The sequence below is a fragment of the Talpa europaea genome (assembly GCF_964194135.1).
Source record: "Talpa europaea genome assembly, chromosome: 14".
NCBI lineage: Eukaryota > Metazoa > Chordata > Mammalia > Eulipotyphla > Talpidae > Talpa > Talpa europaea.
The window spans coordinates 28,154,721-28,209,470 of record NC_140082.1 but is presented as its reverse complement, the minus strand read 5'-3'; the positions used below and the strand labels follow the sequence as shown (position 1 = coordinate 28,209,470).

At 38.1% G+C, this 54,750-nt stretch overlaps 2 protein-coding genes across 3 annotated transcripts in view; one reads left to right on the top strand and one right to left on the bottom strand.

Annotated features, from left to right (window-relative positions):
- SUV39H2 (SUV39H2 histone lysine methyltransferase) overlaps window positions 1–17,209 on the top strand; it is a gene marked incomplete at both ends in the record, with an annotated part of 25,764 nt that extends 8,555 nt beyond the window's left edge. The window contains 4 exons of one of the 2 annotated variants that reach the window (XM_084253933.1): window positions 12,463–12,594; window positions 15,145–15,291; window positions 16,751–16,880; window positions 17,103–17,209. In XM_084253933.1, the coding sequence (XP_084110059.1) occupies window positions 12,463–12,594; window positions 15,145–15,291; window positions 16,751–16,880; window positions 17,103–17,209 (516 nt within the window). Of the gene's footprint in view, window positions 1–12,462; window positions 13,135–15,144; window positions 15,292–16,750; window positions 16,881–17,102 lie in introns of both variants that reach the window. The other variant, XM_084253932.1, reaches the window with a different exon arrangement.
- Window positions 17,210–29,346: 12,137 nt separating this feature from the next.
- DCLRE1C (DNA cross-link repair 1C) lies at window positions 29,347–54,236 on the bottom strand (the record flags this gene model as incomplete). Its single annotated transcript, XM_084253027.1, has 13 exons — window positions 29,347–29,533; window positions 30,502–30,590; window positions 36,617–36,671; window positions 37,543–37,679; window positions 39,954–40,055; window positions 42,118–42,258; window positions 42,422–42,494; window positions 42,853–42,954; window positions 43,750–43,805; window positions 45,112–45,171; window positions 47,195–47,279; window positions 50,262–50,313; window positions 54,128–54,236. 13 exons carry the CDS (start codon window positions 54,234–54,236, stop codon window positions 29,395–29,397), a joined length of 1,200 nt encoding a protein of 399 aa, XP_084109153.1. The 3' UTR covers window positions 29,347–29,394.
- Between the last annotated feature and the right edge of the window lie 514 nt (window positions 54,237–54,750).

The following is a 54,750-nucleotide window of genomic DNA, read 5'->3' as shown; positions in this document are numbered from 1 at the left end:
TTATTTTTTTGAGTTTGAAGTCTGTTTTATCTGATATAAGTATAGCTGTTCCTGCTTTCTTTTTTGGTCCATTTGCTTGTAGGATTGTTTTCCATCCTTTAACTTTGAGCCTATTTTTATCTTTTGTAGCTAAATGTGTTTCCTGGAGACAGCAAAAGGTTGGGTTTTGTTTCTTAATCCAGGCTACAACTCTGTGTCTTTTTATTGAAGAGTTTAGTCCATTTACATTTAGAGTTAATATTGATATGTTAGCATCTGTATTTGCCATTGTGTTTGTCTTTCCTTTGATTTTATTTATTTATTCTTTTAATAACTTTTTTTTTTTTTTTTTTTTTTTTTTTTGGTCTTCTTTCGTTGTTATTCATCCCTCTGAGGTTCTGGCTTTAGGATTCCTTGTAGTATTTTTTGGAGTGGGGGTTTAGTCGTAATGAAATTCCGGAGTTTCTCTTTGTCTGGGAAGGTCCATATTCTTTCTTCAAAGAGGAAGGAGAGCTTTGCGGGATAGAGTATTCTTGGTTGGCATCTGTTTTCTTGGAGTCTGTTGACTATGTCCCTCCACTCTCTCCTTGCCCGTAGTGTTTCTTCAGAGAAGTCTGATGTCAGCCTGATTGGTTTTCCTTTGAATGTTATCTGTTTCTTCCCTCTTGTCAGCTTCATTATTTTTTCCTTGTCCTGGATTCTTGGGAGCTTTACTATTATGTGTCTTGCTGTGTTTTTCCTTTCGTCGTGGAAGTTTGGTGTTCTTCTTGCTTCTTGTATATCAATTTTCAGCTCCTTCTTCGCATTTGGGAAGTTCTCTTCAGTTATCTCCTGGAATATTTTTTCTGTTCCTACATCTCTCTCCTCTCCTCTGGAATTCCTATAACTCTTATATTTCCTTTCCTCATGGAGTCAGATAGTTCCCGAAGTCTTTCTTCGTTCTTTTTCCTTCGTACTTCTCTTTCCTTTTCTGTTTTGGTTCTTTTTATTTCTGTGTCTTCAAGAGTACTTATTCGTTCTTCCATTTCATCTATTCTGCGCTCATTGCTTTTCCCAGAGTTCTTTAGTTCCTCCATTAATTCTTTGATCTCTTGCATTTCTTTTACTTCCCTCTTTAGGGACTCAATTTCATTCTTCTGACCATTGTTTTCCCTCTTTAGGGACTCAATTTCATTCTTCTGACCATTGTTTTCCCTCTTTAGGGACTCAATTTCCTTCTTATGATCATTGTTTTCCTTTATGACTTCTGTCACTTTTTTAATCAGGGCAATTTTAAATTCTCTTTCTGAAGGCTCAGAAGTTCTTCCAAGTTACTGTCGTTGCAATCTGGAGGGTGGTTTTCTTTTTGTGGTGTGCTTCTTTCCTGAGGCGTTGCTAGGTTGCGTGTGGTTTTTCTACTCCCTACTGTCTGTTTTCTAATTTGTCATATGCATTGGGACACTGTGTTGCTCGGACTGGCCGTCATCTTGGGTGAGCTTCTCCGCTCCCCTCTGGCTCCTCCAGGAACCATCTCTGGCTTCTGGGGGAGCTTTCTGTTGGTTTTAGGCAGTCTTTACTGAAGAAATGTCCCTGTTCTAAACTGGCGAAGCGGGACGCAGTCCCTGCGCATCCGGTCTCAGGCACTCTCTTCTGCGTGCCCGGTCTGCCCCGGACGTAGGTGCCTGCTCCCTCTTTGGGCTCAGACTGCTGGTTGGAAGGGGCCTGGCGTGGGCTAACTTCCCAGCTGGCCACTGGGTCCTCCAGAAGCCTTCTGCCCTTTTCAGGAAGTCTTAAGAAATTTCCCTGTTCTATGGGGTGTTAGTGACTTTTTTTCTGGTCGCTAGGTGGCGCCAGAGATCTCTCCTATTGTCCTTGGGGGGCTATTTTTCAACCCCCCCCACCCCCGTGGGACAGGGAACAGAGAGCGAGAATGGTAGGGTAAACCTCAACGGCTTTGGGGTGCTGTGTCTGCCTTGTACCCCACCGTCGTGGAGAACCCACGCCCAGAATTTCGTGCCCCGGGTCTCAGTTCAAAGCCCTCAGGTCCAGGACTCGGGCTGTAGCCCAGTTCAGTGGCGCGGGAAGGGCGCCTTTTGCACCCCGCTCCCGTGCCTGGGCGCCTGGTTCGTGCTTACTCAGGGAGGGACCTTCACCTCAGTGAGGACCTCCACGCGTCTCCCCGCAAGCCTAGGTCGCAGGCGCGGGGACCTGGGCAGCGCAATCCTGGTCCGCGTTTGCTTTTCAAGGGCGCCAAGCGCGCCGCTTTTCTGCGCTTTTCCGCGCAAGCTTACCGGCAGCCCGGGCTGTGTGCGCGTCTCCCGGGGTCTTTGTTCTTCTCTAATGGTGCCCGGAGCCGTTCGCTCACCGCCGCGGCGAATCCTGCAGGGTTCGCCTCAGCTCCCGTTCACGGGGTGTGGTGGCTGCAATAGTTCCTTTCCACTCACAGTCCCGCTTGCTGCGTCGTTTGTTCTTGTTGGTCGTTTTAGTGTGTTGTTTTCCTCCTCTCTGCCGGTGGGAGAGTGCCGACTCTGTGGGCGGGGGAGGGGAGCAGGGTTCTGCGCTTTCTTTCCTTCTAGTCCTCTTTTATGGCCACTTTCTTCTTCGGGCAGTTTGCTGGCGTCACCCGTTTATCTTCCGTGTCCCAGTTCTCACTGGGACCTGCCGCTTTTCCTCCCTATTAACTTTTTTTTAATGGGAGATCTTACTTGCAGCATCTCCTCGCAGCCATGTTGCTCCGCCCCTCTACATTGTGGTTTTGATTTGCATTTCTCTAATGGCTAATTATGCTGAGCATCTTATTATGTGCTTATTGGCCTTTTGTGTATCTTCTTTGGAGAGCTGTCCAGATTCTTTGCCCATTTTTTAAAATTGGGTGTGTATTATTGAGTCACAATGTTTCTTTAAATGTTACAAAATGTTACACAATTTGCAAAAATTTCTTCCTGTGGTTTGTCTTATCAGTAACTTCTCATAACTTTTTAACTCACTTTTTATTTCTACTCCATCATGGCCTTCTAATTATTGGATTTGAAGAGTTCATATCTTACTCCACTTTTTTACTGTATCTATCATTGTTGGCTACCATGTCTTCATTGAAACAAATCTATATAGAGTCCTGCCTTGGTTCAAAGTCTGGCTCTACCTTAGTCATGTTACCCTCAAAAAGTTACTTAGCCTCTTTGTCCTTCAGTTTCTTCATCTATGAAATGAGGCTAGGTAAAGTACCTAACTCAAGGGTTATTATTAACATTAAATGAATTGATAGAGATGAAATGCCTACAACAGAGACTGAGCTGTAACGATAATGCTATATGAGTTTACCCTCTGTATTGTTTCCTCTGTTTCCACTTTCATCCACCAGTTTTTCTTACTGTTTTGTTTTTCCTGAATTTCCTTTATTCTCTTATCTGTCTTTCCTCAAAAATGTAGATAAATTCCAAGGTCTGTCTTTGATCCTCTAATATCTCAACTTGGAGTTGCTGTACGTAGTACTGCTTTCCCAATGATTTCTACTTTAATCTCTTTGGTTCCTAACACCCAGATCTTTGTAAGGTATTGTCCTCTTTCTGGGCTTCACTTTTAACTGAATACTGTACAGGTATTCAACATATTCAAAATTGTACCCATTTTCCTCCCTCTAATCTGCATCCTGCTGTAGTGATCCCTGTCTAGGTTAACAGAATCATAATACTTCTAATTACCTGACTTTATCGTTTCATAAATCTTTAATTCTTCCTTTCTGCCTTCTGAATCTAATAAGTCATTAGAATCTTAGCTCTCCTTTTCTATGTGTTCTCTTCTTCATTCCTATTATACTTACACAGAATTACCTACCTAGGTTCTGTACTACAACAAAGGAGCTACCAAGATTCTTTCTCCTAGAGAATTTCAGTGTTATATTTTGGTTTGGATAATTTTGCTGTGTTATTCTCTTTATTCTTTTTCATTGTTCCATTTGGTTCCTTGCTTTGGAATAAGTTAACTTACTTTACACTCATTGGTCTACTTCATATTTCCCATTTCTTCCCCGCCTAATACAAAGCCAGTATTAATTCAACATACCACCACTTTTTTTTCCTTTTTCTCAAACTCAGGGCAGGTGAAATATCTTGTGACCCTGTATTTAACTTGTGTGTTCCCTTCCATCTTAGTAAAAAAAAAAAGGCAATACCATATTCTACAAAGCCATTAAAATTGTTTCTAAAACAACTCTCATTGTACCCTTTGATTAGAACCTTGCTTTTAATGGTTCCTTTTAATGGTTCCCCGTTGCCTACCAATCTAAGCTGGACACTCTGGATTAAGGGCACTAGTAACCTCTCCAACTTCATCTCTTGCCACAAATCCTATTCACATTTTCTATCCATATTGAAATACTTGTCAATTCTTTGATTTAGATATGAGTTACTAAGTACCTGTCATCAGCCAGGCATTCTTCAAAGCGCTGGAAACATAGCTTAAAAACAGATATAGTTTCTATTTTAATTCCTTGAATGCATGTGCTCCCTGTCCCCCCTTTTGCTTTACTCATCCAGTTCTCTCTCTGGAATACAGCCATGTCCCTTCTCTCCTTGGAAAAAAATGTTTCTTGGCTTTCAACATTTATCTGAAAGGTTACCCACCTATTGTAAAGCCTTTTTCCCTTACCCACTTCCAGCAAAATTGTTTGTTTTATGTTGGAGACTTTAAAAAGCACTTTTTTTTAATCAATGTAGAATTTGTCACATTTTATAATTTTGTGTCCTCCATATCCTGCTAATTTGTCAATTATTTGATGGCTGGGACTATCTTTCTGTGTCCATAGTACATAACAAGTATTTAGTTAGTGGTTAGTGAATTGAATTTTTTACTTCAGTGATTCTTTTAATACAATCACTTTTAGGCTAGACCTTCATAGCTTCATACGTACATTAAAGCAGCACTATATTTACTTATTTACTAATAAATAAATTAGTATTTACAAATAAGTAAATTATTATTTACTAATACTTATTAGTAAATAAGTAAATATCCTGTTTCTTCTTTCTGTATCATCATTTAGTAAACATTTGAGTTTCTTCTTTGTGTCGGGTATTATGTTAGGTACTTGGAAAGTAAAGGTTAATAAGAACTGTGTCTCGTTTTAAGGAATTCACAGGCTAGTAAGAAAGATTGGCAAGTGAATCATCCAATGCAGTATAGTGCTCTGGCTGATATCATTACAAGATGTGTGGGAGGCATATCTAATCCAGACCACAGAGAGCTTCCCAGAAGAGGAAAAGACAAATATTGTGATTGACCATGGCTTTAGTATAGAGAACAGAAAGAATGGTAGGATCTGGGGGGTGGGAAAGAGTGAAATGATCGAAGGATCTTTTAGCCATTCTATTTTATGACAGAAGTCATTTTAAAGATTATGAAAGAATGATACAATCAAATTTGTAAATGATAACTTTCTCTCTAGGCTAAGGAAAGTGGATTGACAGGAAGGGAAATTACACGTGCCGACTATACATTCTGAAGAAAAGGCTGTTATAATAATCTAGATGTGTTAACTAAAGCCGTAACTATGATAATAAAGTTGGAAAATTGACAAACCTAGTTTAATTGTCATGGAGTTGGGTGGAGGAATGGCAGTGTGGAAGCCACATCACAGAAAACAAGGGTTTCTGACTTGCAATGGTGTGGATAATACTGCTCTCCAAGACACAGAAATATAGGAGGAGGAGCTAATTTGGGTTTGAAGAAAAAAGTCAAGAACATTTTAAGTATGAGAAAAACAGAATATAGTGGGGGATATTGCTCTCAATCAGGAGAACTGGAAACAGAAGGTCTAGCAAGAAGATAGCAAGTAAAGCCTTGGAAATGGATACAGTTACTCATTCATTATCTCAGCAGCTGTTTATTGGCTATCTACATGACATATGATATTGCTCTCAATCAGGAGAACTGGAAACAGAAGGTCTAGCAAGAAGATAGCAAGTAAAGCCTTGGAAATGGATACAGTTACTCATTCATTATCTCAGCAGCTGTTTATTGGCTATCTACATGACATATGATATTGCTCTCAATCAGGAGAACTGGAAACAGAAGGTCTAGCAAGAAGATAGCAAGTAAAGCCTTGGAAATGGATACAGTTACTCATTCATTAACTCAGCAGCTGTTCATTGGCTTTAATCATGTCATATGATTAAAAACTAGGGTCTCAGTAATGAATGATTTGGAGTATTGTCCCTGATACCATGGATCTTAGGATAGAAATAAATGTAATTCTATAAAGTACATAATTATTGTTGAGATAAATGCTAAGTAACAGAAGGATGTCACTTAAAAAGAAGTGTAGGCAGATACTGTGAGGAAATACTTAAATTTATTAATGGAGAATGAAAGATACATGGGGAATGGTCTTGAGACCATTGACAGCCTAATTTCTTCAAGGAATAGAAACTGAGGGTGGAACATAAGTAGCAAGAGAGATTGACATGAGGTGGAAAGGGTGGGCTTTTCTGGGTAGGACCCAGAAAGTGCAACTCCTAATAGGCTAAGAAAAGAATTTTGAACTTTATTTTAATGACAACAGTATTTTTGAGCCAGGGAGTAAAATCACGAGATGAAAATGTTAAAAATCTTACTCTGGCTACTTAGCCATGAGTGGATTGAAAATGCTAAGAGGCTATTGCAGAAATCCAGACAGACAAAGAAAATGTGAGAAGAGTAAATCAAGGTCTGAGAAACAGTAAGATGGACCCATAGGACGAACTGTCAGGGAGACTTAAGATTGACAAGAAAGGTAGGAATGAGTTCCTAATAGTCAGTCATGGAAACCTGAGGGAGATATAATATCAGCAATGTAAGGTATAAGGGTGTCTATAATTCTAAAAAAAAAAAAAAATTTAACCCAATTAGGCGTATATGTCTGTGATTTTTTAAATCCAATTAGGTGTGTATATCTGTGTGATTTTTTTAAAGTAGGTATTTAAAAGGCCTTATATATAAAAAATGCTATCTTCCACACCTATGATATTTTATTCTCTGGTTTCTCTACTTCAGTAATTTATCATAGCTTTTAGAGATTCCTTACATAGTCACGCTTTTATATCTCTAAAGAGGTTTAGTTTAATTTTACTTTTAAAAAATGAAGGTGGCTTAAATACTAGTGAGAATCAGAAGAGGGAGAAATGGAAAAGACAGGAGGAGTGATAATTGATGGAGGAAGTACATCTTTTTTATTGTGTCTGCATCCACTTTCTCTAGTTACATGACCATGGAAGGCTAGAAAGGAACTTATGTCTGGCAGTTTCTGTTTACTCTTTGGGAACAATGGCGTGTGCTACTGAAAAGAATGGGGGAGAAAAGGGATAGGGAATGAAGCTAAGTGAGGGAAGTCTGAAATAGTCAACTTGGGAAAGGGAAAGACTTTTTTTTTTTTTTAAAGATTTATTTATGCACACAAGAGCTGGGGTACAGGCCAGAGGCGCAGAGGGGTGAGAGGACTCACCAGAGTCAGAGTGGGTTACAGAACAGGCAGATTGACCAAAGTACACTGCTGAGGGGAGCAGCGGGCGAGTCAGGAGAAGTCTACTGTGCCATGTGGGTTGCTCCCTGGCTGGCGGGGAATTGAACTCATGCTGTAGTGGCTGCGGACAGCTTCATAGGTTGTGTCTTAACCCTTGCACCACCAGGGAGGCCCCCTGGAAAGATTTTTTACTAGGAGAACACCGGGGTTGTTATAAGTTAATGTGGAGATTTAGTTGAACTCAACATGAATTGTAGTAGTACCTGTGGTTTTCCTGTGCAACGTACATGCCATGTCATTCATATGGAAAATTTTCTGACAAAACTATGGGTACTCTTCGTTAACCTATTGAGCTTAGTGAAGAACATGAACCCCATTGTTTATTGGTAGGACTTCTTCTCTCAGTAAAAATAAGGTAAAAAAGAAATATTACCCAAAGCTTTGACTTCTTAAAATATCCAGGTAATGCTAGAATCACCACTATATTGCATGAGATGTACAGAATATTCCACATCTAACGCTAGATTAATATTCTTTTTTTTTTTAAAGATTATTTATTTATACAAGCACTGGGTACAGTCAGAAGCGCGGGAGGGTGAGAGAATTCACCAGAGCCAGAGTGGGGAGCAGAGAAGGCAGAAGGACCGAAGTACACTGCTGAGGGGAGCAGCGGGCGGCAAGAGAGGTCCGCGCGCCATGCGGGACCCTCCTCCGGTGGCCAGGGAACAGCCGGGGATCGAACCGGCGCTGCAGAGGCTGCGGGCAGCTTCACAACGCAGCGCTCAACCGCTGCGCCACCGGGGAGGCCCCTAGATTAATATACTTAAGACTGACTACACTTCAAGTGGTTTGTGAGGAACTCTAATAGTATAGAAATCATTAGACTAAAATCTGAATTTTAGAGATCAGAAAAATGGAGCTCTGAGAAAGGACTTCTTCAAGGTCATGTGGCTTATTTGTGTCAGTGCTGGGTCTCTAACTCAAGTCTCACAACTCCTACTCTGTTAGTTATTTGTATGAAAATCCAGTGACTTCCCATTGACCCTAATATTTCTCATATTGTGCTTCCACAGAACACTGGTATTTTCAAAATCAGACTCAGGCTATTCTATCACTAATAAATATTATGATAATTTCAAAACTTACAGGAAAAAAAAAGCTGGCTAATGGGAAGGTAGAATTTTTTAAAGATTGTGTGCTTGCTACTACTTAGCTATAGACAGCAGGTACAGAGCCAGTGTTGAAAAGCCATTAATTGCTATATCCAGGTTAAATCCCAACACTTTGTATTTCTTTGAAGGATTCATTTAGTTACACTGTATTTAGTTGTGAATACTGCATGTATGTTGGTGATTTTTTTTTTTCTATACATTCAAAAACATTTAGTCAAAGACAGACAGTAGGCAAGTATCCTCCTTTCTGGTGCTACAAAGAATAAGATTCCATTCCTTCCCACAAGTAGCTTTTAGTTTAGATTAGAAATGGGAACAAAAGAGGGTTGACAGTGGTCAGTCTTCCCTGGGCAAGAGAAGCAGGAAAGATTGAGTTTTAAAGTTTAGTAGGTTTTCTAATACATAAAAAGATGAGTGAAATAAGTGTTAGGCAATTAGAAGAGGCCATTCTAATTGGAGAGAACTTTGTATACAAGGCAGCAGAAATGTATGACAGAGCCTGGAATAACCAGTAGCAGCATTTTAGTGTTGATAGAGGGTGTCGTGTACCATATCAATGGGGCCATATTGGAAGGTTGCGTTGCAGAAGATAAAATTTGGGGAGTCTTCAGCATGTAAGTAAAACTGTTGGAATGAAGAGGTTGCCCAGAGGGCATTTTGAACAGGAATACTTATCCTGGAATCCAAATATTATGAAACTACCCAAGATATTATTTATGTGACTTTTGTTAGGAAATGATCCATAACTTTCTTTGTATTTTCAGAAGGGATAAGCATTTGTGTAGTATGAAAGGGGGCCAAGGATAAATTCTTCAGTGATGGGTAGTGTTCTCAGCAAAGAAGCCTGAAAAGGAACAAGAATGAGAAATCATGATTTCAAATAAGATGAGGGCTGGAGTGTTGACATTGCAATTAGAAGACTGGTGAAATTGTTCCTAGTAAGCAAGATGAAGTTAAGTATATTTGTATTTAATGAAGCTTCCCACAGAACGCCATCATTCCCTAAGAATTGTAAAAGCCTAAAATAAAATTCAAATGCCTCAGCCAAGTATTCAAGGCTGTCTAAAATTTGCTCTTGTCTCACCATTACAATCTTATCTTTTGCTTCAATATTCTGAACCTTAAAGCTAGCAAAGTCTATCTCTTCACTGTTTTCTGGCTACTTCATGCAAATCTTAGCTCCAAGCTTTTGCTAACATTTTTCATCCCATTTACCCTGCCCCCTATCTCATTTAACTTTTTTTTTTTTGGGTGTAGTTTTTTACTTCCTTTGTGCCCTTTTCTGATTGTCTGATCTATATTGATTCCACTTTTAATATGCTAGTGGTATTTATTATCTTATTGGCTTTGACATTTAAAAGTGCTGCCTTGCATTGCCACTTATTTCACATATTATTGCCTTCTTTTCTCAGTGACAAACTCTCACAGACTTACTAGAAATACTAAGATTTGAATTTAACTTAAGCCAAACATAGTGGGGGAAAATGTAAGAAAAAATTCTTATGATGCATTTCAAATTATACAGGAGTGACTTATGAATAATTTTCATGACTGGACTCCATTTCTATAGGTAATCAAGAGTTGATTGCATATTAGAATAAGATTGTATAACAATATATGAGGCTTATTAACTTTTTTTTACTTTTATTTGGAATTTTAGGGTATTGAATTAATTGAATTTATTAAGTCAAACTGATTTTCCTATGTAAAAATTTCTTATTTTTCAAAATGGAAATACCATTTTTAGATTTCAAAAGTAAAATATATTTATAAATGTCTACAAAGTAGAAACAAAATATTACAAATATTTCTATGCTTTTACCAAAGACACCCATGTTTTATAAGCATCTTCACTATCCATAAAGTAGTAGTAGGTGCCAAAGTGATAAACATAGAAAACTTAAGTCACTAAAAATGGAAGTGACTATCATTAAACAATACAAAATTTGGAAGCAGACTTCAGTGGCATGGTGTTTTTAGTTTTGCCAAGTGATAATTTAGCTTACTCATCTGACTTGAAGCCAGTGTTTGCTTCTTTCATTGTTTGCTGGCAACTTTTCTCATACCAGGACTGTGGTTACAAAAACTGTCAGAAAAAGGGGACTTTAGGGGTGCATTGCTTTTTTTTTTTTTTGGAATTAGAAAAAATTCAAATTTTTTAATTAAGAATAGATATACTAGATACTGCCAAGTAGATCTCATTGTTGGGCAAATATTTGCTGATAACAATCTCAAATTGTAGTGGTTACTTGACAAAAGGGAAATATTCATTTTACATCTTAACGAGCCAGTTTGACTAACACTTAGGGGTGTGTGTGTGTGTGTGTGTGTGTGTGTGTATACACACATATGTGTGTATTTTTTCCCCTTGTACCTGTATATTTCCCCCCCCATACCTATATTTCAATGGATATACCATTTTGGTGCATAATCATACACCATAATTTAACATTTTTAAACAAAACATTTTGACCATTTTTTATAAATAAGCAAAGTTCTATTCAGAGAATTGCTTATTGCAGAGAATATAGTAAAACATTGAGATATAGACAGTTGGGAGAAAATAAGTCCACTCACTAACAAGGTGACAGTTGCTCCTGCGAAGTTACCTCAGACCAACTCATGCCTCAGCAACATGTGTTACTACCATGTGTCCTAGACCTCCTAGGTCATTTGGCATTAATTATGAATAGCAAAACAATTATGAGTATCCTTACTTTATAATAAAGTTTATAATAAAAAATTAAAAATTTGAGGGAAAAGGTAATGCATCTCAATTAAGTTTTACCAGTATCTATGAATAAAAATAACTGAAAACTACAATGTAGTTTAATCACCTTCATATTTCTGAAGGGATTTTACTATAGGGCACATGGGTACATGTTAACTTATCTCAAAAAGCAAAAGAAAAATTGAGACTGTACTTCAGAATTTATTATGCACACTTAGCTATCTTTTTAAGAGAAACTTAACATGACATTGGCTGACAATGGAAGAAAACAGTCACGTCAGTGAGGTAGGATGGCAGGATTTCAGTACATGGTGATCATTCTCTAAGATTATTTAATCTTTGGTGGCTTGAGTGAGTCATGGGTGAGTCTAAATAAGAATTGTATGGACATATACTAAGAGAAATATGAGTTATAGGTAGATTTTTAAATTTTGTGCTAATCACATTAAAGAGTAAAAAGAAGCAAGTGAAATTGCAATGTATTTAATCCAATAAATATTATTTTTAACATCAGTAATTTTTAAAAGTTAAAATATTTGTTTACATTCTTCCTTTATGTTGTCTTTGAAATTCAGTGTATGTCGCACTTAAAACACATGTCAACTCATACTATCCATATTTCAGACTCAAGAGCTACATACCATTAGGAATGACTGTATTGGACAGTGCATCTCTAGAATATCTAGGGGGTGTGTACCCATGATGTTAGAACTTCCCCTTGTAACCATGTACAATGTAGAGAAAGTAGGCATTTAGTTTGTCATGTAACTATCGTAGCATACGTTAATACTTTGGGGACTTCTTATTCCCGTGATCAATTTTTGGTTTAAGTTAATCACCATTGGGTAAAATAGCAGTTTTAGTACCTTTATTTTTCTTCAGGTGCAGCTCTTTAGTCTATGGTAAATATATTACCTACATCTAAATTCTGTACATATTTTATGTAATATAAAGTTTTATTTTTATGACTTGAACATCTAATAAAGACCTGTAACTGTATATTCTAAACTTTATTGAGCAAAATGGTAATGGATACCTTACTCTTTAGATATTAAATTATTAAATAACTATTGTAATCTGATTTGCATTTTCTTTTATATTTTAAGGATATGGAATATTATCTTGTAAAATGGAAAGGATGGCCAGATTCTACAAATACTTGGGAACCTTTGCAAAATCTCAAGTGTCCATTACTACTTCAGCAGTTCTCTAAAGACAAGCATAATTATTTATCTCAGGTAAAGAAAGGCAAAGCAATAACTCTAAAAGACAATAACAAGGCTTTGAGGCCTGCCATTGCCGAATACATTGTAAAGAAGGCTAAACAAAGGATAGCTTTGCAGAGATGGCAAGATGAACTCAACAGAAGAAAGAATCATAAAGGAATGATTTTTGTTGAGAATACTGTGGACTTGGAGGGCCCACCTTCAGACTTCTTCTACATAAATGAATACAAACCAGCTCCTGGAATCAGCTTAGTAAATGAAGCTACTTTTGGCTGTTCATGCACAGATTGCTTCTTTGAGAAATGTTGTCCTGCAGAAGCTGGAGTTCTTTTGGCTTATAATAAAAACCAACAAATTAAAATCCCACCTGGTACCCCCATTTATGAATGCAACTCAAGGTGTCAGTGTGGGCCAGATTGTCCTAATAGGATTGTACAAAAAGGCACACCATATTCACTGTGCATCTTTCGAACTAGCAATGGCTGTGGCTGGGGTGTAAAAACTCTTGTGAAGATTAAAAGAATGAGTTTTGTTATGGAATACGTTGGAGAGGTACGTTCAACTTAACCACATAGCAAATAATGTGGACCTAAGGTTTAAGCTTTTGAAAGTTCCCATTTTATCTTGGTAACAAATATTTGTTAAATTTTGGTGTCATTCGTAAGTAGAAAATTCAGATATGAAAGAAGGGTTCACTGGCATAGTTTTGAATAATAAGAACAAAAAAGTAATAAGTAATAAAAAATAATAAAAAGTAATAATAAGAACAAAAAAGTAATAAGTGAAATTAATAATCATCTTCTAAGAAATATTCATTCATAGTCATTGATACTGGCAATTTGAATTTTAAAATATAACTATTTTTACACAAAAGTCCTAAGGAAAAAATCAGATCTAATACTTACTGACTTTGAAACTTTTCAGTTGTCATTTACTTCATCCATTTGTCTAAATAATGGGTAAATATAATTGGAAAAAGAAAAATACCAGGTGGTTTCACTTTTAGGAGGAATGTAGAGGATCCAAATAACGGATCAGGAAAAGGAAAAAGTAATTATAATAAATATCAAAATCAACAGGCAGCTAACCAGAGATATTCTGGAGAAAGAGAAGAGAAAGAGGAGAGTAGGATCAAAATGGGTGGGAAGAATATAAGAGACTATGGTGATGGTACATGGGTGAACTGGTGGTGGGAATTTCACGGGGACTATAACCGAGATGAGAAAGCATACATTGTACAAAAATGAAGAATGATGTAAAAAATATATAAAATTTAAAAAAATTTTAAAATGTATATATAAGTTGCAAAAATCAATTTTGTATCAACATCAAAGATATTAGAAAGTAGACCAATCCTGAATACATATTATAAAACATATGTACATTTATTGCATCCATAAGAAAGTCCAAACTTTTATATCTATAACTTTAACATTCTCTAAATTACCATTACTAGCAAATTTATTTTTACACCAATACTATATATACAAAATAGTATTTATCCTATACAACATATTATTCTAAGCACATTATATATTAACAGTAACTCTGAGGTGGCACCATTATCTTCATTATTATAGATAAGGAAAGTGAGGCACAGAAAATTGAACAAGTTGCCCAAGATCAGAGGGTAGTAAAAAAGACAAGATTCAAAACCAAAGCTCCAAAATTAGTGCATTCCATCCCTGTACCACCCCACCTCAAACTGAATGGTGGGTGAAGCTGTGACTAGAAAAAAATAAGTGTGACTGCATCGTGTAAGGCTGTCAAATCTGACTGATTTTAAAACATAGTGTTGTTTGGAAATGCTTTATCTATGTATTAATCCAGAATTCTGAGATTAAATTACACCTTTTGACCCTTAAACTTTTAAACAATGGCAGATAACTAATCATTCAGGATACTAGATCTTATATAATCAAATTATTCCCCCCACCTTTTTTCAGCTAATGCAGCAGCTAAACTTCATTGATACCACAATTTATTTTTGGTTACCTAAGTTGAGCATTTGGTAAAGCTATGTGCTTACGAGCAGAACTACAGATGATGGTTTTGAGCTCAGAATTTCATGAAAAACAACCTATTATACAAAACTAAGCTTTCAAAGCAGTTGACTACAAACTTAACATACAAATATTCTGCATTTGTAATAAACTTCCATTTATAACTGCATACGAATTAGTTACAGGAAAAATGTTGCTTTAGAGCACATACACTTGGCAAATTCAGTCCTTTACATTCAGTTATATCCTTTAAATTCAGTCCTTTACATTCAGTTACAGAGAGCTGTAGTTATATCTATAGCCTTTTGAACAGCTCAATAAATTACAATGGTTTCAACTTAATTGCTGGGTTGTCTTAATACCTGAACAGTCCTAATTTTGGTGCATCATTATTTCTCCTCTCCTTGGTGTCCCACCTCTTTCTGTCTTGTCCTTCAAATTTATGTGAATGTTTGTTTCAATGGCACTTGAATTTCTTTTTAAACATTTGTATGTTAATGAATTTATGAATGTTTCTTTAGTTCAGCAATAACTATTTAATACAGTTTTTTCTTTTTAGGTAATCACAAGTGAAGAAGCTGAAAGGCGGGGGCAGTTATATGACAACAAAGGAATCACTTATCTCTTTGATCTGGACTATGAATCTGATGAATTCACAGTAGATGCAGCTCGCTATGGAAATGTGTCTCATTTTGTGAATCACAGTGTAAGAAATACAGACAGGACTAATAATTTAACTTAGTATTGTTTTTGATGATTTTTGCATAGTTGAGGAATTATTTAAACTATGGACCCTTTTAACATTTCCAAAATATTGTAATATTGAGGGCTTCTTCTGTTAAGTCATAGTATTATTGCTATATTAGGAAAATCCTTTGAGGTGCCTACCAAATACATTTTGCAAAAAGTCTTTATAAGTTACTTGATTTAAACTTTCCAACTTTATAAGGTATATGTACAGATGTGGAAATGAATGAGCAAATGAGCTAAGTAATAAAAACTAAGTAATAAATTTAAGAATCACAACTCTGCAAGTTTATTTCAGAAGTTAACATCTAATTTTAGGCTGTATTATCACTGCTCAGCCTTTTGGCTAAGATCAAGTATAGATTTTAGGATGTACACTAAAAACAGAGGTATTCTCTAAAAATGTAAATAAGTCAACATTTTTATAAAGTTTAAGAATTTATAGAATATTGAAGTATTTAGGGCTATTTTTCTAAATTATAAATTAGTATTCTTCCTTGATTTTTAATTATTTTTTGAAAAGAATTTAAAGTTGGAACCTAAACTCCAGAGTCTTATATACTACAAAAACTTCTCAAAATAAGAGAGGTTAATAGTAATAATCTGTTACACAGTATAAACTAGTACATGTCAAGTTGACGTGATAAGACCAATGAGGTTGACATTATCTCCATTTTTATAGATTACAAGGAAAATGCAGAGTATGTGGTATAGCTGACCACATAAGGACAGCAGACCATGTTAAACTTTTGATAGGTTTCATACCAAGAAACTAGTTTATGATTTGTAGTAAAATGTCAGACTTTCTGATTTCCTCATTAGATTTCCCATTTTTACATTAATTTTTTTCTTAATGTCAAATATGAGACTATCAAAATGTATTTCATTCAAGGTCAACTAAACACTTGATTTCTTTGTATAATTCACTGCATCTTTCTTGCATATTCCTTAATTTAACGTTGAGTTCTCAAGATATTGGACAATTTCAAGTGAAAGTTTAAGCAATGAAACCCCATGGAGTAGAAAATTTGAGTTCTAAAGTGCTGATTGATTTTTAAAATATTGCAGTTCTTTAAATATGCCTTACTGAATTAGAGATGAAATGGTATATCTGAGTTTGCATTAAAATTATCCAGAAAAATTTAAAAGGATTAGCTAAAACATGATTGGCAAATTATTGAAGCTACAGAGTGGAAACATGTGAATTTATTTTCTCTAGTTCTATGTATATCTGAGATTTTCTGTTAGTGAAGTCTTTTTAAATGTGTGCTTCAAAAACAATAATAACTAAACAATAGTAACTAAAATTTCTAGTAGAACTTATAAACTACTACTCTGGAAATTAAAGATTTCATATGGCATGTAGAAGAGCTTGTTCACATCATTTTTAATTAAATGGATCTAATATTCCTTTTTAGTGTGATCCAAATCTTCAAGTGTTCAATGTTTTCATTGATAACCTCGATACTCGTCTTCCCCGAATAGCATTATTTTCCACAAGAACCATAAGTGCTGGAGAAGAACTCACTTTTGATTATCAAATGAAAGGTATGATTTCCAAGTACAGTTTCATGGATGTTAATTGTTTCATAAAACTTGTTTTGTTGATATATAAAAAAAGAATTTAGATTTCCTTAGAAGTTGACTTCCTATGATGGTATTGAATATGTAAGCAACCTTGCTAGCTACTTTAAAATTGATGGAAAATTTGAAACTCTTTCTGAATTGTCTTAACTCGCTTTTCCTATATTTCTTTCTCTATGTGTTCAGGTTCTGGAGATATATCTTCAGATTCTATTGACCACAGCCCAGCCAAAAAGAGGGTCAGAACTGTGTGCAAATGTGGAGCTGTGACTTGCAGAGGTTACCTCAACTGAATTTTCAGGAAATAGAACTGATATTTGTAATTGTTTTTCTCTAATGTTAAATTTTTTTCCTAATATTTGGGAACTCTTTCATATTATCGAGATTATATACTGTTAATTACAATTCCTGTTTTACACCATTGGCCAAATGACTATCAGATGCTTCTGAAGAGAGGAATATAAGGTCACATAAAATAATTTGAAATGAACATATATTTGGTATGAGATACCAAACTTGAACCAAAACTACTTCCAGATCAGTATATATATATATATATATACACACACATATATATATATATATACACACACACACTTAGGAAGCTTATGTGAATAGAGATGCCTCCTTCAGTGTTTTAAGTGTTAAAATGATGATGTAACAGTTGCTAAGATCAAACTTTGAACGTGCCATATACCTTGATTTAGAGAAATAGTTAATTCAGTTTGGGCAAATACTCAAGTTCTATTTTTGTTACTGTGTTGTCATTACTATTTACCTAGTTCTCACTGTGCTTGTATTTAAAACAAATAAGTGATACTAAATTATACTCTATTTTGTACTTCATCTAAAGATCTCAGTGATATAGGAATTTAAGGTATAAAATTAAATCTAAAAAACTTTAATTACAGCTTGATTTCATGCTTTGGTTTGATATGAGGGGTAAATGTATGAGCCAGTATTTCTATAAGGTAATTTTAACCCTGTAGAAAAAAATCTCTAAAAAGCTTTCTAAAATTCTGTAACAGCTGACCCTTGTTTCTTTGAAAGATCAGGACAGTGGGACCAGAGGGGTTTCTGAGTGCCAGGTAGGGGAAATGGAGCGCTTTAAGGGCCCCTCTTAAGAACATGAATTAGAAAACCCGTGTTGAGTAACTTTGGTCTAAAGAGTAAAACAAGAGTACCCTTGAGAGCAACTGTAGCTAATTATAATTGTTTGGCACAGTACTTTAACTTTATATCTTCCTGATTTCAGGCAGGTTTAACATTTTCTTTATACCAAATTTAATCATTTTTATATTTCCTTGTAGACTCGTCTTTAATAAGTAATCTTTATTTTGAAGTGAAATTTTATACATGAACTTTTTAAATGTGATTAAGCTAAACTTGCCTTGGTCCAAGTGAATTTTAAGTCCATTTATTACTTGAAATATACTGAAATGGAATATATTGTCTTTTTTTCTGAATAGTAAAACTTCAATCAGGAAAAACTTTTCATCTCTTTCTCATTCTGGGATTTCTAATCATGATGTCCAACATGAAGGTAAATGCAAATTATCTAGCCTTTTGTATTCCTAATTAAGTCCTATCTAAGCTCACTACCCTAGGTTTTTGGGTTTTTTTTTAAAGATTTATTTATGCATACAAGAACTGTGGTATAGGCCAGAGGTGTGTGTGTGGGGGGGGGGGGGGGGTGAGAGTATTCACCAGAGACAGTGGGGAACAGAATAGGCAGACTGACTCAAGTACACTGCTGAGGGGAGCAGTGGGTGAGTCAGGAGAGGTCTGCTGCGCCATGTGGGTAGCTCCCTGGCTGGCCGGGGATTGAACTCGTGCTGCAGTGGCCTCATAGGTTGCATCTTAACCCCTTGCGCCACCAGGGAGGCCTCACTACCCTACGCTTAATGATCTAAAATTAGCTTAGGTAAAACTGAATTGACTTCAAGAATGCAGCACTTCAGATATCCTCTTAATCCTTAACCTCTTTTTTTTTGAGACAAGCTACCATTTATTCTTTTTCACTATACCACCATCACATGACTTTGCTCTTTGGATACTACAGTGTTAATTGTTTACATTATAGGGCCTCAAGAGTATATCTGCTAACCAAAATTTGCAAGTGTTGAGGGAAAATGCATTTTTTAGTGCCATTTATGTTTTCTTTATGAAAAATTAGCAGTGAGAAAGGGTCACAGATTTACAGGTTGCTCCCAATTTACTTTGAATGATAGTTCTAATGAGTTTAAAGATGTAATTTTAATATTCTTATAAAGTGCTTTACTTTTTGATGTTGTCTCTCTTATGTGTAAAAAAAAAAGTGTAAAACTGAAGGGCAAAGGGAAAATTACTCTTTTTAGTAAACTTGTTTTGTCCTTTTAATAGAAATGTAATGGACCTTTGAGCTTTTAAATACCTTTGTTACCCTTATGTTAATAAAATGCTGAACTTAAACAGTAAAATAATAGAAACTTGAAATGAAGCTGTTAGGGGCCTTAACTAGTTTAAGTCAGCATTTAGCTTCTTTTAAGTTTCCTAAGTTGTTAGAATTTATTCTCAATATAAAGCAAATATTCAAGGACAATATTTAGATCAAACTTAGACTGTAAGTTCATATTTAAGTTGTATTTTTTCTCATATCTACACAGGATTGTGATAACACAAGAGGTAATCTCAGGTTTCCCCTGCCACCCCACCCCATGCAAACTCCAGGCTCTACTTAATTTTCCTACACTTCAGCAGTTTTCTTTAGCAGAATAAATTTAGTTTGCATTTGATTTGCATTTGATTTTTCATTACTTAATTTTGTTTCTGAATATTTTGCTGTCATTTCCAATAAGGCTACAAGTGAGGTAGGAAAATACTGATATATTCCTGCCAACCTGCTATTGAGATTAACCAAAGGTTTATACAATTAATGTTATTTTCCTTGTAAGAAATTCTAAAAAAAAGTATCATTGTCATGCTTCAAGCATTTGAATATTAAAGTAGAATCTCACACTTAGTATTACTGAGTGTGGATGAATACCTCTAAAATTTTTTTGAGTGAGATATCTGCTACTACTACCAGATACTCAAACATACTGTGCTCTGTACTGCCTTAAAGTGCAAAGGAATTTTTAAAGTAGAGGTAATAGTCATTCAGCAAGCCATAAGTCCTTCATATGTACTCACATACACAGAAATAAATTTACACTGGATAGGTAACACTGACATGCCCATAATCACTCAGTAGTAGGCAGTAAACTAAACCTAATTTTTAACATTAAACCAACTCCAGGCAGACATTAAAAATCAGTATCTACTATTAAACTTCTAAGTTGTGGAATACCTCTGTTAGGCACATGACAAACTCCTGGGTTTCTTGTGATACGTCTTGGCACTCAAACTTTTCCCCCCCACTATTCCATTTATATTTTATAGTTCTTCAAGTAAAAATCAAGTAGCCACTGCAATTAATCCTGCATTTTGAGTGGCATTATAGATTAGAACATCATAGTTAAGAGCACAAACTCTATATTGAATTGTCTGAGTCCTGACTTAGCCCGTAAGCCCATGATAACTCCGTGAGTTAATAACTTATTTGTGCTTTGGCCCCCTCAGCTGTGCATGGGGATAATGTTATCTACCTCAAAGGGTGTTTTTTCAAGTAAAACACTGACAAAGCACCATATAGAAACATTAGGAATTATTCTGTACTATAATATAAACCTGTATTTTAAAATCTATTAAATTCATTCAGCCAGAATTTATTATGCCAGACTCACATAAAACAATAAAAATGTGGCAATATGTAATATTAAATTGATGGTATGATTATCAAATGCCAAGAATATATTCAGAATGTTTATAGGCATGTATACAAAAGCCCATCATGTATCATAACTGTCCAGTTTTTCCCCCAATGCAAATGGAAAAGAGCTAATCTGTCTTTTTCATAACATCTGGGAATGGAACATTTACTTCTGGAAAAATGAGAAACTGACTGAGTCCTCTTGTCATTGATTCCTCTGAGTATCCACTATCACCACCACCTATAATTGTGGTTTATTCTTTCAATTTTGTTTATTCTTTCAATATTTTGAAACTGGTAGGTGCATACACATTTTAAATTGTTTCTTGATGAATTGGACCTTTATAATTAGTAATTTGATATTGATATAGCCACTACCAGTTTCTTTTACTGTTTATATAGTATATCTTTTCATCTTTATATTTTTAAAACCCAGTGTCATCTGAAGTAAGTTGCTTAAAGACAGCATATAATTAGATTATGTTTCCCCCAACTTTTCACTGTTTCGCTTAGACCATTTTACCTTTAATGTAATTACTGATATATTTGGATTTAGTTCTACTGTACCATGTTTTTTCCCTTTCTTTGATTCCTACATTCCCTGTTTACTGCTTCCTATTAGGTTATATAAAATGTTTTTAGTATGCTTTCATTTATTATGACTTTGCCTATTTGTATAGGTTTTTTTAGTCGTTGCTCTAAAATGAAATGTTTTTAATTGCTAGTTATCTGATAAAGAGCTTTTTCTTTTTTCAACTATTATAGTCTCACCTGTTGCCAGCTTCTCATATAAATACCTTAAATGTTCCCGTTTAGGTAGTTCAGCCTCTGGAGTTGAGGGAATTTCAAAATCAGAGGAGCTCTGTGAATCTGCATTGGTACTAGGATTTAGCAACAATTTTTCATGAGGTATTTTTTTCCCACTGCTTAAAGTAGTTGGTTCTCCAACACCAGGAACTATATTTATATCTTGATCTCTGCTTTTCAAATCGGAGTATCCATCCTTTGGGCAAAGCACATTTTGTTCCATCTGAGAGGCAGAAATATTCTCTTTGATTCTTGGTCTGCAGCCACCTTTGTTTAAGCAGGTAATATCTGCACTGCTTCTCTCTTGGGAAGATAATAAAACAGTGTCAGATTGGCTGTCCCAGCCTTGACTTCCTTGTTCTGATATATGTGTTGACTGAGAAGAATTCTGAGAAGAGATGTGAGTTGATTCCCCATCAGAGTCACTGAAAAGCTTTGGTGACTGAGAGGCCCCTGCTTCTGTGGATGAAGGGCAGTTTTCCAAACCATCATCTGTGATTTCATCTTTTCTTTTAAAGAATACTTCCCACTGTGGTACTTCCACACCGGTCTTTTGCTGGTGACATGTAGCAGAACTCAGATCTCCTTGAGCTGAAGGTGAGACTTGTGATTCTTCTTCGCTTTCACTGTTGGATTCTTCACAATCCACAAAGTTTGTCCAAAGAGAGGTTTGTATACTTTCTGCTTTGAAGCATCCTGTACTTTGTCTCAGTTTTTCAGGCTGATTTTGTGATACTGCAGTCATTGGAAATACCTCAGGGTGCAGAGTTTGTTGGTTTGGAACCTTGTGCCTTAAAGGTACTGGCAGAGGATCATCAAAGAGATCATCTTCCTCCTCCTCTGTGGGACAAGTAAAACAGGTATATAAGAAACACAAAATGCCGAGAGCCAATTTTTGCTTTAAAAAGTAAAAATTCAACTGGTAGCATTTTAGCTATTTTAATACATGGAACTGTAAATAGAGAGATCACTCTCTTAGGCTATATGGAATAATTTAACTACCATCTTCAACTTATAATACCAGACTGTAAGTTGGGAGTATAGATTTGAATTCCCCAAATAAGACAAGGATGACTATATCAGTGATTTTTGTTAGACCTAGCTAAACATTAGAATCATCTAGAGAACTTTTTAAAAACTACAGCTTTCTACATCCCATTTCAGGTCCACTGAATCCCTAAAAGTGAGACCTAGTAATTTTTTTCATCAGCTAGGTTTTTGAGTCATCTAGACTAGAAGGTTTGCAAATTATGTGCTCTGCAAATAGCTCAATGATTTGGGTCATGTAATAGTTAATTTCTGTACATATTTTGATTCCTACTTTGTGCATGTTAGGGGTTGAATGTTTGTATCCTATCAAAATCATAATTTGAAGCCCTGATCCCAGTGTAATGATTTTGGGATTATATGGGATCTGTGGGAAAGTATTGGGTTCGGATGAGATCATGAAGGTCGGAATCTCATTATGGGATTGCTGCCCTTGTAAGAAAAGGAAGACATTTCTCCATCAAATGCACAAAGGACATACATAGCACATACATACCTTCTTACTACATACCTTCTTACACATACATACCTTCTTACTAAAACCAGGAAACAAAATCTGCTGGCACCTTGCTCTTGGAAATCCCAGCCTCCAAAACTGAGATGTAGGTGTTAGTAAGTCATCTGGTCTCTGTGATTTGTTAGAGCAGCCAGAGCTAAGTACTCAACACTATGATAAATACTGAGTAGATATATGGAGTAGAATATCTTTAACCAAAATACTGAATAGCCACTTTATGTTCAAGAAAAATAGATATTAGTTAGCCCAGTCCACTTAAATTCTTCCAATAAGGATCCTTACTCTGAGTATGAAATTACCATAATGAAAAGGCACATAATTGAGGAAGGAACATATTTTCCTATCCTTTTATAGCACCTAACCTAAGGATGAAAGTAAATGCTCATGAAGTTACTATATATGTGGCAGCTTTCTTTTTTAAAGCTGATAACTTTTTTAAAAAACTAGATAGATGTGGTTCCTGGCTTTTTAGAGTATAGTATAATTGTTTAAATAAGCAACTATTAATCCCATTCTAAAGCACTTAAGGAGACTAAGATGTCTGGCTCCAATATTTGGGATCATCCTAATTCCCAGCATATGCCTTGAACTCATGAATTACTAGTTTTACAAGATTAACTTGTTATTTTTTGTATCATTTCTAAGTTGAATAGTTCCATGTTCTTCTGGATTCATGACCATCAATATCATGGTATGTTTTAACCTGTCAACATTTTCACATTACTTCACCTATATGTATCTGCAAAACAAGTTTCTGTACTATTAGTTTATTGACATTCTGACATGTATTCTATTATAACCATATAAACATTTAATACCTCTCATAACAATGAGAAAATAATGTAATAAATATGAAGGCACTGAAATTTTTAATAACATTTACACAATCTGATAAGTATACTTCCAATCCAAAATGTATTCAAATTTGGAAGTTTGTCTATTTCCTAAATGTTAAGACAGACTTATCATGTTATATACTAAATATGTTCTACCCTTCCCACCAAAATCCTCTGTTGAAACTCTAACCTCCAGTATAGCCATATCTAGAGATGTACCTCTAGGAACATAAGGTCGTAAGGGCACGACCTTGATCTGATAGGATTAGTGTCCTCTTGAGAATAGACATCAGCAAACACTCTACAACCACCCCCAGGCACATGCACCCAAGAAAGGTACTGTGAGCACATAGCAATATGGCAGCTAGCCAAAAGAATTCTCAAAATAAAACTGTGTTATAAGAACACTGATCTTGGAATTTCCAGCATTCAGAAATGTGGGGAGTAAATTTCTATTGTTTAAGCCATTACCCTGGATATTTTGTTATAGCAAGCCAAATAAAATAAGACACTACAGGACCCAGAAATTCTGCTCCTTTGTTTTCACCCCAAAAGAAAGAAAATGTGTCCACACACAGATTTATATGCAGATATTCGTAACATCATCATTTACAACTAAAAAGTAGAAACCACCCAAAAGTTCAACCATTAAATAGGTAAATGTGGTGTACTCATACAATGGAATATTATTTGATAATAAAAAGGAATGAAGTACTGATATATACTACAAGGATGAACTATGAAAACCAGGCACGAAAGATCCATGTTGAATGAGCCCAGTTACATAAATGTTCAGAAGAGGCAATTCTTATACAGATAGATCATAATCAGTGGTTGCCAAAGGCTGGAGGTAGTAATGGCAGAGTTTCTTCATGGAGTAATAAAAATGTTCTGAGATTAGTGGTGATAGTTGTGGAAATCTGCTATTGTAAAAATCAGGGACATGTTCACCTAAAGGTATATATGGTATATAAATTATATTTCAATAAAGCTTTAAAAAACTGAGTTCAATGTAAAATTTTGTAAGATAGAAGTAAAATGTACAACAAGAGCACAAAAACTGGGAGAGGGTGAAATGAAAGTACACTATTACAGACTTCTTATAGCATACCTATAGTAGGTATGCCCTGAGGTGTTAAATTTATGTCTACTACAAACCACTAAAATGTTACAACCAATAAGCTGAGATTAAATGAGATCAAACAACTTTATCAAGAGGAAGCATAAGAGGGAAGAAATGAACAGATGAAAAAAGAGCAATATAATTAATGAAAACTATACATATCAATAACATTAAACCTAAATGATCTACGCACTACAATTAAAAGGCATAAATTATCAGATTGGCTATAAAAAACAAAGCCCAACAATATGTTGCTTATAAGAAGCCTACTTTAGGGGCCGCCCTGGTGGCCTAAGTGTTAAGTCTCAGCACTATCACACTATGGCCTGCGTTCAATCCCCAGCCAGGGAGCTAACCCATATATGGTGCAGCAGATCTCTCCTGTCTCACCTGCTGCTCCCCTTAGCAGTGTGTTTCAGTAAACCTGCCTGTTCTGCTCCCCACTGTCTTGGTGAATTCTATCACCCCCTGCACCTCTGACCTACACTCCAGTTCTTCTACACACACAAAAAAAATAAGAAACCTACTTTAAATGTAAGACAAAAAATTAAAAATAGCAAAAAGAAATATTCTTAACACTAAACTGAAGAAACTGTAGTACCTCTATTATTTTTTGATCTAGTAGATTTCAGAGCTAAAAATACTACCAGGGATAATAAAGAGTCATTTTTTAGAAATGAAGTCAAAAGACTGTAACCCAAAACCTGTTAGTAGTAATAGTGCTTCAAAGATGAAGCAGAGAATTCCAAGAGGAAATAGGCAAATCTACAATTTTAACTGGGGATTTCAACAACCGTCAGTAAGTAATAGAGGGTAAGTAAATCAAGGATATCAAAAGCCAGAACATTATCAATGAAATTGATCTAATTGTTATTTAAAGGCCATTTCATTCAACAGCAGTATGCTAACCATATCAATAAAACATCTTTCAAGTATACATGAAACAGTAAACAAGATGGACAATTATTCTGGACCATAGATCTCAGTGAAAATACATAGTATTCTGGCAGCTCTTGTCCCAAGATTCTCCACCTGTATCAATGCAGGTGCCTCCTTTTTTTTTTCTTTTTCTAATAAACCTATCCTTTTAAAATGTAAAAAAAATACAAAGTATTTTGACCATGAATTTTTTTTTAATACACAATAAAATTTAGGTAACAGTGATCTCAGGAAAATCTTCCAGAATTCAGAAACACTTCTAAATAACCCATGCATATCAAAAAAGAAATTAAAAGAAAAATCAGAAAATATTTTGAACTGAATGCAAGTGGAAACAAGTCAAATTTGGGGAATGTAAGGAGGGAAACTCAGCACCAAATGCCTGAATTAGGGGGAAAAGGTCTCAAATTTATGAGCTCAACTCCCACGTTAAGAAATTTTAAAATGAATAGCAAATTAAACCTCGAATAAGCAGTGAAAGTTGAGTGACAGACAATGAGATAGAAAACAAAACCAAAACAACAACAAAAAGTTGGTTCTTTGAGATCAATATAATTGGCAAGCCTCTAATCATAGGACTGATCAAGAAAAAAAATAGTAAAGACTTGTATCAGGAGTGAAAGTTTATCACTAGATTCTGCAGATGTTAAAAGGATCAAGGAAACATAACGAGCAAGTTTATTCCAAAATAATGCTTTTGTAATTTTAAACCTTTCCACAGAAAACTGACCCAGGTGGCTTCCCTGGCAATTCTACCAATCATTTGAGATAGATATAATGCAGAACCAAAAAAGATAATGCAAGAGATAAAAAAGAATTCAGAACACTATCCCTCCTGAAAATAGATAAATTCTTAACACAATTTTAGCAAATCAAATTGAATAACATCTGAAAAGGAATATGTCACAACCACATGGGATTTGCTCCAGAAATACAAGATTGACTTAATACTTAGGCAATCAGTGTAATTCACCATACTGCTAAGCTGAAATAGAAAAACTAATCTCAGTAAATGCAGCGGTATTTAACAAAATCCAATACCATTCGTGATAAAATCTCTTTAAACTATTAGAACTAAAGGGAACTTTCTCCTCCTCCAATTGATGACAAGCATCAATGAAAAACTTTTAAACAGCTAACATTTCATACTTAATGGTAAAACAACAAATGCTTTCCTACCAAGATTGAGAAAAAGGCAGACATCCACCCCTGCCACTGCTATTCACCATTGTACTGGAAGTCTAATTCAATATGGCAAGAAATAAAAACATCTAGATTGGAAAGAAAAAGGAAAAACTTTCTATTCATGGACATGATAATATATATAGAAAATGCAGTGGAATCTACAGAAAAAACACTAGAACTGTTAAGTGGGGATTAATAAAGTTGAATACAAGTTCTATTAAAATAGAAACTTAAAAAAAAGAAACTTAATAAGGATTATTATGTACAATAGTATCAGAAAGGAAATACTTACGGATCAATCTAACAAAAGATGATCATGACCTATACACTAAAAATTACAAAACATTAAGAGAAATTAAAAGAAGACTTAAATAAAGGGCAATGATATACCATAATCGTGGATCTGAAAGTTCAAGATCAATTTTTCTCAAATCGATCACTACACTTAACACACACAGAATCTCAGCAGTGGACATTTTGTATAAATTGGCAAACTGGTATTTTTAGTATTTAAATTATATTTTCTCAAGTGTATGAACTGCAAAAATATCAAATGAGATTTTATTTTTTTTAGGATTTATTTTTATTTATGCATGTAAGAACTGGGGTGTACATGGAATATTACTCAGCATTCAAAAAAGATAAACACATGCAATTTGCAGCAACATGGATGGTGCTGGAAGGGATCATGCTCAGCGAAATAAGCCAGAAAGAAAAAGAAAAATACCGGATGGTCTCACTCATAGCAGCAATCTAGAAAACTTAAATAAGGGACCAGGAAAATGAATAACTATAAGAAAGTGAAAATCAAAATCAACAAAAAACTATGAACCAGAGACACTCTATGGGGAGTGGGGGGTGGGGAGGGGAGGGATTGGGGTCAAAATAAGGGGATTGCAATTGTATGGGGAATATAAAAATGAAATTTATTTAAAAAAAAAAAAGAACTGGGGTGTAGGCCAGAGGTGCAGGGGGTGAGAGGATTCACCAGAGAAAGAATGGGGAGCAGGACAGGCTGATCTACTGAAATGCACTACTGAGGGGAGCAGTGGGCAAGACAGGAGAGGTCCACTGCACTATGTGGGTTAGCTCCCTGGCTGGGGACTGAACTCAGGCCAGCTGGCCATAGCTGGATAGCACTGAGACTTTAACCCCTGTGCCATCAGGAAGGCCCACAAATGAAATATTTTAAATGTGCAATTTCTAGTACGTTAGTTATACCTCAATAAAGTTTTTTTAAACAATACTAAGTTTGCATATGAGAAGGATTAGAAGATGTATTACATGATAGACTTAACATTTGAATTTAATGGAGTTATTTTCCTGGAACATTTTAATTACTCAAACAAAAAACAAATGTGCTTTTTTCAGCCAACAGCAATAGGCTTACTATGTCAATTCTAGAATTGGCATCTAAATGTTTTTTCAAATAAATTCTAAATGAGAGGAAATGAAAAAATTAGAGATTGAAAAGACAAGCCTGAATTCGGATTCCAGCACTAACACCTGCTGGACTTTGGGGGGCTTTACTTTGCTCTCTAAGCTTCACTTTCCTCATTGGTAAACTGGGATTGTTAGCCCTATTTATATGTTTGTTTTGAGTTTTAGCTATAATATATGTAAAGAAACTAACATAACAATTGCCATACAGTAAGCTTAATAAGTAGTAGTATTCTCTAGTATGATTTAGACATGTTAGCTGTATGGTACAATAATTGGCTCTCGACCAAAGCAATGAAAATTCATTCAATCTGGCTGCTGTAGAACAGCAGTTTTGCTAAGAATCTGAAATTGATTTCCACATCAGAGCTTACCACCACTCTTCACTGGAAAATGAAAGTAGCAATGAAGGAAAGTAGGAAACTAAATAAGAAAATTTATTTGCATAGGCACTACTGATCAATCTGATTGCAAGCAGTGACAAGTTCCCATTGTCAGCATTTACTAGTGTCTTAAAGGAAATGTTCAAAGATAACAGGTCAGCCTCTCCTTATGGTCATAATAACCACAGAGCATTTTTCCAGAAAGCTAAGAACATTGTTCTATATAGGCTCAGTTCTCTTCAACACTTGCTTTAAACCAGTGACAGAGATCTAACTCCTGATTTTATAGGTTGCAAACAGAAGACAAAGCACTTCCTGAGACCATGTGACAAGTCTGAATTACAATGGGTCTCCAGTCCACCTCTCCCCCATCCACCTTTGACCAGACAAGAGCACGCTGAAAAGCAATCTTTAAGGGAAACCTATACCTCTGAACGCAGGGTCATCATTCTTACCTGAGGCTGGTTGTGTTTTTCTGGCTCTCTTCAGTTTTCCAAGTGGTTTATACTTTGGCTCTGTATCTTGGGAAGATCGGCAGAAAGGCTTCAAGCTAAAATGAACACAAATATTTTTCCTCTTGAAAGCTGCTGGAATGTAAGCTTCATTTATAAAAATTATAAAAATTTAAAAGGAACTTTTAAACTTTTAAAAACTAAAAAGCAAAATTTAATACTGCAATATAGTAAAGTGCATTTTATTTTTTTTTTAATTTTTTTTTTTTATTAAGGCATGTTTTATTTATTTGTTTGTTTGTTTTTTTATACATGCACTGGGTACAGTCAGAAGCGCGGGAGGGTGAGAGAATTCACCAGAGCCAGAGCGAGGAGCAGAGCAGGCAGAAGGACAGAAGTACACTGCTGAGGGGAGCAGCGGGCGGCAGGAGTGGTCTGCAAGCCATGTGGGACCCTCCTCTGGTGGCCGGGGAGCAGCCGGGGATCGAACCGGCGCCGCAGAGGCCGCGGGCAGCTTTGCAACCCAGCGCTCAACCGCTGCGCCACCGGGGAGGCCCAGTAAAGTGCATTTTAAAACAATCTGATAGATATCTATCTAATTGTAGGATTGAGGAAAAGCAAAAACTCAGAAAGTGGTCCCTATTTTAAACAACGTTTAATACAGTAATGGCATCTTCTGCCATTAGGGAATAGAGTAGAGTTAGCTTTTCCCCTTTTATATTTATTGTGATTTGTTTACCTCTTGCAATAATCTCACAAATTTGATCTGTCTATTCCACAGACTGAAAGCTAAGCTTACATGGTGGAGATAAAATACAGAAGGTACAAAAATAATACTTAAGGGTGTGTTGCCCTTTTTTGAGGGTCTCATCAGCTGCATCCTTATGCCAGATTCCCAGAAGCCTTTAGCATTAAACATAGCCACTTGCAGCGTAATTATGCTTCCAACCTAAAACCTATTTATAGGCACATCAATTTTCATCCTTGGTCCTGTTCTCAGACCCAAAACTATTGGCTGGACCCATCCCACTCAACAATACAAGTTCCACCAGTAGTAACTACTCACATTTCTTTAACTTTATCCATAGTTATGCCTACTGGAATGACATTTGGATATGCATTCACAGGACAGATGTAGCTCAAGAAATCTTTAATCTAGAAGAAAATAAAATGGATTGATTACCTCTACAGTGAAAAATATGAGTGTTAGAGAAACAATTCAACATAGATCAGGGGTAAGAGAAGCAAAACTCTCATAGTTGTGATTCTCCTTGCTGGCTGCACATGAGGATCACTGGGGGACCTCTTAGAAAAAAGAAAAACCGGGCCTCCCTGGTGGCGCAGTGGCCGAGTGCTGGGTTGCAAAGCTGCCCCACGGCCTCTGCAGCGCCAGTTCAATCCCAGGCCGCCGGGCGAGGGTTTCACATGGCGCACAGACCTCTCCTGCCGCCCGCTGCTCCCCTCAGCAGTGTACTTCGGTCCTTCTGCCTGCTCTGCTCCCCGCTCTGGCTCTGGTGAATTCTCTCGCCCTCCCGCGCCTCTGACTGTACCCAGTGCTTGTATAAATAAATAAATAAATCTTTAAAGAAAAACCCCATGTTTAGGCCCCATCTCCAAAGATACTTTAAACACTGAGCAACAAGGGGGTGGGCAGTCAGTATATTTAAATGTTCTTCAGGTAATTCTGTTCCACAGTAAGGACTGAGAATAACTAATGGGATTCAAAGATTCTGTATCTTGTCCAAGGAGGTCAATCACCCTATTTAACAAATCCCCTTGAGTAAGTTAGAATTTAGCTAAATATTAATTACAATACACAAAAGAAAACAAGGTCTTATAATGCCATTTCTTTCCACAAATAATTGTTAGCAATACCAAAGGGATTGCATCTTCCAGGCTGCTTAATTTGTTCTAATGACTTACTGTAATCTAAACAAGAACAATTACATGCAAAAATTTCACAAATACTTTGAATTTCTCTGAAGCTCAGAATGCTAAACAGAGGAATTCTGTCACTCTTCCTCAAAACATCTCTACAACTTCAACTTTACCATTTATTAGACCTTGATGAGTTTGTGATCTCAGTCAGGTTACCTAAAGTCTCCTAATTCTTAGATTCTTCATTTAACAGTACAAATGAGATAATGCATATAAAGTGCTTGATTAAACATAAAATATCCATTACAAAGCTGATAATGACAACAGATATTTTAATTCCTTTCTACAAATGGGGAAGACTAGGGCACAAAATAATTATTATGACCCGAGTTTTCCAAATAAAAGGACCAAATCAAAAGAGTTTGAACCAAAGAATTATCAATAAATCCATATGTAAATAAAATGGCTACCTTCATTAAGATAGTAGAAAAGCAAGGATACATTCTTGAGACATTTTTCATAAAAAATTTTCTTCTGTACTTGCAGAGCAGGCATGCAAATAGAAACCATTATTTATCTGTTCACACCCTTTCTGATTTGTACAGTCAACCCAAAGGTAAAACTGGCTGATATGTGGGGCTTTTGAAGGAAGTAAGAATCAAGAGGGTAAGATCAAGCCTATATCGGAAATGATTCAACTTTTCTTGGTGACCAGTCACACCCAATAAAAGGCTGCCTCCCCCACCTGTACAAATCGATGCCCCTTTGTCTTAATTAACACAAGTCTCATTCACAGTAGATATGCTCTATAAAATCATCTCAAACAATGAATTAGAGAATACTGAACCACTCCTTCTAAGGAAGAGAGAGTTAGGTTCCTGGGAGCCTCCATTCACTGCATTTTTGTCAACAATCAAAAATATCACCTTGTTTCATGTGTTTAAAAACCTTACTAAGTAAATATTGATTAACACTGAACTCATGACCAACAGCTCTGTAAGTGTTCCCTTAACAGAGCTCATCTAGCAAATGTGTTTCTTCCTCCACAAGAGGCGCATCACTCCTCGCACTTAGGAACTCGAGACAGTACTTCAGCACAATCTCTGGGAGTTCTTTCAAACAGCAAAATCACTTTAAAAAAACATATATATATGAAAAGGACAATTGTTTACAGCGCTAAGACAAGAAATCAGAATGGAAATGTGTATACCAGGCAACTATTTTTCCTGCAAATAACTCATTTAAACTTTTTCAGATTTAGGAGTTTGTCTGTCTTGACACCACCAGCCCGTATGTCCCCATGTCCCTTTCCCTCTCCTCCAACTTAACCTCAGAGTCCTCATCATGTTTATTGATGTCCACTAGTATTTTAAATTTGGTTTTGTTATCAAATTGTTATGTATATGTCCGGCATTTGTTTTATGGTTCTGACTTGCTTTACTATATACAATATTCTCACAAACTCCCTCCATGTTGAAAATGAATGCAGTTCATTCTTACGGCTATATAATACTCCATGGCGTAGATGTACATCGTTTTGATCCAGTCAACCTCTGTTGGACATTTAGGCTGCTTCCATGTCCTAGAAACAAGCTATTGCAAATAATGCTCCTGGGAACACTGTGGAACACATGGGCTTTGTGTTAATGGTTTCATATTCCTTGGATATATGCCCAAGAGGGGGACTGCCAGGTCACACGCCAGCAGTGTAACAGCATTTCTTATTCTCCACATCCTTTCCACTACTTGTTGGCCGTCTTGAATATGCCATTCTCAAATGGGTGAGATATGGTACCTTACTCTGCTTTTAACCTACCTCTCTGTTCCTGAAAGCAACCATATTTTCACATCTGCTGGCTTTGGAGATCCTCTTTGGTTAACTGTTTATATCTGCTGCCCATTTATTAATTTGGTTATTTTTTATTGTTGAATTGTATGAATTTTTGTTTATTATGGGTATTAACTGCTGCTCAGTCTGTATTGTACATTTTATCCTATTCAATATGATGTCTTTTTTAAACCTCTTTTCTTTCACTGTACAGCTTATTAACTTGAGGTAATCCAAATTGTTTTTAATTCCCCTGTCATAGGGATTGAGCCACCAAAAATACTTTAATGCTGATATCATGGGACATATTGCTAATGTTTTCTTCTATGTATTTCATAATTGCAGATCTTACATCTGAATCTTTAATCCATTTGGGTTTTATTTTTGTGTACGTGGTTACCAAGCAATCCAACTTCATTCTTTTATATGTGGCTTTCCACTTTTCTTATCACCATTTACTAAAGAGACTGCTGTTTTGCCATTTTATGGTCAGCTGCTTTATCATAAATTAGGTGCTGGTACGTATAGAGATTTATTTCCAGGCTTTCAATTCTATTCCACTGATTCAGGTATCTATTTTTGTGCCAACATCATAGTTTTTTTTAGTACTGTTACTGTATATTTAAGTTTGAAGTCAGATAACATGATACCTTCTTTTCTCTCCAGGTTGCTTTTCCAATTTGAGGCCATTTGAAGCTTCATATTATCAGTTTCAATATTATTTCTTCAATTTCTTTGGAAAATACTGGTGGTCTTTTGATGGTGATTGCACTGAATTATATATCATTCTAGGCAAGATAGCAACATTGATTATATTGATTCTCCCCATCCGTGAGCATGAGATCTCCTTCCACTTTTGTCACTATCCAAGTCCTTTAATAACATCTCATAGGTCCTGTATAGATCTTTTCCCTCCATAGGTTAACTCTGAGATATATAGATCATTTTAAAGCAATTATAGATGGAATTAATAATAAATATTAGTTATTAATTTATTTGCTTCTTGTCTGCTGTTTGTATATAAAAAGGCTAGGGATTTTTTTTTATGTTGATTTTGTCGCCTGCCTCTTTGCTCTGTTCCTTCATTATTTCTAGTAATTTTTTGATGGAGTTTTTAGGGTTTTCTATTTCTAACAGCATACAGTGCTCCCACCTGCTTTTCCCTGCCAATTCAGGCCCCAGCTGTTCTATGTGGAGTGCCTCAGGCTCAAGCCAGTAACCCTCACTCTAAATCACCACACCTTCAGCTTTCCAACAGTGCACCCTTCATCCTGGGTGCCAATGCATGCAGCAACCTCTCCAGTGCAGCCCCAGATCTCAGCAGTGCACAAGTCAACAACTGGAGGTCACTTTGTACAGCAGCTGCTCCTCCCTCTTGGCGCCAGTACTGTCCCAGTATTACTATGAACAGAGTTCGCTTAGAGTTCTTCCTACCTTTTCTGTCAGTGTTATTCCAGGTGTGTGCTGTGGCTATCCATATTTCCCTCAGGGTTTTTTGGCTTTATTTTACTGCAGTTGTGGGCTTTACTCTGCCACCATCTTGTTGGATACCTGTAAGTCCAGGTGACTCAAATTTCTTTTTTTTTTTTTTCAGGTTTTTTTTCTTTCTTATTTTTTTTTCAAAGATTTATTTATTTATGTATACAAGCACTGGTTACAGTCAGAAGCGTGGGAGGGTGAGAGAATTCACCAGAGCCAGAGCAGGGAGCAGAGCAGGCAGAAGGACTGAAGTACACTGCTGAGGGGAGCAGCGGGTGGCAGGAGAGGTCTGCGCGCCATGCGGGACCCTCCTCTGGTGGCCGGGGAGCAGCCGGGGATCGAACTGGCACTGCAGAGGCTGCGGGCAGCTTCGCAACCCAGCGCTCAACCGCTGCGCCACCAGGGAGGCCCATGGTGACTCAAATTTCTTACCACTCTGGTGCATGTCTTCATGACCACAAAGCCCCACTAATACTGATTAGGGGGGTTATAAGCAAATTCTAGTGAGTACGCAAATTTGCAAATACAGAATGCATGATTAATGAGAAATCAACTGTATTTAGAAAAAATATCTGAAATGAAATGAGGTTTAAACCTAGAGTTTATGTTTTTAAATTTATTTAAATGTCTTATGGATATAGACCATTATAAATGCAGTCTGCAGGAAAGTCTCTTACCAACTAGCTTGTATCTCAGGAGAGCAGGAAGAAAGGAAGGCAGTCAGCTGCATCCTCTCTCTTTGCAAATATCAGAGAAATAACCTCCTTATTGAGAGCTAATTTTACAAAATCTCAGGAGGCTTATGCCTTCTAACTACATTGAAGAAGAGAAAGGAGATGAGTAATTTTAACTGAAAAGGTAAGGTCTACCCTTTTTCTTGACTGGGTGTCCTCCCTAGGACTGAAACAGAAAGGAACTCACCCACTGAGTGATTAATAAGAAGGGACACTGATGCTGTGCCAAATGCCAAACCCAGGCAAGAGCCAGAATAAGTTGACAAACACTAGCTAAATGATACCATCAAAATGAGTAACTTCAAAAGCTCCTTGAACCTGAAAGTTAAGGCCAGTTATTTAATAAAGATGTCACTGTGATATTTTTGGGAATATAGTGAAGAATCATTTACAGTATTATGGCTGACTTGGTAAGAATGCTACTACAAGACCCCATTGTTCACATCATTAACAGACCTTTGGCTCACTACTGAAGAGCTGTAGCCATGTATCCCAAGTACAAAAATAACATTTACCAGGAAAGAGATTTTTAGGTGCAGAAATGGTACCACTAAACTTATCTATGACCTAAAGTGTCATAAAAGCTTGCTTTTATATTGCTTTTTATCTAATACATGAAATTACTGAATCTCTGTATTTGCTAATACTTTGAAAATACATGTGTATTTTCATATATCAAGTTGCTGGTGGTGTAGCAGTCAATTTCTTATATAAAAAGTACCATAACAAAAAACATTTTAATCCTTCTTAAACTGAGCAATTCCAATATAATATGTTCTTCTTAAGAAGGAGGTCTATATCTCAATCATCTTTATTATTCTGCTTTGCTGAATATCCAGAACTAGTTATTAAATGGCTTTCAGAACAGTGACATTTTGGAAGAGACCAAAAATCTGGAAAGTACCTGAAGGTTTGTCATAATGAGCTTTTATCTATAGTACTTCCTCAATAAGATTTTTTATTCATTCATGATAGATGAACAAAACTACGAAAGCAGGGAAGTTAGAAATAAATTTAGGGAGCAAGATGGGAATAAAACCTTAATCATACATATTCTTCCATGTTGAGGCTGAGAACAGGAGATAATAGCAACTTCCTGTGTATTTACCTCATCCACTGAGATATTCTCCCTGCATGTCTATAGGAAATGCCATGATAAATGTTAAGCAGTAGAAAAAGACGCCTGTAAAAGTCCAGGGGACTACTGTTCTCAGCCATGAAGAGTAGTAATTCGTGATGTCTAAGTAACGCGATCCTCTTACCTCACTGTAGGAGGAGTGAAAAGAAAAGCATGCTCTGTATGAACTCTCGCCAGTCCTAAAGGGGAATGAAAAAACAATTTCACTTATCCAAACCAGCCAAGTTCTCAAGTTTGAGTCTTCCTGCTTTAGACTACTCAAATGAAACCACCTATCATCAAGGCAGGAGGGGAACTCTTTCCAAAAATATAAATAGGTTGCCAACCTTATGAACAGTCAATATTAAGGAAATGTTTCTAGAATATGATGATCTTAAGATACTCCTCTACCCCACCAAGGGCTTCTGTTCTCCACAACATCAACTTACAACTCCTTACCAAACAAGACACACGCAGTTTCCAACCATATTATCTACCTAACTAGAGCAGACCTCAGGAAATGGACTGATGGGTATTAGGCATTAGACAGATTTAGAAGCAAAGTCTCTCTTTTTTTTAAAGATTTACTTATTTATTTATACATATAAGCACTGGGTACAGTCAGAAGCGCGGGAGGGTGAGAGAATTCACCAGAGCCAGAGCAGGGAGCAGAGCAGGCAGAAGGACCGAAGTACACTGCTGAGGGGAGCAGCAGGCGGCAGGAGAGGTCTGCGCGCCATGTGGGACCCTCCTCTGGTGGCTGGGGAGCAGCCAGGGATCGAACTGGCGCTGCAGAGGCTGCGGGCAGCTTCGCAACCCAGCGCTCAACCGCTGCACCACCGGGGAGGCCCAGCAAGTCTCTTTAAACAGGTTAAATTCAGAAATTATTTTCCACAATTATATTCTCTTCTTGGACTTATACTAGATTACATTTAAACTATTAACATTCAGAAATTATTTTCCACAATTATATTCTCTTCTTGGACTTACACTAGATTACATTTAAACTATTATCAATGTACCTCAAAGCAAGACATCTCTCAAAAGATGTCTAAAACATTGTTTTCTTACCTCACAATTACATTTGTTTTTCTGGTTCTTTCTCCAAACCACATAGTGGATGGCTTAATGCTGATTGTGTGGAGTGGAATTCTATTTTTGGAAGTCATTCCACAGGGTAATTTGCTCCACTGAAAGTATTCCTCTGCCTGAAAAAGATTTTAAAATATATAGAATAACAGTTCAACATTTTCATGAAATATGTTTATGGGCACAGTCTCAAGAACAAATGGAGATAAGTTTTTAGACAGGAAAAAAATGTATACATGAGGAAATGATCACGATTCCAAATTAAGCAACATTCTGCAAAATATCTGGCCTGGATTCTTAGAAGAAAACCTTTAAAAGGTGGGAGCCCTGACAAAAGAGGCATGAGTGAATACTACCCAATTCTTAAACCCCAAATGCTCCTCTTCCCCACTCCACAAACTATAAAAGTCCATTTTGACACAACTGGGGAAATCTGATTATGCACTATCAAATATCTAGTATTACAATATCAATGTCAATTCTGAAAGTGGGCAGTACTGTGCTTATGCATGAAAACACATGCTTCTACAGCAGTATGTGCTGACAGTTTAGGGCCAAGAGTCATAAAGTCTACAGCTGAGTCTCAAATGGGTTGGAGGAGGAAGTGCTGACTGGAGAATACAAATGAAGACTGCATGGTGTTTTTGTACTAGTCTTACAACTTGACGGTCTTAAAATTTTCAAAATAAAGTAGGAGAAAAAAGTAACAAAGGTGTTTTATAAAGGTTGAAAAATTAGGGGACTATTTTTCCAAAGACATTATGTTTAGATATGGATCCTTCAAAACCATTAGCATTCCACCCAAATCAAATGTCACTGAGGGCCTCTGATGCTGTTTCTGATGAGGCTGTACATAAGGCAGTGGATGAGAGCTCTGCAGGCTCTGTTTTTAATCAGTATTTTAAGGCTATGTGATCTAAGAAATGCCAAAAGCCACTAGAAGTGTTCCAAGGAAAGTACAAGATTAGCAGTTACAAATTAAGGTATTCAGTGGGATATGAGAAAATACACAGCAAAAAGAAATTTGCCAATAAAAAGACTTAATAGGACAAGTCCAAAAGAAAAAAAAAGTTTGTTTTATAACTATATTTTTATACTTCCATGAATTCAATGGGTATGTGCATATACTTATGTATATGTGTGCATATGTATGTATACCCACACACACAAAATGAAATAAATTCATGAATTATATAGCTTACCAATCATCAAAAGTAATTTCTTACTGTGTAGCTCACTTATATTGAGACCTGAAGTAAAACAGTCTGTAGATAAAAATTGTTTTGTTTAAAATTATGCTTTATTTTAGGGCTGGGCAACATAGTTTTTGCCTAAAGAGCCAATGTTACTACCACAATGATTATCTAAATGTATAAACGGAGGGCCTCCCCGGTGGCGCAGCGGTTGAGCGCTGGGTTGCAAAGCTGCCTGCAGCCTCTGCAGCGCCAGTTCGATCCCCGGCTGCTCCCCGGCCACCAGAGGAGGGTCCCACATGGCGAGCAGACCTCTCCTGCCGCCCGCTGCTCCCCTCAGCAGTGTACTTCGGTCCTTCTGCCTGCTCTGCTTCCCGCTCTGGCTCTGGTGAATTCTCTCACCCTCCCGCGCTTCTGACTGTACCCAGTGCTTGTATAAATAAATAAATAAATCTTTTTAAAAATAAATAAATGTATAAATGCAGTGGATACTAAAATATATATGTGGGATACATAGATATGCTACTCATGTTACTCATTTGAGTGTAAGATACTTTAAAATATAGAGGAAATGTATGATCACCCATACCACTGTTTGAAAATCACTAGTGAATATTAATGATGTTGAATGACTAAATTAAAATTTTTAAAAATGTTAAAAACAAATTCAAAATAATAGGAGTTCTATGCTGGCATCCGAAAACAAATTACGAGTGGCAAAGACACTAGAAACATTCAATTGAAACTGGACCATCAACACATGTAAATATTTCAAAGTTCCAAGCCAAGTTATATCTGGATTTTTATCTCAAATGAGAAGAAGAAAAATAATGCTAGTAAAGTGCACATCATCTCAAAAAAATAAAAGGAATGAATTACTGGTTTCTTAAATTATGTGCTATAATTTATTACTAATCTCATTACAAGCTGTTCATTACATAATTCATTAAGATGTACCAAATGTGTATAAATAACTTAGTTAAAAAATAAGTTTTCTGTGTCTATTTACAAATTACGAAGTTTATGGTAATGGAATACAACCATGTACAACTGCATCACCATGGGCTTAAAATCCTAGGAATCTCAGCCTCAATTATTATGTCTAATTTAAGGAGCCTAGAAAATGAAATTTCTAAGGTTCCTTCTAGACCTAAAATTCCCATGGATAACACAATAAAAGAAAAACAATTTACTCTGTACCTTTGGGTGCCGACACGCATGAATCTGAGTGCTACGGTCTGTTGTGAGATGATGAAGAATGTCGGGCATGTTTCGAAACATGTCGAGTTTATTCACATGAACCTAAAGAAAATAAAATAAAAGCCTATTTGGGGAAATGTATTTCCTATAAATTGTTCAAGGGTAATTATGCTGGGGCAAATCATCTGGCTAGTTACTATTTTTCTTTCTTGAAACCTAGTTTTTGAATAATTTCAGTGCACATCAGTGTTCTGCCAGGATGTCAGCAGGTAAAGGGCGAAGAGCTGCCCCTACCTGTCAGGAATACCACCTATCGTTGGTGGAAATGAAAAATCACGGAGGCGCAGTTTGTGGGTTTCAATGGATTATACTAGTATTGTCCTCAGTCCATCAAGAGACTTTACATTACTATTTATGGTGCCCCTCTCCTCTAGATCAAGATTTTTTTCTAAATACTGGGAATACAGCAGTGAATACAGCAGATAAAAACCATCAAGAACGACTTACTGATAAAGACATAAACAGAACATGCCCTCTACGGGCAGCTCTTAGGAAGATGTCAACTGGACTCGGAGGTGGGAGAGCCAAGACTCCCTTACCACACACCACTCAGCTGGTTTAAAAGGAGAGGACAGACTTGGGGCGGGGAGGGGTAGAATTCTTTTAGAATTGTAAGACAAATATTTTAAAATGTTAAAACCAATGTGTCTGTCTTACCCAAAGCTGCTTTTCTTTGGTACTATGAAGTAAGTAACAAGCACCTAAATTGATATTAAGACAGTGAATGGGGGGGGAGGGTGGAGAAGTCTCATTTCAAAGTCTAATAAAACAGAATAATGTCAAATTGCTATGGCAGTAGAGAGACAAGTGTAAAAAGAGTGAGTGCTTACTTATCCCGCAGTCTCTTCCTCTCACCACTTGTTTACTAATGAATAACAAGAATTAACAATAAATTTGCTTTTCAGGACTAAGATAAGGGGTAAATTCTGACATGTGGAGAAAGAGAAACTTTCATCCTCACAAAAATAAAAAAGCCTGAAAAGTTGCCATCGATCATTTTCTGAGGTCCTTTACTCACAAATCCCATTGTTGTCCCTTTTTCAATTCCTGATCTGAAATTGACTCTATCCCTGCAAAGGGATTAAGAGACCCCAAGACAGGCTGCCTCCAGGGCGACTCTGAGGCCACCATGAAAGAGCTGCTATGGAGGCTGCTCCCCATATCGGCTAGGCCCCCCTCAGCCCATGGCTCCCTTATGCCAGACCACTGGCGCAGGAGCTTGCAGTCTTTTGGACTTCACACACCACTAAGATTTACAATGCAAATTTGAGACCAGTAAGTGACTGCTGTCTTTATATTTGGCTGAGAGGACAAAAGAAAAAAAAAAAAAAGCATATAAGATACTACAGATAAGTATACACCATTTTAATGACAAGAAACATGGAAAAGACAATCTCAGAGTGGAAGCAAAGCCTTCCTCAAGTGGAGAACTGGCAACTTTATATTTCGGCAGAAAGGCTTGTAAATGGAAGAAATTAAGGGAAGAACGACTTAGGAAGCAAAGACTTAAAGAGGGAGGGAGCATTTTGTTGTTGTTACTACTGAGCACCATATATTGTGCTTTGATTCTCAGTTTTTCCTCAACACTAATTAACAAAGGGTGGCAGGACACTAGGGAATGAATTCAAACGCCGGAAAAGCAGATTTTTTTATTTATTACACATGTACCTCGTTAAATTCTTGGCACAAGTTTGTTAGCTGAGGGATCAGTATTAAAAGGTAAAACACAAGAGTAGCCAGTGAAATGTTGTCCCAATTCCAGCATGTCCTTTTGTTTGGTCATTGCCAGAAAAACCTTCTCTAAGGAGGCTAAAGGAGAAGCCACTCCCTGTGTGAGCACTGTGGGAACGGGGCATCACTCACATCCACATGCTAATAATATCACTGCAAGCAATACACTCATATTTTCCAGTGCAAATTTATTTTCCATGCCGGTCACAATCACTATACTTAATTCCTAAACCACAATTGACAAAATCCTCCTCCTGTGGGACATTACACCCAAGGGTTCTTCCTGGCATTTGGGCTCTGTGAATTCCTCCCAGGAAGAAATACATCTGAGAGGATGGGGGAGAGTGACAGAAAAAAAGAGCCATCACCATACCTGTACTCCAAATTCTTCACTGAGGTTGGTGAATAGATATTCATACCCGTACGCTGCTTTGCAGTTCAGCCACACGACATGGTGGGGACTCCGAGTGATCCAGCTTCGAACCAGCTCTATTACTCCACTCAGACACTCCGCCTGGGCAGGATTTGTAAAAGACATTTAAATAATTTTAAGAATGTCACCCTGTCCTTTCCCAGCCAAATGGGGACAATTATGACCGGATTTATTCTCCTGCAAACCTCCAACTAGAAACAAGGTCACAGCCAGGTTATCACCTTGTTTCTCCAGAGAGACTTACCCGACTTGGAATTTGATAAAATTTTGGATCGCAGAAAGTAGTATCTAAGTATACACTTTGGATGTCTTTCACTCTGAAAACAAAAAAGAAATTGTGTTAATGATCTAATGTGACATAAAATCTGTGTAAAAGTTAAACGCTCAGATGTTTTATAAGGTGTTTGATTCCATTTTAAATTTTTCAGTTAAATCAACTCGGTAGGGAAATGATTTTCATACCATACAATACATGTTTGCATATATGTCAGTAAATTTTGATCAATTCATGCAACTACCAACCCAATCAACCCCATTTCAAATAGAAAATTTGCTTTACTATTGCAAATATTCAAGTCCAGTTTTTAATAGAAACAAATGTGTTGGGGGAAGAAAGCAAACAAGACTTTTTCAAATGACATGGTCTTCCATTAGGAGTTATGCAAGGCCCTGTACCTGCCCCCACAGTGCAGTAGTTCCATTCTGGCAACTTCTCCTTTTGCCAATCTAAAGTCCCCTGTGTACAAGACAGTTCCATTACTGCCCTGAAATAAAAACCTGAAAAGGAAATAGATTTCAGTGACTGCTAAAGATCCTAATAAAGCAAATACATGCTAAATCCACAGCAAACATATTCCGTCAAACACAGCTACTATAAGTGTTCATGGAATTTTAATGGCTCCAGACCATACCTAGCACTCAGCTGCCAGTACATCCCTAGACAGAAAAAAAGTAACACAATGGCTATCCCCTAATAAATTCAGCACTCTCAACTATATATTGAGATCATACCTATTTATGAAGAGAAAAATTCATGTGATTAGAAAATGCAAAGTCAGTGGAGAAATGGCTATTGAAGGCTTCCACTGTAAGAAAGCCTTTTTTTTTTTTTTAAGATTTATTTATGCATACAAGAGCTGGGGTACAGGCCAGAGATGCGGGGGTGGGGGGTATGTGTGAGAGGATTCACCAGAGACAGAGTGGGGAACAGAACAGGCAGACTGACTGAGATACACTGCTAAGGATAGCAGCAGGCGAGACAGAAGAGGTCTGCTTCGCCATGTGGGTTGCGACCTGGTGGGCCGGGGATGGAACTCGTGCTGCAGAGGCTGCAGATTGCTTCATAGTGTTGTGCTTAACCCCGTGCGCCACCAGGGAGGCCCTGAAAGCCACTTTTCAAACCTAATCTTTGTCTTAGTCCCCCAAGTTTAAATTGGAAACAAAGATTACAGATATTTCCAGAAGAATAATCAAATCATATACATATTACTTTCTAGATCCTAAAGTTTTATTTCTACAAATGTAATACATATCTACATATAATAAAATGGCAAAATAAATGAGCCCCCTTACATAACTGATCCTGGGCAATGACCAGCTGGCAAGAGGGTCACAGCAATCTCTTCCTTCTAAAAAGAAAAGGAAAAAGAGAGGATAACAGAAGTTGTCACTAGGAACCCCGTTAAAGCTCTTAAAAGAAAATAAGCAAGTACTTCTCAAAAATGAGATATCCTTTTTCTCCCTCATTTCCTCATTCTTCAAATACTGAAAACAAATTTTCTGTGGCTATCCTTGCCTACAAAGTAAATGGTTAAATATAGAATTACAACAAGACTTAGCAATTCCACTCTTGGGGGGATACACAGGAAATGAAAATACATGTCCACACAAAAACTTCTACATCTATGTTCACTGCCCTAAATCAGTTCTACAGTCCTTCCTCAGGACAGTAACATGATTAGTACAGCAGGTCCTCAAATGATGCTGTTTAGTTATAATATTGATAAGAACACCATGCACATCAATGTAGAAGGAAGAGGTTATTAAAGGATCCGCTTTCGTTTATGTCCTTTCATCTAATTTCCAAGAACCAATCAACTATGTTAAGTGAGGACTCAGTGAACTTCAAATGCCTGATCTTCGCCAAACAGGAAACAGGGAGTCCAGTCTCTGCCCGATCACAGCTATAGGACAAAGGACACCCCTCCGAATTAGACACATCGACAAAGTAGGTAATAATCCAGTTACAGAGCAAATTAACTAGATTTGCCATACAACAGGAAAATACCTCCTAACCCTAAATACAACTGGAAGTGAAAAAAAATATTAATAAAAGGTAGGTTGATCGCCCTACTCACTATTAAAAAAAAACTCAACACAAGAATACCTACTTCTAAATGTAAGGACAAAAATTAATTAAGTACACTTGGAGAGCATCTTTTTCCTGAATAAGAAAGTGATTCAGCATCTCTCCTGCCCATCTGTTTCTCTCTTTTTCCTAATAAATCTGTCCTTTTAAAATGGGGAAGGAGGGGGCCTGCAAGTGATTGAGAAAACAAATCACAACATACATAATATTTAAACACCATTTTATATCCTGGGCCTTGCAATAAATGCAACAAATGTGACAGTGACAGTGTAGTAGTAACATGAGCAACTGTAGTTCTCATCCTTAGCATGTAATTCTAAAAAGGAGCAATTTAATACTATAAAGTAGTAAAATCAACAACGTAGTTCTCATCCTTAGCATGTAATACTAAAAAGAAGCAATTATGTTCAATCCTTTGAATGTAGAAAATAAATCGCAAAAGTATTTCCTAAAAACCCACTCAATTATCATTTTTATTTATGTCTGAATGAACATTCAAAATCAAGGAGAAAGATAATTTTAGCACTAAATAATATATTTTTAAACAAACAATATTTAACAGTTACCTCTCCTGATGCTTCATCAACTAGACATATCTGGGTAGGAGTATCAATTTCAATTGATAGCTATTAAAAATAAAATTAAGAGATCATGTAAATATACCACATATTTTCACATTTTTCATGACTACATGAAGTCATCTCAAACACAGAAAGGCGACTAAGAGAAGAAATCACAAACTTTCTATAAAAAATTTCTGCTTTGGGCCTCCCTGGTGGCGCAGCGGTTGAGCGCTGGGTTGCGAAGCTGCCCGCAGCCTCTGCGGCGCCGGTTCGATCCCCGGCTGCTCCCCGGCCACCGGAGGAGGGTCCCACATGGCGCGCAGACCTCTCCTGCCGCCCACTGCTCCCCTCAGCAGTGTACTTCGGTCCTTCTGCCTGCTCTGCTCCCCGCTCTGGCTATGGTGAATTCTCTCACCCTCCCGTGCTTCTGACTGTACCCAGTGCATGTATAAACAAACAAACAAACAAACAAATAAATAAATAAAACATGCCTCTATAAAAAAAAAAATTTCTGCTTTCAGGGCCTCCTCTGGTAGCGCAGCGGTTGAGCACTGGGCTGTGAAGCTGCCCACAGTCTCTGCAGTGCCGGTTCAATCCCCAGCCACCGGTGAGGGTCCCACATGGCGCGACAGACCTCTCCTGCCACGCCCACTGCTCCCCTCAGCAGTGTACTTCGTCAGTCTGCCTATTCTGCTCTCCTCTCCCCTCTGGCTCTGGTGAATTCTCTCACCCTCCCATGCTTCTGACTGTACTCAGTGCTTGTATAAATAAATAAATAAATCTTTAAAAAAAAATTTCTGCTTTCACTCTAATGTTTTACCGCTTTAAAATATAAGGCTAAAATAATATCCTTGAAGCAAAGGTGACAATACATATTAAGTGTCTAGCAAGTTTATATATCCTTTGATAATTCTATTTCCATGGATTCAATTTTCCTCAATCTCCCACCCCTACTACATCTAACCCTCCCTCCCTCTGAGCTTGCATATTTGTAAAACACGACATCACATATCCCATGTGATCAGGTTTAGTCGGCAGATCAGGCAGGACCACTCCATGACACGGCCTAGTCCACAGACTCGAGTGCCACAGAGGTCTGCAGAGTACCTGCACATTTCCCTAGACCAGCAATTGGCATGGCGAGGCAATCAATAAGAAGTTGATGAATGAAAGTAATTTTTATCTTTCGATGAATTACCACTTGTTGGTAGAAATGAAAACTGATGCACCATTGGAAACCAGAGGCATGGGAGGGTGACAGGATTCACCAGAGACAGAGTAGGGAGCAGAACAGGCAGAAGGACCAAAATACACTGCTAAGGGGAGCAGTGGGCACGACAGGAGAGGTCTGCTGCGCCATGTGGGAATCTCCCTGGCCAGCCGGGAATCCTGCGCTGCAGGGGCTGCAGACAACTTCACAGCGCTGTGCTCAACCACGCTGCACCACCGGGGAGGCCCTGGATCTTATTTTTCAACCCAAACTGAAAATTTGTCTTTTGTTTGAGAGATGAATTAAATCCATTCATATTTCTAGTATCCACCATAGTAACTACTGTTATACTAGAATGCCATCTTCTTACTCTCTATGTACCATACCTTTGTTTTGCTTCTTTTTACTATCTATCCTCCATTGGAAAGGGCCATTTTATTGTGCCATATTCAAAGTCAAACATTCTATTTTATTCTGGTTATTACCCTTTTCTTATTAAAATCCATAAATTGTGTTAATTTTTTCTAGTCCATCCCACGATCTAAATAAAAATCAAAGACATAAAAGAACATTTCACACTTTAAAGAGCAAAATGCATCTTAACAACAAAGTAAATGAAATTAAAACTAAGAACCCTGATCAAACTGTTGAGGGACAAGAAAAACAAATAAACAACAAAAAAAAATCAAACAAGAAAACATCAACCTCAACTGCTAAACTACGAAAGACTAATTATCAATATTGAGATTAATATGGGTCAAATACAGTATGTGAGGAACTGGGCTTTTAATATTCCATGTTTTTTGTCACTTTACCTTGAAAAATATTTCCCACTTAGAAAAAAAGAATCAGTATCATTCAAAACGTAAAACTTACAATTCTATTCTCCCAAAATTTGTACTTTGGGTTAGTTAGCAACAACTCTTTAGTAACAGGAGAACAGTATAAGTAAACCTTCAAGCTGCAAGAGAGAAAAAAAAAAGAACAGTTTCAGTATAATCCATGAGTCACTTGGGTGACTAGAAAATACATGTCATCACATAGCAGTTTTTCTCAAATAATTCAATTCAGAAACTGAGCTGGTACAAAAATGTTACAGTGGCTCCCAATATGCCAACACTCCAATGACCATCTCCACCCCACCAAGAGTGTGAAGGGACAAGGAAAGAAGATGAAGAAAATGTTTCATGTGCCTTCTGACCCCTCAAAAGGGAGTCTGTCCTTCACCAGTTATGCTAAAGACATGTTTGCACATGACCAGGTATTTCTGAAAAGACACACCAAACATTAAGCTAACTCCAAGAATGGGAGTGTGCAGGACAGAAGCCTTCTGCATTCACTTCAATGGAGGCCATTCTATTAGTGAGCCAAAAGTAATTTCATAATAAATTTTTTAAATTCAACAGCATAACTTAGAGGTTAGGAGTCTAGTCTCTGACAGTCCCAAGGAGAGCTACACTAATAAGTACCCCACCCACACATGCTCTGTTTACAAATTGAACATGGAAATTCCTTTCCCCCATTGACAGGTGGGGTCTATTTTAACCTCCCCTTGAACTTGGGCAGGTGTTTGTTTCAGCCTTAACCTACAGAATGTGATGGAAGTAACATGGCAGGACTTTCTAGGCTCAATGTCCGGCGAATATGGCCTCCTGCTTACCATATTGCCAAGCATCTGTCTCTTGGGACATACACCCCCCCTTTTTTTAAAGATTTATTTATTTATTTATACAAGCACTGGGTACAATCAGAAGCGCGGGAGGGTGAGAGAATTCACCAGAGCCAGAGCAGGGAACAGAACAGGCAGACTGATGAAATACACTGCTGAGGGGAGCAGCGGGCAGCAGGAGAGGTCTGTCGCGCCATGTGGGACCCTCGCCGGTGGCCGGGGATCGAACCAGCGCTGCAGAGGCTGCAGGCAGCTTCACAACCCAGCGCTCAACCGCTGCGCCACCAGGGAAAGCCCTGGGACATATGCCTTTTAAGCCCTGATTTTCCACTTACGTATCAGCTCTCCTGAAACTACCATTCTAGAGAGACTTGCTAGAGACAGAGAGGTGCCAGAAGCCCCAGCCCAGATGTCTGACAGTGGATGATGAGCCTTCAGATAATGTTAGTCCCCTCTACCACCCAGTCAGGCAGAGCCCACCATCCCACCCAATGCTACCAGAATTCTGACTGCAGAAATGGAGAGAAACAATACACGGTTAGTGCTATTTTCAGCCACCAAATTTGGGGCAATTTGTTACGCAGCAAGAGAACCAATACATGGGTTCTAAAATGACACAGACCTGGTTGAAATCCTGGTCCTGCCACTGACTGGCTGAGTGAGCTTGAGCAACTAATTTAACCTCTCTGGCTCCTCAGTTTCCTCATCTGTAAAATAGAAATCATAATAAGATCTATTCAAAAGGTTGTCAGGAGGCTTTGAAGAGGATATCAGCACCAAGAACACAGGGATTCTCACTGGTGTGGCTCACTGTCACACTGTTACAGGGCAGCCCTGATACAAAACGGGTTGCCTGACTATGGGTCCTCACCCGCGCGCTTAAAAGGACTTATCAATACTCTATTGCAGGCACACAAGAAAGGTTAATAAAAGGTTTATTCACAAGGAAAGGGCAAATGAGGAAATGTACAACTCAGGGAGAAAAGTGGGAGACAAAGTTTTGAATGCGTCCTACCTGATGCGCTGATCAGGAACCCCAAATGGCCTCTGAGAGCTGGCCGCAAGCCAGGAGCCGTGAAGCCAGGAGGCGAGCGAGAGGGCCCCCAAGCCCCACGTGTTTGGTTTTTATACCCAACCTGGCTGCTTAACTCCACCCTCAGGTCCCAGCCATCTTCCCTTTGGTGGTGACGGGATTTGTCTTTCCCAATGTCTTGATGGCTTTGGCCTGGGGTGGGGGTGGAATCCACAAAGCCTGTATGGAATTAGCTCAGGACATACTTTACCCCAAAAACACCTCAACATCCAGTACAGTGCCTAGGTCATACAGGCACTAAAAGAAACATCTAGGCTATAAATATGTAGTGACCAGCATAAATGTAAATACTCTGTTAGTATTAACTTTCATTATCGAAATCAAAGACTACTGGTATCACTTAGCGGTGAAGCCTGAGACCCACTGATTCAAAGTCAAAAAGTCAGTAGGGTCTTTCCAAATACTATCTTGGCAACATGGAACTTAGACTCAGGCAGTGGCTGCAGGAAAAGCATGCAACAGTTCAGCTTTTAGAAAAGATCCAACAAGCGTATGTGATTCTTTATAACAGAGCAGTCATACACACACTTATAGAAACAAAAATGAACAAATGACTGCCACAGCCAGGAGCAGAGATGAGTCATACAAATATGAAAGAAAACAGAAGACCCTATTCAGTGTTATTTTGTGTATGTAAAGTTCAGAAACAGCTAACACTGACCCATGATGACAAAAGTCAGAACAGAATGACCTTTGGGTGAGGGCTCTGACTGGGAGGTTTGTCCTCGGAGACAGCTGTTGTCCTATGTCTTGATCTGGGTGGCAGCTATACAGATGTGTTCATTTGTAAATGTTCATTCGTCTGTCCTTCATGATGCATGCACTTTTTTTTTAAAAAAGATTCATTTATTTATGCATACAAGAGCTGGGGTACACGTCAGAAGTGCAGGGGGTGAGAAGATTCACCAGAGACAGAGTAGGGAAGAGAACAGGCAGACTGACTGAAATACACTGCTGAGGGGAGCAGCGGGAGAGACAGGAAGGGTCTGCTGAGCCATGTGGGTTGCCCCCTGGCCAGCCAGGGATCTAACTCTGCTGCAGGGGCTGCAGACTGCTTCATAGTGCGTTGCTTACCCCTTTATGCCACCAGGGAGGCCCTGTATTCACTTTTCTATACTTTTTACAGCACAATGAAAATGTTTACTTTAAAAAACATAGAACTAAGTAGCAAAATAAATTACCTGCACTCCAACCTTCTTTTCAAAGAAGGGGATCTTAATCCTTTCATATGATCTGAAAACAAAGGGAACAAAAATCATAAACACATTTTTTTCACAGGATTCCTTTGCCTAAGAAAACTGAGTTGTCTGCTCTTATTTTTTATTTAAGATTTATTTATTTATGCATACAAGAACTGGGGTATAAGGCCAGAGGTGCGGGGAGTGAGAGGATTCACCAGAGACGGAGTGGGGAACAGAACAGGCAGACTGATTGAAATACATTGCTGAGGGGAGCAGCAGGAGAGACAGGAGAGGCTGGGGATAGCGTCACAGGTTGCTTCTTAACCCCTTGAGCCACCAGGGAGGCCCTCTGCTCTTTTTAAATTTCCTTTTAAAAGAAAATATATGAGAGGGTCACTTTTATAAGAGAACTGATTCATAAAGGCCATCAGCTTCTTCTGTTGGTGAAGAATCTGTTAGAACAGAGGACAGCAATCTCTAAAAGTTGACCAACTCTAGCCATCTGGAATCATTTAAAATGACAATGATCCCCTCCTTCAGACAGAGTTTAAATGGTTCTGAGTAGCCACAGAACAATGAAGTGACCAAGGACTCATTTGGAAAGGCTTCTAGCAATTTTCCTTTACTCTCTTCTCTAACCTCAACCCAACCCATCTTTGGTCATGCTCTCTGTGACCTATTCAAGTCTAGTCATTTAAGTTCACCCATCTGGAAATTCAAGCTTACTCCCAGGGAATCCTCTAGTACAGCTTTGTACTCTTTATATATACTAATCCAGACCCAACGAGGCAAACACACACATCATATCATCAACATTAACCCAACCATTAAGGCTTAGACCAGAATAAGAGTTTCATTATCTCCTCGGTTCATGGCTACTACTCAGTTGAAAGGTGGAGAATTTCTATCCACACAAGCTTGCACCACAGCCTCCAAATTAACAGACACAAAAAGATGGCATTTAAGGAGAGGTAAGTCCAACAGTATAAAAAAACAAATAGCACATCAAATACATGGTGCATTCTAATTCATTCTGAAAGTTCAGCACACTACAGCCTAGCTAACAATAACAAAACATTTCAAATTATTTAGTTAAATCAAACCAGTTCTAATTATTCTAATTATCACCAACACACATGCTCCCACACTAAGTCAGTCTCTTGCAGCTGCTGTATGAAACACTGCCTCTCACCACCCCTGGCCCCTCTTGACTGACAGCCAAGAAAATATGGATGAGCTGGCCTTGTGCTGCTAGAACTGTACCCAAAGTCTGCCTTCCAGATCTCTGTCCCCAGACCACAGCAAATCATCCTAAGTCCATCCTGGAGGGGTCCTCCCCATCTCCGGCTCCGGGTCACCTCTCATCCTCCAGACCTTACCAATGCTTAGTAAACCCTGCCCAAACAACAGATTCAGCTTCCAGAAAGTACAAAAGGGGGGGAGAGATAATGACAATTTCACAAATTCCTTTAGATGACTTCTTTGTTTTATACTGGTCTCTGCCTATCAATAAACAATGTTGCAGCTGAATGAGCTCTGGAGGTTCTTAATGTGATGGCAAGAAGCCCTTTAGCAACAGCCATCAAGAAGCTTTGAAAAAATAAGTGTTTTTTCAAATTAAATACATTAAAATAGTGTATTGGCCCCAGGTTGGGGGAGGGGGAGGGTATTACCCAGCACACCTGGGGCCAAACAATGAGGTGGGGTGGGGGAGGAGAGGGAGATGAAGCAAAAGCTAGGGTCTAGGGTTCCGCAATTATTGGGGCCAAGGGTGGAGGTCTGGGGCCTAGAGGCCTCATTAATGGTGTGTTAAAATCATAAAAGTATGAGTTTAAAGCACAGTTAAGAGAAAGGAAAATAAGCAGCTCAAATAGGGCAAGTGCTGAAATTAGCCAAGATCTCTAAAACAAAGGCACCTCAGTTGGGAGGGAGGCCTGGCTCTGTATCAGGTCCTGTGGCTGGCACAGCCCTCTTTGAAGTGGGTACCACAGCATGAAAGCTACAAAAAGAGAAAACCCAACCGTCAGGGCTTGTGCTACATCCTTCAAACTCATTGCTCCTAGACATGAAAGCAGGCCCCCAAGCCACACTTTCACCATGGATATCATTATTTTGAGTTCAGAAACTTCAGTGAAACAACACAAAACGTAATAAAAGTGGGGTGTCCTCACCCAGCAAGGGATAGTCAATGAAAAACAAAGCAAAATGTAAAAAAAAAAAAATGCTCTCTGGGGAGTGGGGGGTGGGGAAAGGAGGGGTTGGGGTCAAAATAAGGGGGTTGCAATTTTATGGGGAATATAAAAATAAAATTAAAAAAAAAAAAAACGCTCTCAAGACACAGCAGAGAGACGGTGAAAGGAAGCTCCCAGGGCAATTTAGCAAATCAAGAAAGGAGGGTCAGGCTTTCCTCAGTAGAGATAAGTGGTGGCTTTGTGCAAGAAAGTAGTCCCACCAACAATTCACACCACCTGAGAGCGATGTTAGTTTTCACACCAACCCCGTGAGGAAGGGCAGTGTTTTGAAGTTGTAAACCACCAAATTGGATCTTTTGCTTGCACCCAGAAAGCCATATTCTTTTTTTCCCCCTTCCCTCCCATCAAAAGCCAAATTCTGAACCACGAGAAATGTCTTTACACATGGACTTTATTCCAGATGGCCATTAAGAGAGTTGGTGGGATAGGCCTCCAAAAAAACCGGCCCCCTGAAATGCTTGGAGCGCTGGTATTACATACGAGGTACCGGCAGGGCTTCACATTTCCAAGTTCCCACAAAAGCAGGTAGAGCCAGTTAATGGTTAATCATAAGGAGAGGGAAGAGAGACCAAAAGGTGGCTAGAGTTTAATTTCACTTGTAATTTTTAGTCTAAAGGAGTTTTACAAAATGGAGGGGATCCAGCTACAATATCTGTGATTTACCTTAAAATTACAACCTGTGATAGGTATGTGCACATGGTTGTTACACTCTGATTCACTCCTCTAAGGAGTGGTAGGGAGCATCCTATACAGGTTATTCTGGAAGTCCACACTCCAGCAGGCAGCTACTAGAGTGCTTCAGTTTATCTTCATCTCTAATCTGAGCCAAAGACTGTGCTGATTAGCATCATGAAAATCAAAACTGCTGTCACAGGCAAAGTCAAAGACATATTAGTCAATATAACATGTTAAAAATGGAAAATGGTTGTAACATCAATGGCATTCCAGCTCTGGAGATTTGCTAAACAGTTTCAGAGTCCAGCCTTGCTCGCAACCCCCTAGCCTGGAAGTCTTACCAGGAGTGAGAGTCCAGGCTTAATCCTTAATGGTGTCCAGTTCTGGTTGCCTGACCTGCCTTCTGTGAGGAAAACCACATGCTGCCTCTAGATTAAAATGAACCCTTCATACAGGATATGGACAGCGCATCTAAAGAGGAGCTTGCACTTGGTCAGCTTACAGATAGCCTAGTGTGTGTGTGTCTACTTCTAATAAATGTTGGGGTGGGGGGTCATGGCATAATTCCATCTGAAGCTAGTCTTCTTTATAACATGGTAACGAAAATGTGGGTGAAGAATTAAGTAATCCTCGTTAGCCTCGGGCTAGGGGCTCGCTAGGAGAGCTTTCCAAAGATCCGAAAGTTGTGCTTAATCCCACCTCCTCCTCATTGATGCAGGCGCAATTGGCAGTCGCTGCAATATCCCGCGGTACAGGTGAGGAAATAAAACCTCAGGGAAGTTTAACAGCCACAATTTAAAAAGGAGCAGTTGCTAGTCTCCGCGGGTCTCCCCAAACCTGCCCTGACCCCGACCCGACCTCCCCCTCTCCAGGCCCCTGAGCATCTGAGCTGCTGCAGCCCGGGTCGCTGGGCGCAGGGGGCGCTCAGGGCTCACTCACCCTTGTGGCAGTGGGACAGGAAATAGGCGCGGGCCCCCAGATTCTCCCTGTCGAAACGATCTATGGAGATGGTTGGATACTCGGCCATCTGTCCCTCGAAGCAGCTCATCGTTCCAGCCAAGCCCAGCGTTCCCGCCCCTGCGCCAGCACCGGGATCCCAGCTCCTTCCTAGAACGCGCCGCCACTTCCGGGAAGCAGCCGCCGCCTCCCCATTGGACAGGCGGGAGCAGCCACGGCCAATTAGAGGAGCCCCGCGGCGCGTGGGAGGCGGGGCCAGGGCGCGGAGCGGCTTCCGGTCACTGACAGCGGGCGGGGATCCGCGGGTGACCCTTGAGGCTGCGCCCTGCGGTTGATGGAAGCCGCTGCGGGGCCCAGAGCTGGAGGATGTGGCGCGGGGCCCTCCCATCGCATTCTCACTCCCCGACTCCGTTGAATTATTTTTAGAGCAAATTAGATGTATAAAAGGGGAGAAAAGGGTCTCCATGGTGGCACAAGGGGTTAAGACGCAACCTATGAACCTGCAGCAGGAGTTCGTTTCATCCCCCGGCCAGGGAGCTACCCACATGGCGCAGCAGACCTCTCCTCACTCGCTTGCTGCTCCCCTCAGCAGTGCACTTTGGTCA